Raw genomic sequence first — 72,089 nt, 5'->3', positions numbered from 1 at the left:
CAATTTGGTATTTTTCCTTCGAATTTCTCATTTTGCCCTTGTGGGCCCATTTTCCCAATTTCTAGGGTTAAAATGGACCTAGTTGATATCATAGCAATCTTAGTATTCATTCTTCATAATTCTAATATATAATTCGATTATGCTTAGACTACTTTGGTTCTGAGCTTCGGGGGAAGGATAAGGGAAAAAAGTGACTTGTTGGTGTTACGGTTCGGCAGTCCAGGTAGATTATGGTTTACCTTTGGTGAGACTTTGTACAGTGAATCATTGTATAGTGAATCACATATTTGGATTATGATGTCAGAGACGGCATGTGAACCTTCGGGTATAAAGTTAGGATGGATACCGCCTTAGGTTGGGCCTTGATGTGTGTTGGGACTAGCCGTCCCGTTATGTGTACTTGGTTGTTTAAATGTGTGGCTTGATTCCATGTGTAGTTGGTAATTATCGAGTTCTGTTTATTGTCCTGATTTGGATAGCATTAACATATCGTTGTTGGTATTTGTGCTCGATATAAGTTGGTGTACCCAATGTTGGTACTTGAGTTAGTGGCGTATCCACTGTTGGTACTTGATTTGATATATGTTGACATACCCACCGTTGGTATTGTGATGTGATGCATTGTTTGCGTACTCCGTTGAGGTACTTGTGATATTGAGCTGGATTGTTGATGATTGACATATGCATTGTACGCATTTCTCATATTTATCATGCAAGGCTGATATCCCGCGATGATCCGGTATCGTTGATTGAGCGAAACTTATATTTGATAAACTCTTTTACTTGAGTGTTTTTGAAAAGACCGATGTTCGAAGATCCATTCCGGAATCGTTGTTTTATATGAAACTGATATCTGATAAAATCTTTTACTTGAGTGATTGTGAAGAGGCCAATGTCCGAGGTTCAATTCCGGAATCGTTGATTTGTGAAACTGGTATTTGACAGACTCTTTTGAGTGATTGTAAGGAGTCCGATGTGCGATGGTTATATTCGGGATTGTTGTTGCATGGACGATTCCGATGATATTCTGGAATCGTTGTTAGTGCATGGACTCCACGGGTCCCCAGGATGGTGTCGGTGAGACTCCCTCGGTGAGCAATTAGCCTGGGTCCTGTCTGTCTGTTGGGCAAAGATCCTGGACGGGTGGGACTTAGACTTCGCGAGTCAGGCTAGGTTGTGCTACCGAGACGTTGATATTTCCGTTTGAAGTACATGTGTACACCTCATTTGCATGGCATGGCATCGCATTCATACCATTATTACACTGCATTGTATTACGACTTGAGTGAGATGTTGTGATGAATGGATCGTGGTGATTGGGTTGTGATGATTAGATTGTGATGATTCTATCGTGGTGATTGGTTAGGATCGGATGTACTCAGACTTATTATATTGGGGTTTAGATATTTACATAGGTGATGACGGATACTCGGTTACGATTATATTATCTCATGCTTGGTTGGTTTATTTGCTTATCTGCTTTATTTTCTGAATTGTGTTAACTAAACTTAGTCGGTCGATGATGCCTATCAGTACTGTTGTTTGTACTGACCTGCACTTGCTGCATTCTTTTATGAATGTAAAGTACAAGGTCGGATCTACTTCTCTGACCCCTGGCTGATCGACTCTTCAACTTCCACTCGAGTTTTCCGGGTGAGCATGGCGTCCACTGGCCTTGAAGACTCTTCTATTACTTATGTCTTGTTTTCCATTCTGAGACGTGAATTGAGACTACTTATATATTATTGTTCAGACTTTAGTTTTAGATTTAGATGCTCTTGTATGACCAGACCAGATACTGGGGTGGATTTCTTTTACTTCCGCACTTGTTTATATTATATCATATTGTGAGACTTATGTTATTTTACCTTCTTCCGCAATTTTCTATTAGTTTTGAATGTTGAGTTAAGGGTTCGACTACCGAGGTATGAAACGTAGGTGCCCGCACGACTTAGTGAAATTGGGTCGTGACATTTTCAATGCTCCTAAATCAACTTAACTTTCTTCATAGCCTGATGGACTAAGTCTAGCCCTAGCAAATTCTAATTTCCCAACTTTATACTAACTAATAGGTGAATCTACAATCCCGCCCATACAAGGCTTCAAACAGTGTCATCTTGATACTAGAGTGATATATGTTATAATAGGCAAATTCAATTAGAGACAAGTGATCATCCCAACTAAATTTAGGACACATACCCTCAACATGGCCTCAAGAGTTTGAATAGTGTGTTTTGTCTGACCATCTGTCTGAGGATGAAGAATTGTTCTGAGGTTTACCCTTGTGCCTAGTCCTTTCTGAAAAGATTTCCAATGATTTCTTGTGAACTGGGCACCATGGTCTGAAATAATGGGCACTGAATTCCCATGCAATCTGACGATTTTCTAAATATACACTCAACATAGTCCTCTGCTGAATCTGTGGTTTTTTTTCCCGGCAAGAAGTGTGCTAACATGGTAAGTCAATCTACAATCACCCAATCAGATCATGCTTTCGAAATGAGCGAGATAATCCTATTATAAAGTCCATATTTATCATATCCACTCAAGAATATGTGTATTATGTGCTAAACCACCAGGCTTCTGATGCTCGACTTTCACTTGCTTATAATTGGACAGTTAGTCGAATAATCTGGTACATTTTTTATTTTTCCAATAAATCTTCTCAAGATCATGATACATTTTCTTAGAGCCTGGGTGGATAGAGTACCTAGAATTGTGGGTTTCTTACATGATTCTCTCTCTAAGTCCTTCTACATCTAGAACACATAATCTGTCATGGTACCTCAAACTACCATCATCTTCCCTTGTTCTGAAGCCATGGATTTATGCTTGTGAATCCTCTCTTTAAATTGCAATAAGGAGGGATCATTAAACTGTTTCCCCTTTACGTCCGCTACTAAGGAGGCTTCATCCCTGTTCTGAACAATAACACCACCATTTTTGTGGCCAAAAAAGTTGAACTCCTAGGTTTTTCTAAATGATGAACTTCTCTCACCATGATTCGCTTGTCTGATTCAGCATGAGTTAAACTCCTATACTTGATTTCTTTCTGAGACACTTCCTGAAATGTTCATAATATAAATGCGCACTAAATCTTTGACCAGCACCCTAAGATTTGAGTCTCGTGCAATGGCACTATCATAGTAACACATAACCTGTCATGATAAACCTTTTCTATGATCACTTAATCGACATAAGTGATCGTAGCACAAATCGTTCGACGCCCATTCTACACACTTCGTGTTTATTAAACATGAGAGGAACATTCCTTATGGAGACTATCTTATTACTCCCTCATTACTAAATTGAGATTCTTCATATTCATGCTAACACTTTGGGTTTTCAAATATTCAACTGGACTTACTGACAATTTACACATCTCTCCCTTACACCAAAGGTTATGGTCTAATACTTTATTCTCTTTATCTCATGAAATTCGTCGTACTCTACATTACTGCTGACTCATCTTTCGACTCACTTTAGAGCAACCTTCCTTACAAGGAAAAACTGAATTACTTACATAGACGGGGTGCTAACATTTTCATAACTGATGTATTCTGTCTTAACGACTTATCTCTACTCACACTAACAATCTTAGGGAGACCTATTTTTTTCTTTGATAACTCTTAAAGACTATTCTTATGTAGTTTGCTCTCTTACTGCTTAGTTGATGATTTCTTCCACTGTGACTGTACTTCGAGTTTAACTTCCACTCTTTGGGGTTCTAACATACATCAATGGTATTCAAATTGTTACCCCCTACTAGTGTTAAGTTGACTAAAGAAATCAAAACTTACTTTTGCTAGCTTTGCTAAAATTGTTGGTTCGCTATATCTACTAAAAGTTACTTACTATTCTTCTATTAACGACCTGCTAGAATCATGTCTTCTTATTCTGCCCTGAATAATTAACATGAAGTATAAGATTATTCCTAACTTCCCTCATCATCCGAACCTATTCTGCGATCGCATACTATCTTTTCTGAACTGTATACATGGATCAAACTTAGGGAAATTAGGTCTCTCTAAAATGAAAGATTGAAGTACATAACCCTAATCTTTCTATACACTAAATCTTGTTAAACTACACACATCTGGGGTAAACGCTTAATCAGATAACCTAAGAGGGAACTGTTGCATCTTCGTATCTCATAGTAATATCAACTTCTTGTAGTAGCTTACTAACATAGTACTTTCTAGTTCTGATCTGAATAAACTTGAACAAATTAAAATTACTACTTGAAATATAATATCGTTTGCTCATGGTTCTCATGTTATACACAATCTCTCCTTAGTTATGTGCACGGGTTGTACGACAAAATATACATCTTTGACAAATCGAGACATTCTCGGATCATAGGTGATTTTCCCTTAGGCTCTATTCTGTTCAAAATCATAATGATCAACTTATGCCCTCTACAACTATATTCATAACGTGCCATTAAAGCTATCATCATCATACTTGTGGCAACATATGGGGACACACCTGAGTCCTGACGACCTACTAAAGCATGCAAACGGTTCCGACCTCTACCTGTATTACCAGACATAGCTGCATTATGCCTGGCTTGGGCTCGAGAATTACGGGGACCTGTTGAGTTTATGGACTCAGCCACATCACCTCTGGTGCCCTTGTCTCACTGATGGGCAATTGTTGACACCTAATTTTTGACCTCTAATTATTTTATTTTAATCACCCAAAGTTCTTAGATCTTAAACTGAGTGAAATATGTATTTTTATAAATTAAAATGATTTTGCAAAATTATTTCGATAATATTTTGCCATTTCATTTGCCAAAGTAACTTCAAATGTATATTGTAAGTCATTTAAAAATAATTTACATATTTTTACTATTAATATTAAAGTATTTGTCAAGATTAATCAGAAAATAACCCAAAACAATTATTCAATTAACTGTTTAGATTATCAAGTGTCAAAATTGACGAGTATTTTACTCCTTTTAATTCTATAAATTTGATTAATTAAATTAATAATTATTTTACCTCTCCAATTTTAATTCCTGCATAATCAATTTGCATTTGCAATTTTAGATTAATCATAATTAATTAAATGCTTAATTATGGTTATATTTGAAAATTTCTCACCAATTGATTAGCTAATTATGGCCATAATTGAAATATCCAATTTCATGGTTTAGTTCGATTAAGGCTAATTTTACAATTTTGAGCATTTTATGCAATTGCTCCGTATCTTTAAAATAATTAATTCAGCAATTAGTTTTAATTTTGTTCATAATTGAAATGTTTAATTGATAGACACTTTCAATTTTGGTTATTTGTCGCCCCTTTCCTTTTTATTTTAAAAATGGCCGAGCTCGATCTAATAGGACTTGACCAGGCCCATTTCCTTCTTTTTACGGAAAACATGTGTTGACACCCAATTTTTGACCCTTTTTTTTTGTTTAATTAATTTCACTATGCTTCTCAGTCGTGAAAATTCCTCAATAAAGGAGTTTGGAATATTTTCACTAATTACTACACTATTTTTAGATATTATTTCTTTAAAATTAAGAAAGGTTTCTATCGTTTCTTAAAAAAATCACCAAACATCATATTTTTTTTATAATTAATTTTTTTTTTACTAAAGATCATTCTTTATAATTAAATCACTCAAAAATAGTGTTGATATTCGTATATCAATATCAGCATTGACATTTTTCCTTTAATCCTATTTATTACTATATTAATCATCTTCTTACTCTATTTTAAAACTAAATACGTATATGAAATTACTTGCATTAGAATTTTTATAGGTATACATTTTGTGGGAATTAATTAGGATAAAGAAGCATATTTTAATTAATTGATTGAAGTAAAAAAGGGATTAGAGAAAGTAAGATTAGAAACTAATTCAGCCAATTTTAAACTTGGGCCAATCCTTATCTCTTGAAAGTAATCCTCAGCAACCCAATTCACCAAACAAAACGCCCCAGCCCAAAATCCCACCAACCTGGCCCAAACCCCTACAACTAAACCCACCTAAGTCCCTAATCCATCTTCAGTAGCCAAATGAACTAACCAAACCAACCCCTTTCCTCTTCAACCAAGAGTAACCCTAACTCACCCCATCGCCGCCACCCCGTCACTTCCGTCACGTCACTTCACCACCACCGCTTCCATCGGACCACCGAAGAAAACCCTTAAGTTTGTTGGTTTAAATCAATATCCGCCTCCACTGCTACCACGTCTTCTTTCCCTTTGATTGACGTGGTGGCAGAGCCGAAAGGAGCTAATAGGAGGTCATTTCAAACTCTGTAGAAGAGGAACGCGATGAACCGCTGGTTTCAAGTTCGCCACTAGGTTCGTTCAGCCCTCAGACCCGAAAACCATGGAGAAATCTCCATATTCGGAGTCCCAGCGAATCCACAGCCATCAAATCTTATCTGAAAAGGTGATTCTTTTCCTTCTGACCATAATTTTATCTTTTTCCAGCCATTAGAGATTTCCTTTTTTTTTTTTTTCTCTTTCAAAATTCAAATTCAGCTTTTGAGGGAGCCGTTAACCCCATCCTTTGGTTATCAATAGAGCTCGTTTTAGGCTGTTGAAAGAGGAAGGAATTGGAGAGAAATTTTTTATTTACTCTTAAGTTGAATTGGAAAATCCCTTTCCTTTTCATAAATCTTCATAACTAAAAAATTCATAGTTCTTTCTAAGTTCTCAGAAAATCTTGTTTAACTCTAAGTTCTTTTTGGCTGTATAATTTTGATTGTTCTCGGCTAAGCAAGGATTGCTTTAAGAGATTTCGGAGACTCGACGACGACATTAGCCTCAGTTCGCTGTCCCGGAGAAGGTAATCACATTCGTCTTTAATTTTATAGAAATCGAAATGTAGTCGTTTTGTTGAGTTCGCTTGTTCGAATCTGCCCATGCTTTATTTGCTATAAACAAAACATGAAATAGTCATGGCAATCTATTAGAAAATGATCGTTGAACTTGCTGAATACATGATTAGTAGTGTCGCTTGTCTAAAAATCTGTTTGTGGCATCCCTTAAGGGACTGTTTTATCATGTAAAATCAAGCATGTAAAATGGCTAAAATAAATCATAACCTCAAAACAAATGTCCTGATTCGTTGGTAGTTAATTCTAGTCTATACACATAGGTTCGAATAATCATTTTGTTTCCGTTAGTTTGAATCTGTCCACATCCCGTAATGTTTTTTTTACCATTAAGGCTGTAGCTATAGATGGCTTGAATCATGTTTTATCCTTCGTTCATGTCTTCAAAACCAGTTCTAGTATGCATCAGTATTAAGATGTTTTGTCAAATAGCTGTTTTGTACTTTCATTTGGACATGAGCATGAAACATTATTTGTTTGAGGGCATTGAAAGGTTAGCATTGTCCCTGTTTTTGTTAGCTTAAATAAAATGGTTGATAACATAGCTGTTGCTAATATGATTTCCTAAAGCTCCACAATAAAATCCATTTAGACCTTATGACTAAAAAATATCATGCCGTGACTCCGTCTAGAAACCAATATGTGAATATATTGTGATATCATATAATTGAAAAGAGAGGTTATCACTTGATTAAAGGAAAAAGTTACTAGTTTGATTAGAGAAAAAGTTACTATTTTAAAAAGATACTATTCTGATTATGTTAGTGGTTTTGACATAAAAAAAAAGTTACTGTTTCGATAAAAAGAGAGGCAGAAAAAAGGGGTAAACGAAGCTAACAACACCTATGAGAGTATTGTTTCGACATATCGAATGAGAAATAATTTTGTCGTCTAACTGTTTAAAAATGAGGATGTTTGGTTAAGTTGTAATGCTGGGAATGCTCAAGATTACTTAGCTTGCTAACTTATAAATGTTGAGAGTCTAGTAATCATGGCTGTACCTATTTGTTTCTTGAAGTATGATATGTAGTTTTCAACAGTAAGTTGCCAAGGTTCCTCCCTAAGTTTGGTTTAAGTGCGGCTGAGAACTTTTTTTTTCAATTTAAAGTCTAATGCTAGTAGTCTGGCAGTGAGTATGAATGAAAAAAAAAAAGAGAAAAGAAAACTTCCCTGTTGAATGCTACTACTTGTTTACATTCTTAAAAAAAAAAAAAATAGAATCTGTGTTGTCTTTTAGATGAGTTCTGACTTCCGAGTGTTCAAATGGCTATGTTCTCTTAATCTCTAATACAGTTAAAACTCATCCCAATGAACCAGTTGCACTTAAAAGAGGTTAATTAGCATGGAAATGTACTATTTTTGTGTGGTTTGATTAGGTTTGAGGTTACTGTAATTGTGGTTTGGCTATGTATCCTTGTTCGTGAACACTTGCACAGTATCAAGGGATCCAAAAAATCTAAATCTGATAGAATAGAACATTGGACTAGACGGCTGCTTTGTGTCATGTTTCAAAACAAAAGCTGGAACTTTGGTACCCCGTTCTCGTGTAAAATGTAGCTGAACATGTCACTCTAGTTTTGATCATAGCTTAAGTTTATTTTAGGCCATTAGCTGGAGCATGAGGTATCATCTTCCTAATTTCTAATCCTTACTTCCATTCTTTAGAGTGATTAATAGCTATGTTGCTCGGACCCGGCACTTTTGCCGCCGTACCGAATTCGTGTCAGATCCGGTCAATACAGATCGGATACTTTGACCGAAATTCATGACCAAATTAAAGAAAAATTTTGAGATTATGATTTCTCAAGATAACAAAAAGTAGAGATTTGAAGACATGAGATGGCATACCTTCAATATTATGTAGAAAATTTAACTAGTTTCTCTATCTCTGTTTCAGATGTCTTCAACATTGTTTGCTTAGCAGAGTGGTCGACTTGCCTTGGTCAACCAGCTGGGGAAGATGACTCAGCTTCGATTTTCATGGTTGCTGGGAAGAAAAGAGTTTAAAGAAATTGGGGAAGATGACTTGGTCAACCAGCTGGGGAAGATGACTCAGTTTCTTTTTATTCTTTCGAGAGTTTGTTGTTTTTGGCTTTTGGGTGTGCATTTTGAAACATTGGGTATAATGAAGAGGTGGATATTTCATCCAAATTTTGTCCCTTATTTTAAAGAGATGGAGTGTGGGAAAGGAGAAGGCAGCGGATTTCGTGGGATAGGGGCGTGGTGGTGGTGAAGTGACGAGGTGGAAGGGGTGGCAGCCATGGTTTGTTGAAGAGAGAGGAGAGAGGAACCCAACGTTTAGGGTTGTTGATTTAAGAAGAAAGGGCCGTTAGTTTTAAGTGGGGTTTGGGCCGGGTCGGTTGGTTGGGCTACTGAATTATTTTGGGCCACAGATTTGTTGGGTTGCTGATTTAATTTGAATAAGAAGGGAATTGGCCCATTTTATGTAGATGAATTAATCATCCTAATTTCTTTTCATTTTGAACTAATTAAAATATGCTTCTTTGTCCTAATTAATTCTCAAAAATTTGTACATATGAAAATTATAATTCAAGTAATTTAATATACGTATTTAGTTTTAAATTATAATAACGTCCACGTGCACATTATTTACAATATTATTTCATCCAAATTTTGTCCCTTATTATTTTTTTAAAAAATACCCCCACTAATGACCTGCATATACCCAATTGAACTTTTAAATTAAAAAATTATCATAAGAGTTGCCAAGAATTGGAATGCTTACATTCAAATTTGTCAAATCACTGTTATAAGAATTTTTTTTTATAGGGTGAAAATTATTTATCCAACTTTGCTTTAAAAATTAAACTCTCTTTTCAATTTTGAATAATAGATATTCTCCCCCTTTATCCTAATTGACTTTTTAAATTGCTTATCTTACTCTTAACATTATCAACATTTGTAATCTTTTACTTCTTCAAAATCATGCTGTTTTTAATTTTTTAATATTTCAAAAAATTATTTAAAAACTAAATATTAATTTCGACATGAGAAGAGAAAAGTGAGAAATACTAAGTGTATATAAGCTAATGACATTTTCATAATGAAATAAATGAGCAACGTAAAAGAAAATATTTTTATTACATAATAATAATTAAAACTCCAATATCTATTTATTCAAGTGAAAATAACAAATAATAATAACTTTTTAAGCATATAATAATGTAGGTGATACAAAGATAATTAATAAATATTTTATAATAAATTCCTAAAAGTATTATCTATTTATATTGTAAATAAAATTTAATTTATAATTTATAAAATATTAGATTAGTGTCGAGTGTCAACCATAACCTGTTCAAGAGGGGTGAGCTTAATATATACACAAACGTGTATGTGCATATATATGTTTAATGCATTTAATATTAAAATAACAATCATAAAAAAAAGTATTAAATTTGTGAAAAATTTATAAAAAAAAGATTATTCTACTTATAATATTAATGAACTTAAATAAAAATCTATAAATATCTAATAGCAAATGAGTATTATATATAATATAAATAAGTACTAAAGATATGCACAAATACTTCATATAAGTTTTCAACAATTGAATAGGTACAATGTAATTATACATTTGATTAATTAGGATTTAGGACTAAAGATTATAACAAGAAATATACACGATCACAATATAATTAAATATTATAATGCTTATAACATGATCAAGTAAACTTGGTAGACTATTTGTTTATCTCCATTAGTATAAGTTTTAGGTAATTGAATAAGTAGAACGTAACTATACATGTAATTAGGACCAAACATTATAACAAGATATATACACTATTATAATATAATTAAATAATATAATGCTTATAACATTAATCAGGTAGACTTGTTGGAATATTTGTCTAATTCCGTTAGTATAAGTTTGAATTATCGAATATAGAGTGTAAACATTTGACTGGGACTAAGAATTATAACAAGAGTTGTTAACACAATATGCTCAATCTACTAGTTAGTTCTTGAGTTGGGGTTTGAAATTTGATGTTTGGGTTTGGGGTTTAGAATTTGGGGTTTGAGTTTGGGGTTTGGAGAATAACAAGATATATGAACTACCAAAACTTTATGTAAGTTCGAATAAGTAAAATGTAATTATACATTTGATTAGGTTTAATGACTATAACAAGAAATATACACAATCATAATATAGTTAATCAATATAAAATCAATACCATGTTTGGTAGCTAGTTAAGAGGCAAGTTATTCATATATTAAAATCTTACATAAGTACCACGCTTGGTAGCTAGTTACGATGTTCGGTCTACAGTTTAGAAACCAGCATAACTAATACATATATAAGTTATGGAGAAATCTATGCATAGTAAATGTTGGAGTAATTAATACGTGAATAACTAAACCCTCCATAGCTAATACCTACATAAATAAAACATAAATTTCTTCATAACTAATTCATGTATAACAAATACCTGCATAACTCTAAACAGCTACCAAACGACCCTTAACATTACATAATTAATAATTATGATTATATAATTTTCAAATAAATCACATTAATCCTCCAAACTTAGTTAAAGAATATTAAAGACTTGTAATGTAATTATTTATATGAACTTAAATGTCAAATCTCCATAACTTAAAGTAATAAATTAATATAATAAACACATATGACACATCCAATCTCATTTAATGCTATAGTCCAAAAAAGATACAATACACAATCATTTTAGTCCGAAGTTGGCAAATATCAAAGGTAGCCATAAGGCTACTATACTAGTGTACTCATTTCTGTGTACACACTTCCCAAAATTTTGTTTTCCCTCCAAAGAAAGAAGACTTCTCTTCCTCCTCTTCTAAGCATCTTTCGGTGGCAACAGGCTAAGAACAACTCTTCACTGGTTCTTTGTTTTTTTCCAATCTATTTCAAAATTCTTTATCTATGGCTGAAAAACAAAAAGGAAAAGGTTTTCTAAGACCATCAAAGACCGCAGCAAACTTTGATGATACACCCTTATGGAATCATGTGAAAGTTATTCAACTTGCTGCTGGTGGTGGTGGAAATAGGACTTGGTTGTGCAACTATTGCAACAAAAAGGTTACTGGATCATATTATAAAGTCAAAGGACATCTTTTAAAGCTTTCAAATCATGGGGTTGAAGCTTGCAAACAAATAAGTAATGATGTATACGCGGTTTTAAAATTGGAGCATGAGCAAGCTGAAAGTAAAAAATTATCCATCCAAGTAAATGCTAGAAAAAAATCAGATTACATTTCACTACCAGAAGGTTCTGATTTAGCACAACAGAAAAAAAGGAAAGGTGCAGAAGGTGGAGGTATTGAAAAAGCTTTCAACCTTCATCAAAGAAATACGGCGGACAAATTGGCAGCCCGTATGTTCTATGCATCAGGTTTATCATTCAATCTAGCAAATTCTCCATACTTCAAAAAGTATTCAAAGTTTCTAGCAGATAATCCTTTAGCTGGTTATACTCCTCCAACGTATAACAGGCTTAGAACGAGTCTTTTATCTCAAGAAAAGATGAACATTATGACAAAACTGCAGCCAATTAAAGATTCATGGAAAAAGAAAGGGTTGTCAATTTGTTCCGATGGATGGTCGGATGTTAAGAGACGACCATTGATAAATATAATGGCGGCATCTAGCGGGGGACCAATATTTTTAAATTCCATTAATTCAAGTGGAATTGTGAAGGATGGTGACTATGTTGCTAATCTATTTGTTAAAGCAATAGAAGGAGCTGGTTCGGAGAATGTTGTTCAAGTTATAACAGATAATGCAAGTAATATGAAACTTGCCGGTAGTATCGTAGAGCAATCTTTTCCTCGCATCTTTTGGACACCATGTGTAGTTCATTGTTTAAATCTAGCATTGAAAAGCATGTGTCAACCTTCGGAAAAATCAACTCACTATAAAAATTGCAAGTGGATGGTAGAGTTGATTAGTCAAATGAACAATCTGAAAAATTTTGTGGTGAATTATGACATCGCTCATTCTATCTTTAAAAAATATTCGGATTTATGTATGTTGAGAGTTGCTGAGACAAGGTTTGCTTCACATATTATCATGGCTGATCGTTTTCAAAAAGTGAAGAAGTTTTTAGAGCAAATGGTGATGGACGACGAATGGAAGCACTACAAGGGAGATAAGGTAATTGAAGCCAAAACACGTGACATTAAATCTCTTATAATGAAAGATGAATGGTGGGATAAAGTTGACTTCTTTTTAGAATTTACGAAACCAATTTTATCTATGCTTAGAAATGCCGATCTTGATTGTCCAAGTTTACACCTTATATATGATATGTGGGACACAATGACCGAGAAAGTGAAGAAAATTATTTTTGCGCATGAGGGGAAAGATCTCCTTACTGGTCAATCGGATTTCTTTGATACAATTCAAGGAATTCTTGAGGCTAGATGGAATAAAAGCAATACCCCATTGCATTGAATGGCACATTCTTTGGTTCCAAAGTACTATCATGAAACATGGCTCAAAGGTGAAAATGGGATTCGAAGATTTCCACCGAATGAAGATAGTGAGATTTCTTTCAATAGGGTAGAGTGCTTCCGGAGATATTTTAGAAATTCAAATGAGTTGAAAAAAGCTTCTCTAGAATATGGTGCCTTTTGTAGTGGTAGTGGTTATTTTGGTGAGCCTCATGTTATTGAAGCTATGATGTATGAGGAACCTCTTTCTTGGTGGGCGAATCACGGCGTTTCGGCTCCTCTTTTGCAAAAGTTGGCTTTCAAATTGCTTTCACAACCGGCTTCTTCCTCTTGTTGTGAAAGAAATTGGAACACTTATTCTATGATTCACAATATCAAGAGAAATAAGTTAACAACTACAAGAGCTGAAGATTTGGTGTTTGTACATTATAACATACGTTTGCTCTCTCGCAAGAAAGAAAAATATACGAGTGGTCCAAGCAAGTTTTTTTTTTTTTTTTTTTTTTTTTTTTTTTTTTTTTAAGCTATGATGTATGAGGAACCTCTTTCTTGGTGGGCGAATCACGGTGGGATTTGGGTATGTGTACAATTTCTTAAATAATTTATTGTATGATAAGTTTTATCCCTTTGAAACATTTTAATATTTCTAATTCATTTTCATGTGGTTCTAGGTGGAGATCATGTCGATATTGATATTGATGAGACTTCTAATAGTTTACTTGAGCTATCGATGAATGAACCACAATTAGAAGGGGTGATATTTGGAGAGGAATTTGAAGACTTGGAGGAAGTTGAAGACATGGAAGAAGAAAGCTGATTTGAATATGACTTGACTCTTTATTTATGTCTTTTTGAACATGACTTGAAGTGTATATAATATAAGTGATAAGCTTTTTTGAACATGACTAGATTCTATGTATAAGTCTTTTTGAGCATGTCTCTCTGTTGATGTCTTAAACATATAAGATTTCAGATCTTACTTTGTTTAAATTGGCTTATTTTACTCCCATTTACTTTCCAAAGTTATTTTCTGCATCTTGATTACTGAAGACTGAAGAGTGAAGAGGCAAAGCTGTGGAGCAATATCAAAAGTTATGCAACTCTTGAAAGATAAGTTTTCTTATGCTTTATGTTAATTTCTTTTAATTATCTTTGTTATACTTTAATATGTTTTTAATATTTAATTTGCTACTTTGTTGTGTAAATTGTAGGAGAAAGGATGGAATATTGTCCATCTCGGAGCACGCAGTCTAGCACCTAGTAGAATGGAAGATTGAATCATATGTCTGGTACAAACTACATGTAAGTGCTTCCACAAAAAGCTCTCATAATCTAGGCATATTCTTGTAGCTATATTATTAGAATTTTGAATTATTTTTGCCGAATCCCCGCACCCGTATCCGTACCCGGATCCGTACCCACGAATCTTAAAATTTAGATCATGCCGAGTCCGACCTCTAGATCCATACCCGTATCCGACACCCGCACCCGAGTCCGAGCAACATAATTTAATAGTTGGTTTTGCTTTCCAGATTGTTTTGCCATGAACCTTTCTTGAAATCGATGTGTAAATATTCTATGGTATCTTATGACTTGAGAGGAAAAAGTTACTATTTTTTTTTTTAGAGAAAAGTTACTGGTTTCGATTTAAAAAAAAAAAAAAAAGGCTTACTGACTTCATGAAGATTAAATCCGCCGAACATGTAGTTGATTAAAAGGCTGGTGTTGTGAATAGCCTCATTTCTCGTCTAAATTCTTTTTTGAAGTAATTATGTGAACATGTGTTTGTCATTTCTAGTTAAAAACCGGCATGAAAAACAGTGAGAAAAATTTGATACGCTCAAATTACACCTATTAATGGTATAATGCAGACATTGTCAAATATAGTAACCCAACAAGGTTGGGGTCGAATCCCATAGGGAATATGGTGCGAAAAGATTACTAAAGTCGTAGGATGCTAAATTTAGGTCTAATGTCTTAATCCGATGATTTTGGTAAAAGTTGATTTTTTATGACTAATTGCTAACTAATTTCTTTGGGTAGTAATTTATGGTAAAAGAAACTAAGGTTGTGTCCCCATTAGATAGAGTGTATGATCATGGGTATTGATCTTGATATACTTCTAATGAATCATTATATGAATGCACTTAATCTCTATATGAATCTCTACTATTTCTCAATAAATAAAGGTTATCTCTTTCTATGATTTTCCCAAATATAAGAAAGTAACTATGAAGAACGATTAATCATGCCAAGTAAATTCTTCTTATTCCTAAGTGGATTTATTAAACAAAGTTTAAAGCTTTGAGTCCTTGTTATTTATTCTTACCAACCCTAATTATTTTCCCAAATAAATCAAGGGTTATGGCTTTAATCAATGTTTGCAACCATTAATTATGAATGAAGAATGAAGAATAAATAAACCCTAATAATCCATTATGTGTATATCAATTACAAACCTAATCACAAAACACCCATCATTGGGTTCACAACCCTAGTAAGGGAATTTAGCTACTCATGACAAAGAACAAGAAATAAGAAAATGAAGAATTCATAATTGCTTACTTTGGAAGAAAAGAGGAATTGATAATACTTGAATTGATGTTTGAACCTTCAAAAACTAGAGAGTATTTAATGTTCTAAGCCAAAAGTCAAAATATAATAACTAATAACAATTAAAACCCTACAATGGACTATTTATAGGTTTCAAAACGTAAAATTACAGAATTTGCACTTAAGTCCCAGGCGGTACTTATACGGTCCGTACAACTTTTCACGGACCGTATAAGCCTTATACGACCTTCATCCATGTGTCTGCAGAGAACAATACGAACTGGCATTCCACGGTTCGTGTAACTTTATACGGCTCGTAAAATCCTTCCTGTGAAACTTCTTCCAACCTTCGTCACATCCACTTATACGGGCCGTACAATATTGTACGGTCCGTATAAGTGTTCGTGGTCCAGTATCTCTCTACTGTGACATTCTGTTACTTTGCCACCTTTTGTCTATGTTGCTTGGACCCTTCACTTTTGCCGCCGTACCCGTGTCCGACACGACACGACACGGGTTTGGGTACGGAATTCGTGTCGGATCCGGTCAATAGAGATCGGATACTTTGACCGAAATTCATGACCAAATTAAAGAAAAATTTTGAGATTATGATTTCTCAAGATAACAAAAAGTAGAGATTTGAAGACATGAGATGGCATACCTTCAATATTATATAGAAAATTTAACTAGTTTTTCGGAGCACGCAGTCTAGCACCTAGTAGAATGGAAGATTGAATCACATGTCTGGTACAAACTACATGTAGGTGCTTCCACAAAAAGCTCTCATAATCTAGGCATATTCTTGTAGCTATATTATTAGAATTTTGAATTATTTTTGCCGAATCCTGGCACCCGTATCCGTACCCGGATCCGTACCCACGAATCTTAAAATTTAGATCATGCCGAGTCCGACCTCTAGATCCATACCCGTATCCGACACCCGCACCCGAGTCCGAGCAACATAGCCTTTTGTACGCCCAGAAATACGGTTCGTGCAACTTTCTACGGATCGTGAAAATCAAGCTTCAGTGCAACTTTTCTGTAACTTCAACTTCTTGAACCTGAACTCTATGATTCACCTGGAACATGACAAAAACACATCAAAACCACACCCACTTGCCTAAAAACAAGTAAAACTTCTCGTAAAAAGGTATCAATTGTGCCTTAATTTCCCGGCACATCAACACCCCCAACTTAAAGTCTTTGTTTGTCCTCAAGCAAGTAGTGGACACAACTAGGACTCGACTAACACCTAGATATCATAGAGTAATAATGTCTACATTGGTTTTGACTCTGAACTACCGGCATGCATGTTTTTCTTCCAAGAACTCCCCCCATTTTTTCGATTCTCAAACCATATACACCACCCAAAAACGCTATGACTAACAATGAAGCTTTAATGCATGACATTACATTATTGAACATATCATGTTGCACACAAATGCTACTTTAGGCGGTCAATTCAAATTGCTCAATTCTCATCCTTATGCCCTTGCATAGACCAAAGAATGTCCCAACACACATATATACAATAAGAATGGGACGAAGACGAACAAGAAAAGAAAAACACTCACACTCACAAAGAAATTCATATCTACACATGCAAATACCATAGGCTTGCCCTTATTTTCTATTTTTTCATCCTAGGCTTGTTCGGTTGTGATCACATTAGGACTTGTTTTGGCTTGTAATGTAGGCTTAGGGACGGGTAAGATAATTTTTGGATATTAGTGACTCACCCTCCTCGAACGCTACAACATCTCTTCACCTTAATTCACCTCTTTTTCTTTCCAACCCCTTTATTTTCTCTCAAGCTTTCAATTTCGATATGGTTTTATTCCTAACCAACTCACAATTCTTTTTATTGCATAATTTTATGGTTTCCATTTTTTTTTTGTTTTTTTTTCTCTATATGCAATTACCACATCGAATCTCCACTAGCAACTTCACCACCCCCAACTTTTGTTTCTACATCTACTCCGCATTTAATTCACCCCCAACTTAGGCATTTTGCCTCATTTATATAGTCGCGTCAAGGAGGGAACGGGTGCAAAGATGGATTAATTTCACAAAGGATAAGGTTTCATAATTGGCTAGCCAAAGAAAAGGTCAAAAGGCTCAAAAAGGGAAACTAAGGATATTTGCAATTTGGTACGGCTTATATAGACAAAGTGACTTGATACAAAGAAAGCCTAAGATCATTTCTCAACCAAACTACTTTCGAATTTCAAACAAGACCAACCGGGCAAATTCTGGATTATACATGCATAAACAGAACCAAACTAGAAACTCACATGCACATTGGCATAAGGATAATTATTTTTACACTTGTGACCTTCTAAGTAGTCATTCGTCACACACAATACCACAACAATAGTAATGTCATATAAAGAATCAAACATGTCAACCAATAACTGTTCTAGGTATGCATTTTTCAATTTTCGAGGGGTCCACAATTTCCAACAAACAATAACATGTCATCAGTTATAGAACAACACCAAATAAGTCAAAACTACTCTACTCAACCCAAGCAATATCCTAAACATGCCAGTTTCAACAAAATAAAACCTCTCAAGAAAAGAACTCTGCAAAGAAAAGCCGATGGGGTTACTAAACAAATAGTTACAATATTAACCTGATCAAGTACCCCCACTCCCAACTGAAGATCATGCAATGTCCCCAATGCATCAACTCTAGGCACAATATTAAAAATGGTCAGATTGTTACTGTATTTGTATCGAAGATATGCGACAAAGTGTTCGGATCATTGTGCAATGTCTTAATCAAATGCCTAGTGGCATGATCAAAGCCGATGATCGTAAGCTATGTCCTCCATCACGATCTCGAATGAAACTATCCATGGAATCGTGCACCGTGTAAGGGATACCTGGGCGCCCTAGGCGCTATGTTCCTCGACTCGGGACTGTGCTGCCTCAGACGTAGCAATATCAGGGGTTGCCTCTCGTGGCTGGCTGTCCGACGCGCCCATTGGATTTGGATAGTTTTCGCGCAACGAGTTCTAGGCAGCGGCTTGCACCATCTCCTCCTCCAGTTTGTGCAGCCTCTTGTTACTCTCATTCACATCCTCAACTACGACATCTAGTGGTCGTTTCCCCCGCGCCTTTTCTCCTTCCTCTCCTTCGTCCTCAGAGTCGAGCAGGTTCTGTACCGGGATATTAATATCCATGTTGGTGTGCGGTGCCAGAAAAAGTTCCTCCACTCGCTCGCGCGCCTTCAGCACGTCCAATTCAGCTTTAAGCTTTTCCAATTCGATATTAAATGCAGCTGAACTGCCCCCGATTTCGACTGCTCCAAAGCAACCAACCTCGTCTCAAACTCGTCTAATCGTGCTTGGAAAACCTCGCGAGACTGAGCATATTCCTCCCGAATCTCTCTCTTGGCAATGTTGATTTGCTTGTTTATTTGGGGCTTAAGCTGCTGCAACATCACCTCAAGTTGTTTTTTAGCCTTTAATGTTTTGAAGGCTGACTCTCGGTAACTCGCTCTCGAAAATGTAAACAAATCAACCCCAGATTGCGCTGTAGGAGATGGAGCAGATGAAGTGGTAGGACCCGCAGAAATAGCGGGTGCAGGGGCAGGAGATGGTGATGGATCAGTAGTGGCAGTAGTACCAGCAGCCACCTCAACTGGCACAGTACTAGGATCAGTGGCATGGGCCTGAGCTGTAGCATCAGTATTACCAGCTTCAGGCATCTCAGGATCAGTAGCAAAAGTATCTCCCATGGCCCCAGACTCGGACTCGGACTCGGGTGGAGCCTCTATATATGCATCAGGTGGGACCACAAATATCTCCAGTGCATCCCCCTTTTTACCCTTTCGCCAGTCCCCAAATTTCTTATTTTTGGTGCATTGGCCCCGATCAGGAATGCCGACAACTTGAGCTTGTCTGCACAGCTCCGTGATAAGACATGGGAATGCCAATGAAGTCATAGGCTGGGGTGCTCTTCGTCGAATTTCATCAGCTATCATACGCCCCATGTTCACTGGGTACCGAGTCATTATCGATGCAATACACACTGCATGGGCAACCGTGATTGTATTGTCATTATGGGTCACTAACAGTCTGTACCTCATCAGGTGCCACCAGAATCGAGCTTCCTTATTGAGTGAACCCTTGACAATCTTCGAGCTCTGCTGGGTCACCCAATATACCTCCGGGTGGGCAATTATCGTAGCTAGCCATTTGAGCACTGACCGATGATTTCGGCGATCCAACTTATTGAAGTACTCTTTCTCATCCTCCGGTGCCTGGAAGTCATCCACAAAATAAATTATGTTGATAGCCTCAGCTGAGATGTCAACCTTGACATTCCGCACCGTAATTTCATCAAGCAACGGGAGAGAAATATTAGTCTGACTGGGCTTTTTCATCCTCAACAACTTAGCCCCGTAGTTGGCATAAAATGTCCAGGAAAAACTCCCCAGCAAGTTCAGCAAACACCTCTAACCTGTAGAATCAGAGTGCTTCGGTTGTGTTAGGAAGAGCCTCAAGACCCTCAAACACCAATTGCCTCTCTTCCCATATACTTCGATTCGGCTTACCCCCTCGCTTGATAGTAAACAGACCCTCCTCGTACAGCTCCTTTGACCCCGAAATTCCAAACCGCAAAGCATCCTCTGGAAGTATTTTACTTCATAGAACCAACCGACGCTTGCCGTGTGCTGATTCTGGCGAAGCATCAGAGTTTGGAGCTCGGGTGTCTGTAGGCTCAGATGAGCCACACTTGTTAGAATCGCCCTCATCATCTGAGGAGTCACCTGTCTCTGTTCCAGCTTCCCCAGATTTTTCTCCTCCCTCCGAGGCGGAAGGAGTCATGGTTGGGGGTTGAGGATTGCTAGTCCCCCTGACCGTTTTCACTGGTATGACCTCATCGTCCGAGCCCTCATCCCGCAAGCGAAGGTCTGTCTCTGGTTGGTTGCGGGCTCGACCTCGGCACCTAACAGCTCGGGGCCCCGTACCCCTTCGTACATGGCATTTTTGAACCATGCCTGCAAAAGAACCTATGTTAGTGATGGGTCTCAGAAGTGACAGCAGACTGAAAACATAGTTCTCTCTTTCTTTTTTTTTTTACCTTTTTTTTTAACTTTTTTTTTGGATCTCCGTATAGTATTATACGGGCCGTATAAGTCAGGGTATATGGGAAACAGACTACTCAGAACTCCATTTGTGAACCACGAACCAGTTTCACGGACCGTATAATATTATACGGTCCGTATAATAGCCTGACTCGTGTAATTCAAAAAACAAAAACAAGGGCTTCCGCCAACCCGTCAATCCTATACGACTTTTTGGTTCCAGCGGATCATCACATACACAGTATTGCATGGTTTCAATTCTTACGGGGGTGGGTTACTCAGACTTCACCCATTTTTCTTATTTTACAATTCATTAGCATTTTTAAGGCATTTGTATTGGCGGGCATAACAACATCCGAATCCAAAACTTAGATTATGCAGTTGAAATGCCCTCCGCCTCAGTAGAGTGTGGACTCACCCCATGAGTTCCTAACACCCTATAATGCGCCTCCCGTATTTAGAAAATCATTAACCATGGAAAATTTGACTAACACCTTAAGTATACCAATACCCAACATAAGTTTTTCACCATTGCAAGCAAAAATTTCGAATTGAAACATCAACATACCTGTGCCTTGATGATTTTGAGAAGAGTCCTTGAAGAACACCTTGTGCAAAACAAGGACAGAAATAGCAGAGAAAAAAAACAATTTGAATCTTGAACAGAGGGTTTTTTGAATGTGGGGATGGATTTCGATGGGCTATTATGGCTTACTTGGATGAATTGATGGATTTGGGAAGGTGGAATTTGAGTGGGTGAAGGAGTAAGGTTCGTGGGTGATCGTGGGTTTAATGGAAAAATGGATGGCAAATAAAAATAAAATGGTCAGGTGAAGGGTTTTAACCCTCTGTTCGCAATTTGTTTTTTGTTTTTTTGTTTTTTTTTTAGTTATACGGGCCGTAGATCATTATACGGTCCGTGTAACCTTAATTTTTTTTTTAGTTATACGGGCCGTAGAACATTATACGGTCCGTGTAACCTTAATTTTGTTCACTAACCCATGTTTGAGCACATCCTAATTACCCGATCATTTACACGATCCGTATAATATTATACGGTCCGTGAAAATAATCGTATCTGGAGGATGTCTTTAACAGTGTTCTGCCCAATTTTCTTACCTTCCACGACTGGATTATACGGTCCGTATAAGTCCAGTTTCTTCCAGGCTTCAGTGATTTTTCTGCAACTTTTTTTTTACCTGCACCCAAAACAAACGTTACCCTAAATTTAAACAGAAACAAGAATGAAAATAAACATTACACTTGGTTGCCTCCCAAGAAGCGCTTGATTTAACGTCGCGGCACGACGGTGGTAGCCATTCACTCCTTATCTGCGTACGCCAGATCATTGTTCGTTCTGAGGTGCTTCAACCAATATCGGTCAACAATTCCATCTTCCGAAACCATCCCGTGATAGTGCTTTAAACTCTGCCCATTCACCTTAAATGTCCGAGTTCCATCTCCGACATTCAACTCAATTGCTCCATGGGGTGAAACACCTACCACCTCAAACGGACCAGACCACCTTGATTTTAGCTTACCCGGTAGCAACTTCAACCGAGAGTTAAACAACAAGACAGGATCACCCTTGTAGAACTCTCGCTTAAGGATTTTCTTGTCATGGTATTGCTTCATCCTTTCTTTATATAGTGCTGCACTCTCATAGGCCTGGTACCGAAACTCATCCATCTCATTTAGTTGAAACAACATGAGCTTGGTCGCTTCTTCCCAATCTATATTCAATTTCTTCAAAGCCCACATGGTCTTGTGCTCAAGTTCAACCGACAAGTGACAAGCTTTTCCGAACACAAGCTTGAAGGGTGAAGTTCCAATCGGAGTCTTGAAAGCAGTCCGATATGCCCATAGAGCATCATCGAGCTTGCGGGCCCAATCAGTTCTATTTGCATTTACTGTTTTTGCTAGAATACTCTTGATCTCCCTATTGGATACTTCAGCTTGCCCACTTGTCTGAGGATGATAAGGTGTTGCCACCCTATGTTTTACACTATATTTCTCCATCAATCCCGCGAAAGCTCTATTACAAAAGTGGGATCCACCATCGCTGATTATAGCCCTCGGAGTACCAAAGCGAGTAAATATGTTCTTCTTGAGGAACCTCATGACACTCTTGGCCTCGTTATTAGGTAAAGCCACCGCTTCTACCCATTTGACACATAATCCACAGTAATCAAGATGTATTTCATGCCACCTGAACTCACAAAGGGTCCCATAAAGTCAATCCCTCAGATATCGAACACTTCTACCTCCATAACAAAATTCATAGGCATCTCTTGCCTTCTACCTATATTCTCTTACCTCTGACTTTGATCGCAAGACCGCACCAATAGATTAGCATCATGAAAGATGGTCGGCCAGTAATAACCGCATTCAAGTACCTTTGCCGCAGTCTGGTTACCACTATGATGACCCCCAACAGGAGAGTCATGGCACGCCTTTAGAATAGCCATCCTTTTACTTTCAGGAACACAACGCCGAATGATGTTGTCAGCGTATGTTCTGAACAAATAAGGCTCGTCCCAGTATACTACCGAGAATCTCGCAAGAACTTCTTCTTTTGGTAAGCTTTGATATCTTCTGGAACTATGCCTGTTACCAAATAATTGGCAATGTCAGCATACCACGGTGCTACCTCCATTGACACAGCTAACACCCTCTCATCTGGAAAAACATCATCTATGTCAAGTTCATCAGGTCTCCCAGCCTCTTCAAGCCGAGATAGATGGTCAGCAACTTGATTCTCGGTGCCCTTGCGATCTTTCACCTCAAAATCAAACTCTTGCAGCAATAGTACCCATCGGATCAGTCGCGGCTTTGCTTCCTTCTTTGTCATAAGGTATCTCAGTGCTGCATGATCAGTGTATACCACGACTTTGGACCCCAACAAATAGGCCCGAAACTTCTCAAAAGCAAACACAATGGCAAGCAGCTCTTGCTCCGTCACTGTGTAATTCATCTGGGCAGCATTCAGTGTTCTGCTTGCATAATAGATGGGGTGCATAATTTTATTGTGCCTCTGCCCAAGCACAGCACCTATCGTGAAACTATTAGCATCACACATCAATTCAAAGGACAAGGACCGATCAGGAGCAACAATAATAGGAGCAGCAGTGAGACGCTCTTTTAAATCATCAAAAGCCTTCCAACACTTTTCATCAAACACAAACTTAGCTTCTTTTTCAAGAATCTAGCACATTGGGTTAGCTCTTTTGGAGAAATCTTTGATGAAGCGCCTGTAGAACCCAGCATGTCCCAAGAAACTTCGGACACCTTTGACTGAGATAGATGGTGGAAGTTTCGCAATCACATCGATTTTCGCTTGATCGACCCCAATACCCTTTTTAGAGATTTTATGATCAAGGACGATCTTTTCCTTCACCATAAAATGACACTTCTCCCAATTTAGCACGAGATTTGTCTCCTCGCATATTTTCAACACTTGACCCAAATGACCAAGACAATCTTCAAATGAATCCCCCACAACAGAGAAGTCATCCATGAACACCTCCAAGAAGTCCTCTACCATGTCAGAGAAGATTGACATCATGCATCTCTGAAAAGTGGCTGGTGCATTACACAAACCAAAAGGTATCCGACTAAATGCAAACGTCCCATAAGGACAAGTAAAAGTAGTATTCTCTTGATCTTCTAAAGCAATGTTGATCTGATTGTAGCCCGAATAACCATCAAGGAAGCAATAGTAGGAACGCCCCGCTAGCCTATCAAGCATTTGATCAATAAAAGGCATAGAGAAATGGTCCTTGCATGTGGCTGTGTTGAGCTTGCGATAGTCCATGCAAACTCTCTATCCGGTGACAGTTCTAGTTGGGATCAACTCATTCTTTGCATTCGTCACAACAGTGATGCCCTTCTTAGGAGCACATTGGACTGGGCTCACCTATTTTCTATCAGCAATTGGGTAAACCACTCTCGCATCTAACCATTTGATGTTTTATTTCTTGACGACCTCTTGCATATTCTCATTCAGTCTCCTCCGATGTTCTACACTCGATTTGTTATCCTCCTCCAGCTGGATTTTATGCTCACAGATCCCAGATGGGATACCCCGAATGTCTGCTATGGTCCAACCAATAGCACGCCTATACTCCCGCAATACCTCCAAAAGCTGTAGAATCTGCTCCTCAGTCATTAGGGCTGAAACAATCACCGGCAATGTATTGTCCGGACCAAGGAACTCATAATTCAAATGTGATGGGAGCTGCTTAAGCTCCAACTTAGGTGGCTCAATAATCGAAGGCTTTGCTGGAGGAGTTGTTCTATTTTCCAAATCAAGATTTAGCTTCTTTGGGTGGTAAGAATATGAACCCAACCCAACAAGTGAATTAACTGTCTCCACATAACCTTCCATGTCCTCAGCATCAAAGTTCACAAGAATACCAGCTAGAGCTTCACCCAAACTTTCTTCTTCCATCTTGAACTCTACTGCTTCATCAACAACATCAAACGAATCAATTACCGAAATACTCTAGTAAGCACTTGGTAACTTCATCCCCTTGCTAGCTTGAAAAGTAACTTCTACATCATTGACTCGGAACTTGATTTCATTTTTCTCCGAATCCATCAGAGCTCTCCCTGTAGCAAGGAAAGGTCTCCCCAAAATAATAGGAATATCTTGATCAACAGCACAGTCAAGAATCACAAAATCAGCGGGCAACATAAAATCACCTACCCGCACAAGTACATTATCAACCACCCCAATAGGTCTTTTGATAGACCTATCAGCAATTTGTAACCTCATAGTAGTCGTCCTTGGCATCCCCAAACCTGATTGTTTGTATATAGCAAGGGGCATCAAATTAATACTCGCCCCATTATCACACAAAGCACGAGCAAAATCATGGTGCCCAACAGAACAACAAATTGTGAACGCCCCAGGATCTCCTTTTTTCTGAACAGTAGTAGTTGAGATGATGGAACTCACAGTGTGAGTCAAACTTACGGTTTCATGTTGAACCGTTTTCATCTTAGTCAGCAGGTCCTTCAAATATTTAGCAAAATCGGGCATCTCCTTGACAACTTCCAAGAAGGGAAAATTTAGAGATAACTGCTTCAACTGATCATAAAACTTCTCGAACTTAGCATCTTCCTTCTTCTTTACCAATCTCTGAGGAATGGGAGGTTTAGACTTGAAAAGCTGAGTCAAAGGGCGGAGAGCCCTTTTTACAAATTGCTTTCTCGTGTTATCAGCTTCCTTCACTATCTCTGGAATATCAGCAACCTTCTTGTTAGTGGGATTCTCATCAATAATAATGGGTGCTTCAGACTGCACCTCATTCTCTTCATCTATCGGCTCAAGATCAACCACTTGCTTATCATCCCCTTGGAGTATTTTACCACTCCTAGTAGTGATGGCAAACACACGGTCTACACCGCATCCCCCATTCTTTGGATTCAGAATAGTGTCACTCGGAAGTCCTCCCTTTTTAGGAGGGTGCTGCTCTCTAGAAATATCCCTCATTTGTGAGTCAAGCTTCTGAATAGCCACTGTATGGGAACCCACTGTCTCTGTCAGCCCAGATAAAGTCCTCTCAGACTTAGACTAATTGGCCAGAATCTTCTCAAGCATTGCTTCAATCTTCGAACTACCTTGCTCTGTTGACTGCCCTTTCGGTGGTATATAAGGATTGGAGCTCTTGTTCCCAAAATTGTTACTGTTGTTGTAGCTCCCTTGGTTCGCACCACCATAATTATTGTTGTAGTTCCCTGAGTTGTTATAAGAACCTTGACCTTGCTGAGGTCTCCATTGATTCTGATTCTGGTAACCACCTTGGTAGTTCTATCTTTGGTAACCCCCTTGAGAGTTACATAATTAGCATCTTCAACCTACATAGGGGGCCTATCATGGAACAGACCATCTTGAGTATGGTATATCCCTTTTGGCAAAACTGTATCATCTTCACAAACATTTACCTTCTTGATCTGGGATTCATCAAACTTCTTTGTTAGCAAGGAAATATTTGTTGCAAGTTCTGCCAATGTTTGTTGAGTATCTTGATTCTCCTTTACTATATTCTGGATCATAGCACTACCATACGGTACAACATCAGCATTGTTTGAGTGCCAAGCCTGATTATGAGTAGTCAGCTTGTTAAGTATGTTGGTCATTCGTCGATAAGATTTGTTCATGAAACAACCATCAGCTGCATTATTAGCAATTGACTGCGACACTAGATCTAGCCCTCGGTAGAACTTCTCCATTAATATGTGATTCGGAAAACCATGTTTCAGACTCTTCTGCAAATACTCCTTGAATTTTTCCCAGGCTTCATATAGTTGTTCCCCCCGGTCGCTACTTAAATTCATAGATCTTGTCACGAATTTCAGCCTTCCTGCTAGGGGGGTACCATTTTGTGAGAAAAGCAGTCACCATCTCTGCCCTTGAAGTAATCGAATTTCGGGGCAGCTTCTCAAACCATGTTCTTGCCTCTCCAGCTAAGGAATATTTGAATAACCTTAGCTAAATAGCATCTTGTGGAACGTTGTTCTGGATGTGATTAGCACACACATCCACAAAATTCTGCAAATGACGTTGAGGGTCATTCTCGGTAGAGTTCCGAAAGTATCCCTCAAGCTTCAACAACTGGTATAGAGAGGAGTCAATTTTCACGGTAGCAGCTCCAACTCGAGAAAATTATGAATGAAGAATGAAGAATAAATAAACCCTAATAATCCATTTTGTGTATATAAATCACAAACCCAATCACAAAACACCCATCATTGGGTTCAGAACCCTAGTAAGGGAATTTAGCTACTTATGACAAAGAACAAGAAATAAGAAATTGAAGAATTCATAATTGCTTACTTTGGAAGAAAAGAGGAATTGATAATACTTGAATTGATGTTTGAACCTTCAAAAACTAGAGAGTATTTAATGTTCTAAGTCAAAAGTCAAAATATAATAACTGATAACAATTAAAACCCTACAATGGACTATTTATAGGTTTAAAAACGTTAAATTATAGAATTTTCACTTAAGTCCCAGGCGGTACTTATACGGTCCGTACAACTTTCCACGGACCGTATAAGACTTATACGGCCTTCATCCATGTGTCTGCAGAGAACAATACGAACTGACATTCCACGGTTCGTGTAACTTTATACGGCTCGTAAAATCCTGCCCGTGAAACTTCTTCCAACCTTCGTCACATCCACTTATACGTCCCATACAATATTGTAAGGTCCGTATAAGTGTTCGTGGTTCAGCATCTCTCCACTGTGACATTCTGTTACTTTGCCACCTTTTGTACACCCAGAAATACGGTCCGGGCAACTTTCTACGAACCGTGAAAATCAAGCTTCAGTGCAACTTTTCTGTAACTTCTACTTCTTGAACCTGAACTCTATGATTCACCTGGAACATGACAAAAACACATCAAAACCACACCCACTTGCCTAAAAACAAGTAAAACTTCTCGTAAAAAGATATCAATTGTGCCTCAATTTCCCGGCACATCAATAGGCAACCATATTGGCCCATAAACATATGTTCAAAACTCTCTTCAGTTCCCTATGTTAGATATCTTTCGCTAGTACCAATTGTTTACCATTGCAAACTTTACTAGTAAGTCATAGTTATAAGAAATGTTCCACGTGCACCTTATGAGCTTAATCTTGGACAAAATGACAGGAAGTGGCCATGTCTTTCGGACTCTTACTATGTTCTTCATTTTTGTGGATGTTGATTTAGTAATTACCATTTAGGCACATGTGATTACGATTTTTTTTTTATTTTGATTACATGAAAATTATTTGAGCCCTTTTAAGGGTATTTTGGTAGCTAAAGTAAAGTCTCTGTTTAATTTTGTGCAACTGTTTAAAGCTCCTGCATATTTCTAGTCCATTTAAACTTCACTTTCATGTGAAAGGAGAAACCAAGGCCTTGAGTAGTCATTTTTATCCAATCGGTAATTGAATAAAGCTTTGTAATCTACAGTACTAACACTACCATTTAACTTTCAGATCTGCCTTTATTTTTGAAACCTATTCTTCCTTTAAAGCGGATTTAGTATGATTGGTACATTTACTGGTGTGAGAAAATATGTGAAACGCCTCACATTTCAGTTGATTGTAGGCTAATATTGATGCGGAGTGTTACTATGTTATACTTTGCTTTTGTACACTAGAATATGAAGATTACCTTTCTAATCAGCTTGCGTCCGCTGTTACGGTCCTTCGATAGAGTCTAGTTTTTCTTGGAGCTTCTCGAGTGGTGCCGGATCCTATAGGAGGATCTAGCGCTTCCCTCTCCTTTTAGTCTTGTTTTTGTCTGCTTATTTGTGTCGCTTGTCATCGTTAACTAACACTTTTCTCTTATGTACTATGTTGATTATTTGTTTGGTTTCGTATTTAACCCTTGCAAAACGCCTTACTTATCAAATGGGGGGATGTAGCAATTTGCTTTCCCATTCCCCTTTAGAAACGATTTTTACCTTTTACCTAGTATAAACAGTTAGAGAGGACTAGTATGTGAAAAAATTGTTTTGCTCTAACATATCACTACCTCTAACGTAACCCTTTTTCCTAATCCTGTTTAGCTTCAGAATTTCCAGGTTTTTAAGAAACAAAAAATGCAGATTTTTCTTGAAGCTAAAAACTTGTTGGAAAGTTCCTAAATCTCATATTCGAGTAATTTATACCGCCCATCCCCTAAAACAATTTCAGATGTTGAAATCCTTTTGGTAATCTTAGAAATTTGGCTCAACAGCTGGCCCATTCCAGGTTCTTACAAAAAACAAGCCTACAACAGGAGGTATATTATTACTTTTAACAAATTTATTTTTATACATTATGTTAATCCATTATGTCATCATACTATTAATTAGTTTTATATGTACATATGCATACACCGTATGTACTATTTTTACATATATACTTATAAGCAATTTTAGCTCATATATTCCTTACGTATATACCCCTTTCTACGTACACATTTTATTACACATTCGTTACGAATATTATATATAACATTTTGCATACACGTAACTTTTTATATTATATACCCTGTATATCCTAAGTATATTATACACCCCGTAAATTTAAACATATACTTATACTTTCTATATATCTGATACATTTTTAACTACAATTTTTGTTTAAAAAAAAAAATAATAAAAGAAATAACTTCACCCCATTTTTACTTTATTCAAATTACCTTCTCTAACACAATTTTTTTTTGACAAGTAATAATTAGAATTAAATAATCCCCCTCTAGTGTTAATTAAGCTAAGATTAAAGACTGTCTTCGGACAGACTCTCAGGGATGCTTAACACCTTCTCCTCGGGGTAAATAAGACCCTTACCTAGAATCTCAAAGATTTCAAAGACTAAACATGGAGTTTACATTTTTTACAAATGGTTTCTTAATATTTCCTAAAATTAGATGACGACTCTAAAAATTTTCAAAATCAGAGAAAATATAGTCATAAGTTGTGAACTAGCTTTAATCTGTTAAAAACAGGGCATAACAACATGTACACACATACACATAACCAAACAACCCCTATATTGTGCAGAGGGTTTATCGATTGAAAAAACCTACACAGTGAATACCATTTGTCTCATCGTCATCGTTGCCAAAAATGGCAACGAGTCAGGTGTACTATGCTTTTTCAGATCTTAGCATGGCCGATTGGAGAAAGCATTTATTGTTTTGCATCCTCTCTCCTCCATATAACAGCCAAACAAGGTATACTTTGCATTTTTCCGTTGCTTTTCTGTAGAATACGGTCAACTAGACTGATTTTCTTAATGGGATTTTTTTTTATGTGATTTCAATTTTTGATTGGTTAATACCGATTTGAGGAGGAATTCAAGAGGATTCCCCCCAAAACCCTTGTCCTACATCAGGTTCTATATAAAGAACCTGATATCTCACTATTAAAAAGAGGGGACGACTATATACACACAAGTCTCATATTTCAATGAGCAAAACCTCAATTTAACTTGGGTTAGCTAAATATTGCTTAAAACCTTGACCTAATCGAGTTCTAGTCTGACTTTTTTTTTTCTTTGTGTGGCTGAGATTGGGTTTCTAGAGCAATAAGGATCTCGAACTTCAATTCTCAACCAAGTGCTACACTCAAGAAAGGTAAATGTTCTTCCTTTCAGTTTCTTTGATTTGTTTGTGTTTGTATCCTTAGTTTAATTATGAATTAGTTTGTTTAATTGTTAGTTGTTAGCTATTAGTATGCTTAGTAAGTTGGTTTGGTCACTGGTAGTTTGTGTATGCTTAGATTAGCTTAAAATAGCTTAATATGGCTTAGTTTAGCTATTTTGGGAGTATAACTTAACTGGTTTGATAAATGTAGATTAGTTATTATTTGTGGAAAGTCAACATGTTCACAGCCTTCATTTAGTTCATTGATGCATATTCTGTGTTTACTTTAACTAATTTAGGCTTATAGTAGGTTTAGGTGCTTATTTAGCCTTACAAATGATCATGTGCTTTGTTAATGTTGGTCTGTGTGTTTACTTAGTATTCCCATGTGTTCCTAAATACACAAGTGTTAATTTAGATCATTTAGATTAGCTTGTATGTTTATTTGAGCTGTTCATACATGTTCTATAGTCCTATATTGACGATCTAGACCAAATAACTATTTTTATATGCTATGTTGGTGTTGTATCATATTCATATGCACAAGTCTTCTTGATGACCAGCCTATATATGTTTCCCTAGTGTTCCTATGTGATTATACATGCCTATCATGTAGATTTAGACTCTATTAGATGGAATATTTGCATTTGAGTCTAAGTCAATGATATAAAGACTCTGGGAACTTGAAATAATGTTTAATCCTTACTAGTATACCATATTAAGTCATGTCTATCCTCTTTTCTATGTGTTCATGTGAGACTGTTGGTTTTTAAAATAATCACCTAATTTAAGTACCTACTTGCTAAAGAAATGGAATCTAATCTGAATGCATAAATGTTAACATACTATGTGGTATCTTGATATTTAAGTCCTATTTGATGTCAGTTAAAGAGGTTTCTATGCTAGTTTGGCTGCTTTACACTGTTCGAAGTAACTTTCACTGCATCTTAAGTAGAAGTAAGCTTTTGTGAAGGAAAACTGACCATATATGCCTTTATGTATCTATATTCTATTTAAGTGTCTCTTTTATGTGTTCATAGATAGCTCATATGTCTTATTTTGATGGAAATAAACTTGACATTAGGAATAGTTGTTTTGAAGAGGCCAAGATGGCATAAGTTTCTTTCTTGTAATTCATAAGCAATCCCTTTTGTACCTTGTCATAGCTAGTGAGAACCTATATGCATATTTTGGATTTAACTTTTTTTTTTTTGCCTGTCAAGCTTACCCCTGGATGTTTTTGACTTGTTCATATCCTGCGTATCCACTCATGTGTTTAGATTGGTCTCTGTCAAGGCTCTATGTGAAGTCTAACTTAAAAGATCTCTTTGCTTTGTCATGAAACTTTTTCACTTGTGCTAGCTGAGTAATGTTGTGTTGTTTACCTACCTGTTGGACTGAACATTAAGCTTTCTGAATTATGTTGTATAGTTTCAGGTGGTTTTCCTGTCTGAATGTCCCCCAATGCTTGTCTCATTGCCAATATCGTCAGTTGGTCTTAAATTAATATGATTTTAAAGGCATAGTACCCCTGTAGATTCTTTTGTGCCTTGTTTACTTTGAGATGGGGTGAGGGTCCTCTCATTAGCATTGCCCTATGTTTGGTCTAATTTGGAATCAAAAACTTGCTCACTGGTATATCAAGCATTGACATGAGCCTGTTGGTTTTGGTGGGAGTCAAAAATGCACTATTAGAATTGTATATGTTTAGCCTATCTTGCCTCGTGTTCCTTTTATCATTTATGGGCTTATATTGCATGAGTATTCTTGTATATGCATGGGATATACAAGATATACCCATCTTGTATACATCTATGTGTATAAAGGATGGTATATGTTGTATATCATCGGTAATTATACATACTTTAGTATTGCCATGAAAGTTTGTCTTTGGGCCTGTTCGTTAAATTAATATGTTCTTAAATTGGGCATGTTTTCTCCTTTTCACTTCATCTCTTTAGGTTGTTCTTCTTGTTTGCGCCTAAGTCCCCTAGTGTGTTTTTGGGCCTTTTGCCCTTGTTTATTCACTTTAAGGTTAATAAACATACTTTCTTGCATATGTATGTATCCATAGCTATCTGTATGATCTTTTTTTAAGATTTATTTAGTTTAGTAATTAAGTATAGATACCTTCTAACCGTAATTTTCCTTTCCCCCCTCTCCTCTTTGCATGGAATCATCGACGTGGGCCACGTGGGCTGATTTTCATTGAAACCTATTGGGCAAGAGGCCCAATTCCTTCCTTTGATCGAGTCCGGATAGCACAATATAATTGAAGGCCCAACCATGGGTGAAAATAGTCAACTGGTGGGCTTAGGTAGGCCCACCAACCTAAACCCTCCCAATTTTATTTATGGGAGAAGGGTCAAATTTGCTCCTCTACTATTTGAAAAGGATCAAATTTACCCTCTGTTAGAGTATCGGTTCAAAAATACCCCCGACATTATCTATATGGTTCAAATATATCCTTTTCCGTTAAGTATGTTCTAGGTGGACATTCAATCTCACATGTCGTTGATATTTTGATGAGTGTGGCATGCCACCTTAGCGGCCCAACCCATTTTACTGCCTCTCCTCCACTTATTCTTCCATCACTAACATTTTCTTCCCCTCCACCACCATTGCCACCATTAAAAATTACCTTTCACATACTCGCTTACTTGCAAGTACTTAATCAACAATCTGAATAATTCAGGATTCAGCACATCTATAGGCAACAAAACTACTTTATGGACAGAATCCAAGTGACAAAGCAGGAAAAACATCCATATGACGAGTTTCAAAGCAGGACCTTTGTTTACAGGATAACGTAGTGGCAACCTCTACTAAATATATCCCACAGTTTCGTTTTGACCAAAAACAAAAATACAGTATTGTTGTTTGGACTCAAAATACCTTTTGAACAATGCTTGTTGTCATTTGGGACTTCCATTTTTCCTCTGCCAAGGTTGTGGGCTAATTGCTGAAATACAAAAACTTGCAAGAGTATGTGAGGTGTAATTTCAGCGTTAATGGTGACAAATGGTGGTAGAGGGGAAGAAAGGTGAGGGGTTAAAATGGGCTGGGCCGTTGAGGTGGCATGCCATGTGGCGTCCACCTCATCAAAATATCAATGACATATGAAATTTGATGTCTGCCTTGAACTTACTTAATGGAAAAGGGTATATTTGAACCATAAAGGTAACGTCGGGGGTATTTTTGAACCAATACTATAACGGAGGGTAAATTTGATCCTTTTCACGTAGTAAAGGGGCAAATTTGACCGTTTTCCCTTTATTTATTTATATATATATGTATATATAAACAACACTTGTAAAATATATTGAAACCCATGTTTATTAGGACTTAGGAAATTCACGTAGAATTATGTTGTTTTCTCAAATGATTTTTCAACTTAAATACAGTTCTTAATGTTTGCATGTAATTGGTAAATTTTGAACTTTACAAAAAAACCAATGATAAACTGAAAATTAGTAATATATCCAAGTCAAATGGATTTTTCTTTTGGGACAAAAAACTGAGTTTGTTTTTTGGGCCGTAAGCCCTCTTTGCAAAAAATTAAAAATAGACACGATCATTTGGACTTAATAGAAAAAGGGATTTAACCATGCTTTGAGCCTTGAGTCTACTTCAAACCTTATATAAATCAAAATGAACTGCTTTGCCCTTTTGGGCCTTAAATAAATCAGACTGAGAATATTTTTGGGCTTCATGACTTAGACCCCCTTTAGTATAAATTTGAAACAAAAAATCAGATTTTTGAACAAGTGCAAATGGAACCTTTTTAAATTCATTTGGACTTAAGGGATTTTCAAACACTTTTTGGGCCCAAACTTTGAGGCAAAGAAAAACATACTCAAACCTTTATTTGAGGAATAAGATGGCTTTGAAATAGTATATAGTTGATTAATTGAGCTTCAATAGACTAAATCAAAAACAAGTGAACTCTTCTCTTTACTTATTCAAAACCTATACTCCATTTACTTCCTTATATATGTATATACAAAACCTATAAGGAATTAAATCACGACATTTGGACCAAATTAGTAAGAAAAGATAAAATCATAAGTGTGTTTTGGTCTGGAAATGAAGTGAATTTAACCCCCTTATAACATTTTTCCACAAGAAATCAATTCTTTTTTTCCTTAAATGGTATTTTGCTAAAAAAATGGATTTTTATGATTAGCATGACAATTTTTTCAAGAAAGAAATATTTGAGAAAATAATCACAATTAATCACACATTGAAACTCGAAGGTCAACCGTTTTTTACGGATTTTTAATACTAGGGTGTTTAAAACCTTCCTTAGGGGATCACTAGAACTCTTACCTCGAACTCTGGTTTAAAAAGAATTTTTCTTTTGTTTGATAAAATCTTTTTAACTCGGTTTTCCTAGTTTACAAATAGATTAGGTGACGAATTTTGAAAAAATATAAAATTCAAATAGAGTTCGCAATTTCTTAGTAGCTTTTATGCACCCGCTTAAAAGTGAGCTGTAACAACAATCCCTCAGATAGTGACCCTGCTCGCCATATCCAAAACACATATACATGCCTAAATGATACCCCTTGGTGTCTTCTATCACACTTATTGCACATAGGATTATGAAAACCTCAGTGCCCCACACTGGCATGTGTTAGACCCCGTATTTTATATGTCGAGTTATTCGCGAAGGAATCGACGTGAGATAGAAACCTCGGATTTTTAATTTTTAAACTAGAACTAATCGGTTATAAATTTTACTTAGTATAAGAATGTTGTTGGAAATTAGGAACTACTTAATTGTGGTGTTAAGTAAAAATTAGTGGCAACAATGAGCCAATATGAACATTAACATGCCATGTCTAAAAGATGACTCAAAGTCATCTAAAATAAGACTATTATGGAAGACATACAAATATGCATTTAAATGTAGATTCATCCACAACATTTTCATCATATTGTGGACAACTAAATTGGAAGAAAAATACATGTGAATTTCGGCCAAGGTGGCTAAAAATGAAGACATCCATGTGAGGCATGCATTTGAATATGGAAGGCATCTATTACTTTATAAAAGCATGCATTATTTTATGAAGACACACATGTTAGGAAGAATCCTTGCACACTTAAATATTGACATTCATCTTTGTATAATTGCAATGGACAAAGGTTAGTGTATGAATCATCCACTACACATGCAATTGTCTTGTAAACAATTAAATGGAAAGAAGAAGAAAGGGAACAAAGGGGGAAGTTCAGCCGAAAGTTAGAGAAAAAAATTGAAATTTTGTGTAAAGTTAATTGAGTGCTCAATGTCATGAGTGGAGCATGTGTTGTGTCCAACTTGTAGGCATCATAATTTAACCAAATAATGACTAAGGAATCAGCCATTACATTCATTTTCAACTTCACAACAAAGAAAGAAAACCTAGAGGGAGAGAGGGGAGAGCTCACGGCCAAATGGCTGATTTTGGAGCTCCTTGTGTGTTGATCAAAAAAATATTTCTTCAAGCATTTCAACCCTTTAGAAGGTCCCTAGAAACGTGAAGATAGTCTTTGGAGCAACAAGAACCATTATCATTTCAATTTACAAACTCTAGCCAAGTTGAAAAGTCGGATTGTCAAGGTAAGATCTAACTTTCTTTTACATGTGTCAAGGGTGATGTAGATGTGTGAATATAAGTTTCATGCATGAAATGATGTGTGTTGATGTTGGAACATGATAGTAGACATGAACTTATATATGTTGATGTTGAAGTATGGTTGTAACTTGATGAACATGAATTGCATGCATAAGATCATGAATGTTGGTGTTGGAATGTTGATGTGGCCGTAGGGACTGTTTTAGTGGCCATGGTGGACTGATTTTCTTTAGTAATTATGGATGAGGCTATCATAGATTGCATGGTAAAAAGAATGAAAAGAATTGGAAGGTTAAAGGTGAAGTTGTGTTAGTATGAAAATAATTGAATCCATGATTTTATGTGTGTGATGTTGAAGCATGGTTAAGCCATGTAGTGGACTGTTTTGTGTGGAAGTTAGTGAACTGATTTTACTTGATATTTTGATTGTTATTTTCATGAATTTTATGATGGAAATAAAAGTGTTTAATGGTTGGAGTTGGAACTAAAATCGTTTGTGAGTTGTTGTAAGGATTATAGAGATGACGATGTAGCTTAGTTGCGTATGAATTGATGATATAGTTGTCATGTGATTTCTGGTCATAACTTACTGAAATTATATGAAAAGAAGACATGAAATAATGTGTAAGAATCATATGTGGTTTGCTTAGTATGTTTGTAAACGTTTGCAAGAATTCCGAACATTGTTATGTTGTCGGTTAGGGACTGTTTTGGACGTGTTGTTTTGGCTAAGTTGGAAAAACTAATTATAGTTAAGAATATACATCATGTTGTCATAGTGGTTGGGATGTTATAGAATCGTTTCGACGAAATGTTATGACTATAGACTAACAAGAATAAATTGGACGTGTCATAATCGCATGTAGACTATTATTGGGTGTTGTAATGTGCAGACTGTTTTGACACATTGTTGTTGTTCTTATTGAACTTGGAAGATTAATGATAATTAAGGTTATGCATCGTGTGGTATGTTGGACGGGCTGTTATAAAGTTGTTACATGCAAACGTTAAGGCTACAAACTATTACGAATAACTTGAGAATGTAGTAGCCGTATGTGAATCGCTATTGGATGTTGTGAATGCGGACTGTTTGGAATGTTGTGTGGGCTGTCCGGATTGGTATTAAACGTATAATTATTGATGTGGGATTGGTTGTATGTAGTTGGTTTGACTACAAGAGAAAATGTCGTCTAAACATCTAGAAAGGAGTTACTAACGTTAGAATACGTTTGAAATCTCCCCGTAGCTTAACCATAGTTGTTGGCGTCTTAATATAGGTTGAAGTATTATTGGGCAGCGTATACATATTGCGTGACAAATAAGCGCTAAAGGTATGTGAAACTAACCCTTCTTTCTTTTTGGCATGATCGTTGTGAAATGAATATACGACATATATACGATCCCAAAGGAAATTCCTATACCTAGAGCCACTAGGATGGCTAATGATCTTGATTCTCATAACTTACATGTTGTATATATATATTTTGATATGTACATATGATCTCAAAGTTCCATTTTGATATAATCCACAGGGACATCCGAAAGGTAAATGATATGACTATTATTGAAATTGCGAACGATGATTCGCGTTGACTATTTTATTGAGTCCTTAAAAACGTTTTTAATTGCATATGGTTCTCACTACTCTACTCGTGCATACCTCAATATGTCTTTCACCGAGTCCCGGGCCGGGTATGTTATCGTGCACAACTTCATTGCATTGTTCACCGAGTCCCTCACTAAAGGGCCGGGTACGGTATATATATATGATGATATAATGATATGATGATATGATAATATAATGATATGACGATATGACAATATGATGATATGACAGGAGGGCATATGACGATCTTATTCACCGAGTCCCTCATTAAAGGGCCGGGTACGTTATATATAAACATGCATACGATATATGATATTGACAAGTATGATTATGTTACAAAGGTAATTTTTTTGACATTCTGGATATTGTACACCTTTACTGTACTCCATGTTTCAGTTATGATCCTTTTACTGTATTTCATGCTTTACATGCTCAGTACATATTCCGTACTGACCCCCTTTCTTCGGGGGGCTGCGTTTCATGCCCGCAGGTGCAGATACTCGCTTTGGTGAGCCGCCAGCTTAAGATTTCCCTTCTGCTATCTTGGAGAGTTCCGTTGTTCCGGAGCCCAGACTTTGGTATAGATCCTTCTTGATCTAAATATATGCATATGTTGTTTAAGGGTACGACGGGGCCCTGTCCCGTCATATTTTATTGTTGAAACTCTTAGAGGTCTGTGGACATGTGTGTGGGTCGTGTTCAGACGTGATCAGTTATGTGTGTATTATCAGTATGTGTGTTCTATCGTTGTAGCAGCCTCGCCGGCTTGCAGATATTATCATGTTGTGGTAGCAGCCTTGTCGGCTTGCCTTTTTATGAATATTTATGCAACAGTTCTGAGACCAAGGTTTGGTCGTTATAATATCCATATTGAGTTTGTTGTGAAATGAACATATAGCTAAAAAGTATGTATACGGGTGTCCAGGTCGGGCACCAGTCACGGCCTACGGGGTTGGGTCGTGACAAAAGTGGTATCAGAGCGGTTTATCCTCGGAGCGTCTACAGACCGTGTCTAGTAGAGTCTTGTTTATCGGTGTGTTGTGCACCACATCTATAAACAGGAAGCTATAGGACATTTAGGATGTTATCTTTCTTTCATATCTCAGATCGTGCGAAAGAGCCCAGCCATAGGAAATCTGCCAGCAGTAGGAATTCCCCAATTTGAACAAGCACATCATCAACTACCCCCACTGGCCTTTTTATCGATCTGTCAGCCATCTGCAACCTCATGGTAGTTGGCCTTGGTATCCCTAATCCTGATCTCTTGAAAATCTCAAGGGCATAAGATTTATGCTAGCCCCGTTATCACATAAAGCCTTAGCAAAATCCTGCTGCCCTATGGTGCATGGAATGGTGAATGCTCCAGGATCTTCCTTTTTTTGCACTGTGGTCTTGAAAATAATGGCACTAACACGATGAGTGATACCCACAGTGTCGTGTTTCAATGGATTTTTCTTCTTTGTTAAGAGATCCTTCAAATACTTAGCAAACCCAGGCATTTCTTGGACAACGTCCGTGAAAGGAATGTTCATCGTCAACTGCTTGAGTTGATCATAAAATCGCAAGCACTTGTCATCTTCTGTTTTCCTCACTAACCTTTGAGAAAAAGGCAGTGAATATTTGAACAATTGGCTCAAAGGGCGTAGAGCGCCAGAAAGTTTTGCCTTCCCCTTTTCCTGTTTTTCTGCTTGTGCCTTGAGATTATCAAAATTCTGCTCCTCTTCAGCTATAATAGGGACTTCCTCCTCTGTTTCTTCCTCCACAATAACATCAGATATATCAGGTTGCGCTTCTTCTTCAACAATTGGCTCGAGATCAATCACCTTTTTATCAGCACCTTGAAGCATTTTTCCACTTCGGGTGTTGATAGTAGCTACATGCTCCACAGAGTTTACCCCATTACCTTTCGGATTTGGAACAGTATCACTTGGTAATTGTCCACGTTGAGGAGTATGCACTTCTCTGGAAAGGTCTCTGAATTGCTATTCAAGCTTCTGAATGGAAGCTGAATGAGATAGTTGAACCTGAGACATTCCCTTGATTGTGCTCTATGTTCTGTCCTGATTCATTAGCATTTTCTGCATCATACTTTTCAGCTCCGCAGAATCATTAGGCGCATTACTAGCAGAGTTGCTAGCTGAATTGTCTCTCCACTGTTGGGAATTTGATGCTTGCCCCCTTGGTGGACTGTAGGGGTTCGAGCTCTTGTTGCCATAATTATTGTTATTGTAATTCCTTTGATTTGGATTTCCCTGATCATTTCTGCTATAATTGTTCCCTTGAAATTGGTGTTGAGGCTTTTGCCATGGGTGATGACCCGGACCTTGATAATTTTGCCTTTGATAACCCCCTTGCGAGTTGTTTACATAATTAGCATCTTCATACTGTTGTTGCCCATCTTGGTACATCCCCTCAGGGACTTGATACATTCCCTGTGGATGAGGTGGTAACTCCTCAACAACATTTACCCCCTGTGCATCCTTTTCTGCCAACTTCTTCGATAATAGATCCACCGTGGTTTGCAATTGAGCAAAGGCATGAACTCTCTCATGGTTTTCTTTTGTAACAGCAGCTAGTGATGGACTGCCATAAAAGAGACTCTCATTATCAGTTGAATGCCAAACTTAATTGTGGGTGGTGAGTTTATCAAGAAAACGGGTGATAACGATAAATGACTTGTCCATGAAGCATCCTCCTGCGGCAGTATTGACAGCAATGTGATTCATTGTATCTAAGCCCTTGTAGAATTTCTCGGTGAGAATAGCATCCGGAAACCCGTGAGTTGGAGATTGAACTAGTTAATACTTGAACTGCTCCCATGCCGAATATAATTGTTCCCCCGGGAGCTGTTTGAACTCAAAGATCTTATCTCGAAGTTCAGCCTTTTTGCTCGGTGGGAACCACTTCTTCAGAAATGTGTTGGCTAGCTCGCTCCAGGTATGGATAGAATTGTTGGGAAGCTTTTCATACCATTCCCTTGCTTGGCTAGCCAAGGAATATTTGAAGACCCGTAACCGCAGTGCATCAGCAAAAACAACACCTTGGGATTTTTGAGCACACACGTGCAGGAAGTTCTTCAAATGTCGAAGTGGACAATCCTCCAAAGAATTTCGGAAATAACCTTCAAGTTTCAGCAGCTGATAGATAGAACTATCAATTTTGAACGTAGCATTTCCAGTCCTAGGAGGGACCACAACAGAAGCATAATCAGCCTCATTGATGAATTCCGCAAATATATTCTCCTCTTCGTCCTCTTCTGGTGCAGGTGGGTTCACTTGGAGTCCACCTTGGTTTCCCTGATTGCGATTCTGTCTTCCAGCCATGTTCACCTGGTTCACCAATACAGCAAACAAGGTGTGATGGAAAAGAAAAAGTTTTAAAGAAGAGTACGCACAATCAGTAATTTCTAAACTGTATTCCCCGGCAATGGCGCCAAAATTTGATACGCTCAAATTACACCTATTAATGGCGTAAAGCGGACGTTATCAAATATAGTAACCCAAACAAGGTTGGGGTCGAATCCCACAGGGAATATGGAGAGAAAAGGATACTAATTGTATGCGATACTAGTCTTTAAAGGCTTTAATCCTATTCCGAATGTTTTGAAAAGAGATTTGGTTTGTATTCGCTATTTTGAAGTGTTTGGAATTTGTTTGGATTTAAGGAACCAAAGTTGTGTCCCCGCGATGATTAGATGTTATGCTATGGGTGTCAATATGATATATTTCTAATGGGTCGGAGTTATGTATGCACTTAATCTCTAATGCACTTTCTAATATTTTCCAATAGTTAGAAAGTATTTCTTTTCATGATTTTCCCAAATGCAGAAAAGTTGTAAATAAGATTGATTAAATATTCCAAGTAGAACTCATCTTATCCCTAAGTGAGTCCATTAAACGAGGGTTAACGCCTCGAGTCCTTGTTATATTATTTCGAATCACACCCTAGTTCATCTTTCCAAATAAACTAGGGTTTGTGCATGAACAAGTGTTTGCAACCACTAATGAACAATGAATATGAGAAATAATAAAACACATCACAACCCATTATATTTATATACAATGTTAGACACCCATTACATAGCACCCATCATTTTGGGTCCACAACTTTGATTAAAGAAACTACTCACACATTATGGTCTCAAAAGTAGTAAGCAATAAATGAAACATAAAGCTTACAAAGTGTAATAAAGATGATGGATAATGGAATCTTGTTGTCTTCACTAAGCTCCAAAAGGGGAGTATTCAATGCTCACCCACCAATGGAACTTTGTTCACGTGGTTCTATTAAAAATCTGCTGCCAAAAATAACATAAAATGTTCTTTAAATAGGCTCCAAAAAACGCATATCAGCTACTGACAAAATTGCCCCCGATAGCAAGATCGACGGACCGTCGATCGTTCGACGTTCCGTCGATTTCTTCGTCCTTTATACCTTCAGCAATGTGTTCCATTCGACGATGCCGTCGACCATTTAGACGGTCCGTCGAGTATTCCGTCTTTCTCTCTTCTGGTTGAGAGATCCTTCTTGACGACACAAACGACGAAGCGTCGATCAGTTCGACGCTTCGTCGATGCCTCCGTCCTTTGTCGTCTTTAACTTTGTCATCACTGGAAAATCGAGCTTATCGACGGTCCAAAGGATGGTTCGTCGGCTGATCGACGTTCTTCATTTCTGGCCAATTTTTCCTTTGCTCTTTGCTTTTTTGCTTTTGGGTCATTGTTTTCCTAAAACACAACAAAACATATTAACGAGAACCAGACTTACTTGAAAACAACCAAAATTCATAGTAAAAAGACGTCGAATGTGGCACAAATCCGCGGCACATCACCCGCCCCTTGCTGCTCCCCCCCCCCCCCCCAATTTTTGTCTCATTTCCCCTTATTTTCTCAGAAAACTAACACCTCTAAAAACTTCTCCAACATATGTAATCAACCCCAAGTGAAATCAAGGATTAAAACTGAGAATCAACTGCTAAAGGGTTCCAAAGAATTATTAAAGCTTGTTTCTCCTACCTGTAATAGCTTTGAAAGATACTTTAAGGTGAATTGATCTCGGAATTGAAGTGTGCATGAGTTATTAAGGTAAGATTTCATCTTATTTCCATGTTTATCAGTTTATGTGATAGTTATGCTAGGGTTTGAGAGAAAGAAATTGGACAAAAGGTTCAAATATGAACTTTATGTTATTTTGAGTTGTAATCTAACTTGAGCCATGATTGTTAGTGTGTTTTGAGCAAAACATTGTTATGGGGATAATAGTTAACATTGAGAATGTGTTGAGGTTCTTATACTTGGTGTATTTGGAAGAAAAAATTGTATAAGCGTTGTATATAAAATGTATATTGGGCTGTTTTGATGAAAACCTTGGGGTGGGTAGTGATGCAGAATTAAAGAGGATTATTTGAGGTTGTTGTTGTGTTCTTGGCAGTTGGATGTGTTGTGATGGTTAAGCAATAGAGGAAATGCTGCCCATTTCACTTTAGAATCGAGTTATCATTGATATACGTGATATACTAGCGCCATCTAAGTTGTATATGTATTCCCTTGTTATAGGATTAGCGCTCTAGTTGTGATAAGCTTGTTGTTGGATTGCTTGGACGACTTGAGGTATGTTAAGGCTAAGTTTCCTTCTTTTTGGCGTGATCCTTATGAACGGAACGTAAACGCCATGCTACTCCATAATGAATTCTATTCTTAGTAGCTATGGATGTTCCATGTTGATTCATAATCTAGAATATTATTCTCACTAAGCTTTTCTTCAGATTCAGTATGATTCATAGAGTCACTTATTGATGAAAATGCTATCTCATAATGATGTTCGGAGGTGTAACGACTTTCCTTCACTCCGACAGATTCAGGATGTGCACTTATCATATTCTTGCATTACATTTCATTTATATATATATATATATATATATATATATATATATATATATATATATATATATATATATATATATATATAAATGTACAGACTTATGACCCCTCAGGCATTATATACGCGTATATTATGTATTATATATATATGTATGGGATATAGGGAAGGTGACGACGTTATATACGCACTACCACCTGATCAGCTGGTCACATGATAATGATGATCATGATCATGATGATGCCCACAGAGGCTGATATGATATGATGGGATGCCCACAGAGCTTGACAGGCGTTATATATGCATAAATATGTATGACCCTTATGCATGCATGCACAATATTTATGTATATCATTGGCCCAGAGGCAGTTCAGACATACATGTTGCATTCATTTCATCCTATGTTCTCTTATGTCTCTTTTATGTTACTTTCATGCCTTACATACTCAGTACTTTGTTCGTACTCACGTCCTTTTCCTGGTGGCGCTGCATTTCATGCCCGCAAGTTAAGGTAGACAAGTTGATGATCCGCCACTGTAGGCCGCTGTTCAGCTGTTGTTGAAGCACTTCTTTTATTCTGGAGTTGCTATTGTGTCTTTGGTATGTATGTTATACGTTTATGTGCATATGGGTAAGGTAGGGCCCTGTCCCGACCTTGTTACATCATATACTCTTGGTTATTGAATTCAGTAGACAAGAATATTTGAGGAGGAATTGTATGTGCTTTAGAAGCTCCTGATGTTTGGTCTGATCATAAGGAAAGATTCAATAGGGTAAATGGGGCTAGGAACTTTAATCTACACAAGGAAATTGCATTGTTGAACTAAGGATGTCACGACCCAGCCCCGTGGGCCGCGACTGGTGTCCTTCTGGGACACCCCAAACGAACTCACACCCAGACCATCGTAATCAGGCTCGTCCAAACTCCACGTACGTTATTCGAACTCATCATCGTAATCAGACATCTACCGAACACTTATCCTAAGCAGTCGCCCGTACAGATCAGACAAATCACAAATCAGAAGGAAGGCGGAATGTACATCGCCAAATTTCACACACACACATCAGAAGGGTGGCGGAATGCACATCGCCCCCAAATGCATACACACACATACAAATTCAGAGGCCGACTTGGCCATAGTAGCGTACGGGCCACTTAAGATCGTAAAACAGACTCACATGCAAACACACCGGACCCACGACCCACAAATCTGACTACAGGCCTCTAGACAAAACAGAACATAAGAACATAGGACGGGACAGGGCCCCGCCGTACCCACTCATCCAAATATACAGAATACAGACACAACAAAAGAAATGTACCAAAAGTAGGCTCCGGATCAAGGGGAGCTTTCCAACACAGCAGAATGAGTAGCCTAAACTGGAGGACCACCCAAACGAGCTTCTGTACCTGCGGGCATGAAACACAGCCCCCGAAGAAACGGGGGTCAGTACGGGAGAAGTACTGAGTATGTAAAGCAGAAGGTACAGAAATCACAAACACAGCTGGAGTCAGAAAGAACAAACACACCAACATCGCAAACAAAGCAAACCTGTGCGGGAGGCGAACGTACAAATGCAAATCAAATCATGTATAGGGTTTAGGAACGTGGTCACCCCCCGACGCTGGTGCCACAACACATCATAACTCCAGAAGTTTTCAAATCTCCGTACAGTCTCCAGACACATCATATCACACACACATCATATCATCAGAACATATCAAATGCCATATCACATCATAACTCCATAAACGGTAACCGGCCCTATGGCGAGGCCTCGGAAACCGTAACACATCATAACTCCCGAATATATTATAGCGCGCACGATCACAAAGTCGGCCCGGGTACCGACGAACGAAGTCATAGCAGACAGCACGAACAGAGTAGTGCCGAAACCATATGCATATTAAAAATAATTTGTCGGACTCAACATATCGTTTACATATAGGCAGATACTGACGCCAGAAGGCTCGGAGTAGGAATCGAATTGATAAAAGTAGGCATATAAAGGTTACGAAGTTCCAAATTGTCAAATTCGTAAGAAAACTGTTCATAAGTCATTTTTTCCGGAATTCTCACATCATCCCAAAGTACAGAACATGCATTAGTGGCATAGGAAGTTTCAAACACATCCTTGAGTCATAAACAGAAGATTGCGAATCATAACAGACACAAGCGAATCAAACAAACCGAATAAGGGGAGCCTCGGGGCTCGCGGGCCCACCTCGGGTCAAATTGAGGCGGCGGACACAAATCACAGACTTTCGGCTCCATAGAGCCATCTACGAAAGTTTCGAAGGGTTTCGGACACAACAGCACAAGTTATGGAGGTACGAACATTCTTTTAACCAAAAGTGACAAAAAGGGGTTCAATCGCGCTGAGTGAATAGTGCTCGAACTTGAACTTCGATTTCCAAGAGCAGGGTTATTCCCGAGATTCCGAAATTTACCTAGTGGGTCTAGGACATGCCAAAAGAATGAGAGGTAGGCTTTACATACCTGGTTGGTGCCTTACACTCGTCAAATCGCGATTCCCGTTTCGTCCAGAAACTGCAAATGGTCACTTTTACCAGTTACTATTCATGAGAGTTAGCATTTTCATCTTTGGGGCTATACTTGGCTACCGAAATTTCGGCAGCATTTCCCCTATAAACCTAACATCCCCGAGACTTGGCTCGGCTCAAAATACAACAACAACAACAACCCAAACATCATTACACAATACAAACCACAATCAAACCACACTAGCTTCAAAATTTCACCTTAATACATAAGTTGGTAATCCTATATTCAAACTTCACAATTCTAACTCATGTCCACATTATTGTATTCATTCATTCAAGATTATTCCTCCACATAACATACAAGTTCCAAACCATATACAAAGTTTCTCAAAATCCATTTCTTTCCCTATTTCATTTCAACCACCAAAAGTTACGACGAATATTCTAACTTGCGTCGTTTCATTCCAAATTCATCAACATCAACTATAAATCATATTTAAAGTCCTTAGTATCATAAATATACTATGATATATACAAATATACCAAAGGTATACACTTTCCGATAACGTCCGAAATTATTTTCTAGCACCAACTCAATTCTTTAATCGATCCTTTACGACATAAAGATCACAACAACACATTATTCAAGCTAAACAAGATAAAATTCTTATGCCTTGCACTACATGGGACTCACGGCCAAACACGCCCTTCTATATACACACACACCATGCACAAACACAACCTCATCCCACAATCTTCACACTAATCCAATCACTAACACATATATATCCATTTCATAACATTAAAACATAAAAATCTTACCTTTTTCTTGAATTTCCGACTTGTCGCAAACGCCGCCCTTTCGTCAAACTAATTGTATCACAACGAAGAGCACCTCGAACTCATCAATCAATACAAAAGAAACTAGGTGTTTGGATTAGAAACAAGGCCAAGGAATTTTTTTTTTTTTTTTTTTCTCCTTGTTCGGCCGAAACCCCCTTTCTCTTTGATCTTGTATTTTTTTTTTTGATTAACTTCTTGATAATTACCAAGTGCTTGATATATATCCACTCATAGGTCATGTGCATAGCACATGACCTTAATGAAATGGACTTGGGCTTGCCCCCCCCCCCCCCCCTTGGCCGGCCACTTAACTCAATTGGGCCTCAATTTTTGTATTCCATTTTCTTAGCCCAATGCATAAAATGTCCCGTTTTGTAATTCCCGGAACTAATTTCTAAAATTCCAAATTTACCCTCGGCCTTCCCCGAGGTCTTGACATCAATGATTCCATAATCAACATGAGCATAGCAACTTGAATCAAATTATTTCCTCAACACACACAAGTCTTATTTATTTTCTTGATTTCCCGTTATACGAAAATACGGGACATAACAAAGGAACTGCTAGTGTGTCAGCCTACTATACAAGACTTAAGAATCTGTGGGATAAGTTTGAGTTGTTAGTCCTTCACCAGGTTGTAACTGTGAGAAGTCAAGAGGTTTTGTGGAATTTCTACAAAGGTTGAAACTATTTTAGTTCCTTGCGGGACTCAATGATTCATACTTATAATCAAGAAGTCAGATTCTTCTCGTGGCTCCTCTTTCTACTGTCAGTCAAGCTTATGCTATAATAATAGGAGATGAGGGACAAAAGGCTTCTGTTGCTAATATTGGAGGTTTGAGCATGAATATTAGTCATTCTAACAACAGTCTTGAGTCTATTGCTATGTATTCAAAGACTGCAGGAAATCATGCTTCTGGTAGTCATTCAAGGTTTAGCATCAAGAGGCCTCTCAATCCTAACTATGGTGTTATTTGTGAATTCTACAAGTACAAGGGTCATACCAAGGAGAATTGCTATAAACGTGTAGGTTATCCACCAGATTTCAGGTCTAAGAAGAAGCCTTATGTGCATCATAACACTGGAAACAACAACCACACCAGAGGTGCTGCTTACAATGTGTCAGAAGTGAATTTTAACACCTTTCATGATCAGAACTTCGACTTTGGATTGAATACTAATGTTCCTAGTGCTAGTACCAATGAAGGATCACAAGGGCCGAACAATGAACTTATGGCTGCACAACTGAAAAACTGCACTTTCACCAAGGACCACTATGAGCAGATCTTGTTATTACTAGGACATAATTCAACTCAGAATGATGCAAGTTCAGCCAATGCAGTCAACATTAAAGGTAAAGCTTTATTTTCTTCTTATAATGATGAGATATTGATAATTGACACTGGTGCCACAAACCATATGGTGTCAAACATTACTATGCTAAAAGCAGGTTCAATCATTAAACTAGATAATCCTAAACAGGCTTATTTGCCAAATTGAATATTTCAATAGTCACTCATACAGGCTCTAGTGCTATTTTAGGTAGAAGTTTGATTACAAATGTGTTTCATTTTCCTCAATTTATATACAACTTAATGTTAGTGAGTAAGATAACCAAAGAATTAGGATGCTCAGCTACTTTTTTCCTATATTTCTGTGTTTTCCAGGAGCTCTACAGTGGAAAGGTAAAGCAAATTAGTAAAGAACAAGGAGGTTTATATCTACTGCTAAACAAACTAACTGAAAAGCTTGAGAAAAACACCTTACTGAGTGTGGAGAATGTATCCAGACAAGAAGAGAATATAAGTTCAAAAAATATAGAGTTGTGGCATCAAAGACTAGGTCATGTGTTACACCCTGTACTTTAGAACTAAGTTAAACTCGTATCGTTAGATTTTTAGCGAAAAATTTGAAGGTTTGAACGTTTTGCGAAAGTGGCCTATTTCCGGCAACTGTAAATCCTTGATTAGTTAAGAAATGAGAAAAGGTTCCTTAATGAAAGTTGTAGTACATAGAAATACCTTTCTAGGCATGTAAGGATCAGGTCAATCAGATTTCGGAGCAAGGAGATATGATCGTCACAAAATGGCTAATAGTAAGGTGCTTAAGATTCGATAGAATCCGCTAAGTTTACGGCAGGTCAGCCTTCCAGCCCAATTTTTCATGAAAATCAGTTGAGCAATTGAGAAAACTTAAAAACAAGAAAGTTATAGCCCTTTGAAATACCTTTCTAACGGTATATTATGGAGCCTAAATGGAGCTCTGTACAAGAAATTATGCCCATTTTACCGAACATTGCGCAGAACCAACACATGTCGCTTGTACGACGCGTGAGGGCGCGTGTGATAGCCCCGTGTCGTGAGCCAATCACACAAAAACACCCTTTTTGACCACTGACCTGTAGGGGGTTGCGCGCCGCATGTGCCTCGCGAGCCCATCGCATAAAAGCTCAGGTTTCGGGTCAAAAGTCCGGTTTTCGCGTTTTAAGTTATATTTAAGCTGGGGGTTTATTTCCCTAACACCCCGAGTCACGAAATATCACCCTAAAGTTAGAAAGAACAAGTTTCGGGCCTTAAGAACCCTCCATGGTGAGTTATCCAATGATTCTAGGTTGATTTCAGGTCTCTAATTCCTTTCTAAATTGAGTAAACCCTTCCAATCCATAGAGTTATGATTGGAACATTATTGTTGGATGTGGAAACCCTAGAACTCAAATTCAAGAGGATTGAACTTCAAAAAGATTAAAGTTGAAGAGATTGACAAATATTGTGATACGCTCAAAAGCAGGAAGTTAAGGTATGTGAGGCTAACTCTCTACGTTTGGGAATGTTAATAATTCTCCCTACTCTACGTTTCTTTTACAACGTTATGAATTGCCTCAGAAATATAGTTCAACTTAGTCTCCTTGAATAGTTGCAGAACTTCTATTACCTAGTTTCGTACTTTTTTGATAACTTTCAATCCGAACGTTGTGAACTCAGAATGTAATCTAATTAGACTAGTGTTCTATAGCCATGAGTCTCAGTCTAGAAACTCAGCATGTTCATAAAGTAGTTAAAGTTTCAGTTCTCATAATTAGTTCATAAATTCATGTCTCAACTAGTATAGTAATAGTCAAAACTGCATATCAGCACCTCGGTATGCGTCCATAAAATTCATGTTCAGTATCCCATGTCAGTATTTCAATATGACTCTCAAAGCCATGTAAGTATGAGTTCAGGTCTCAGGATAGTAATGCTCAGATTACTTACGAACAGTTAATGCTTTAAAACTCCATAATCAGTTCATGAATACATGTCTCAGTCTAGTTCTATTTTCAGTATTTCCAGTATTATGAATTCCAGCATGATTCAATATTTCAGTATTATGCATTACAGTATTGACTTCCAGCTCATTGATATTCCATGAGTCTCAGCCATGAAAACTCAGTATGTTTACACTCCATAATCAGTTTAGAAATACATGTCTCAGTTCAGTGTTGACCAGTAGTTTAGCATCATGTATTATAGTATGATTCTCAGTTCTTGATTTTAAATTACTGAATGTTGAACACCTATATTTGGGCCTCAGGCCGCAGTTTATGCATCTTTGGGCCTAAGGCCGCAGTTATGTATATGTATATTTGGGCGCGAGACCGCAATTTGTGCATATATATATATATATACATATATGTATGTATGTATGTATGTATTGGGCCTGAGGCCACTGATTATTTACTTAGATAAACAGGTGATTCACTATTCAGAACAGGGAGTAATTATGACTTTACTTCTCTGTCTCATTTCAGTTATCAACATGTTCAATTTCATGTTCAGTTTACAGTTTACAGTTTCAGTTTCAATTCTAGCACTTATTACATGTTTATTGATTTGGGCTGGCCTTTCCCCGAGCACCCCACTTACAGTTCTTTCTTTCATTTGTTTTACATACCAGTGCAATTCGAATATACTGACGTCCCCTTTTATTGCCCGGAGGCCTGTATTTCACGATGCAGATACTGGTTTATAGGACGACAGATTTGCTTGCTAGGATTTCCAGTATCAGCTGATTGGTGAGCCCCAGTATTTTCGGGCATTATCATTACTTTACAGTCTTTCAATATTTACAGACAGTCAGTGTTTTCAGTACTTCATAGAGGCTTCATAGACTATAGTTACAGACAGTCAGAGTTTAGCAGACTTTTGTGTTAGCCGTGTTGGCTATGTATTTATACTCTAAAACTCATTCAGTATTTCCACTCTTATGTTTATTTAGTCGGACATTTATTAGATCAACATGTGTTGAGTTTATTTTCGCATTCATTATGTTTTAATATCACATGTTGATTCAACCAACCAATTGGTTCGCTCGGTCACATGCAGTCAGACATCGAGTGTCGTGTTACGCCCAGGCCATGGTTCGGGGTGTGACATCATGTGTCTTCCACAGTACATAAGAAGTTACTTTCAACTAGTTTACAACAAATTACTACTCATATATATCAATGTATAGTCTGTCCTCATGCTGAGCAGACTAGAATTCAGTTTCCTACCAGTAGTATTAAAAGTGTTGAATGCTTTGATTTAATTCATGTAGACCTATGGGGTCCATACAAAAATCAGATGTGTGTGTTGCACTGAAACACTTTTTTATGTTTGTGAAAACACAATTTGATAAAACAGTGAGAATTATCAGATCAGACAATGGCACAGAGTTTGTCAATTCAATATGTGATTCTATATTCAAACAAATGGGCATTTTACATCAAAAAACTTGTCCTTACACATCCCCAGCAAAATGGAGTTGCATAAAGAAAACATAGACATATTTTAGAAGTAACTATAGCTCTTAGATTTCAAGCTCAAATTCCTATCAAATTCTGGGGATTTTGTGCATTAGCTGTTCTATATCTGATCAACAGAATGACTAGTTTTGTGCTTAATTATCAGACACCATATGAGTGACTATACAAAAGAAAGCCTTTGTTAACTCATTTAAGGGTGATATGCTGCTTATGGTTTGCAAAATTTTTGATAGAAACGCACAAGTTAAAACCAAGTTCTAAGATGTCTGTATTACTTGGATATTCAGAAAATCAAAAGTGCTATGTCCTTTATGATCTATACCATAAGTCAGTATTTGTACGTAGAGATGTAATATTTAAAGAAAACATCTTTCCATTTTCACTTCTAAAGGATAAAAAAGAGCCTATATTTCTAGATCCGTTGGTTGATACTAGCATAAGAAATGGACTATACCACCAACATCAGCAAAATCAGCAACTTAATATAGAAAATGACAATAGGCATCCTATGCAGACTAGAACAAATAACTCAGCGACAGAAAATGATCAGATTATTACACAAACTTAGCCTGAAGCTCTATGTACAGATCTTGAACGTCATGATCTTGATCATGATGACATTATTCATAATGATCTTGATCTCACTGAAGTTGCAAACACTCAACCTCAAAGTGAGAATGTGGTAGTGCCACCTGTTCAAGGAACCAAAAAAACAAGTAGGGGTAAACATCCACCTGTATGGATGAAAGACTTCATTTCCTTGAATGTACACATAGATGTTTTAGTATCCTATAGCTAATTATATTAGCTATGAGAATATATCTCCTACTTATCAAGCTTACATAGCAACTACATCATCTCGAACAGAACCGGTAAGTTTTTCTGAGGCAAGTAAAGATTCTAAATGGATGGAGGCAATGAAAGCTGAGATACAAGCACTAGAACAAAATCACACTTGGGATGTGGTTACTCTACCAAAAGGAAAAACACCTATTGGATGTAAATAAATTTATAAAATAAAGTATAAGGCATCAGGAAAAGTTGAAGATGTAAAGCTAGATTGGTAGCTAAAGGGTATAGTCCAAAGGAAGGGATATATTACAAGGAAACATTTTCTCCAGTGGTAAAAATGGTGATTGTAAGGTCCATACTTGCATTAGCTGCTTCTAATCAATGGCATATACACCAAATGGATGTATATAATGCGTTTTTACAAGGTGATTTACATGATGAAATTTACATAACTATGCCTCAAGGATTTTCTAATCAGGGGGAGAAAGTATGTAGACTAGTCAAATCCCTTTATGGCATAAAACAAGCTTCAAGAGAGTGGAATGCCAAACTCTCAAAACATTGATCAAATTACTGTTTCACCAAAGTTGATATGACTATTCCTTGTTTATTAGGAAACCGGCTCAAGGAATAACCATAGTTTTGGTATATGTTAATGATATTTAATCACATGTACTACACTTAATTTGATTAAAGAAATTAAACTGGAAGTAAAGAAGGCCTTTAAGATGAAAGATTAGGGAGAATTGAAGTACTTCTTAGGGATAGAGTTTTCTAGATCAGATAAACGAATTACTATGCATCCGAGAAAGTATGAACTAGAACTCATTTCTGAATTTGGATTATCATCAGCTAAACCAGCTGGAACACCAATTGATATTAATGTGAAATTGACATCAAAACAATATGATGATCATATACTCAAAGAAAAGGAGAGAAAAATCCTAGATGATCCATTAACTGATCAAGCTCAGTATAAAAGACTAATAGGTAAGTTACTCTATTTAGGTATGACTAGACCACATATTGCATTTGAAGAAGCTCTTAGAATTGTAAGGTATGTCAAAAAAACAACCAGGTCAAGGCATCTTGTTATCTAGCAATCTAGCAGCACAGTTTCAGCATATTGTGATGCTGACTGGGCCGCATTTTCTTTAACCACGAAATCAGTAATTGGTTTTATTGTAAAGGTTGGTGAATCTATTGTGTCTAGGAAAGCTAAGAAACAAACAACTGTTTCTAGAAGCTCAGTCGAAGCTGAGTATAAGAGTATGGCCCCTACAATCTTTGAACTGGTGTGGCTCATTGGATTGCTTAAGGAAGTAAATGCAGAAGTTATATTGCCTATAAACATCTACACTTATAGCAAAACAACAATTCAAAATGTTGCAAACCCTATCTATCATGAAAGGACTAAACATATAGAAATAGATTGTCGTTTTGTAAGACAAACTACAACAAGGACTTATTACATCTTGTTAGAGGCTATGCGTCCATCAACCAAAGTATATAGAGAGACCTGGTTGCTACGAGTTCTCTTAGACAGTGCAGTAAGAGAATAACACAAGATTTGTTATGTGAAACACTCCTTGCTCAAGGGATTAAAAACCCCAACCTACCTCAGTAGAATTTCAACTCCACTAATTGAGAAAACTCAGGTTACAACTCTATTGCAAGCTAGAAGTTAACTCCTATAACCCCTTACCCTTACAATAACGCTTATGCAACCCTCACACTTGACTACCCCTAGCAAAGCATGCTAATACACCTAGACTAACTCTAGCCTAGTGTACCACTCAAAATTCTTGTAAAGACACTCTTCCAACAAGAAACATTTGAGAATTCAACTGATATGCCTAGACTAAATCTAGCCTAGCGTACCACTCAAAGGTACCCTTTGGGAATTCACCACAGTGACAAACACTAGCCACCCATACACTAATACAACTAAGCTAACTCTAGCCTAGTGTACCACTCAAAGGCTTGAGGAAACACACTCCCAACAAGCAACCTTTGAGACTTCAAAACACCTACAAACAACTTTTTTTTATGGAAGAGTAGGTTTTACAGTTTAAGCACAAAAGAACAAAAACTAAAAACCTAAGGACCTAAAGCATCTTCAGTTCTGGATCTGGTCCTTCGGGTTGCTGAGGCTTTGTTCTTTAGGAACACCTTGAAAGGTGGAGACTTGCACTTAGGATAGAGAAATTTCAGATTGTGCAAGAATACTTCTTCATTTGAGCATGGTGTGGTGTATGTAGAGGGAAGGGGGTGAGAAAGTGACAACCCATACTGGTCCGCTACTGCTGTATTGTTGTTGTACTACTGTATTGCTACAGTGTCGGTAGCTTTATAGTTGTGGAGTTTACTTTTTAATGCTCCAGGAACCTGGTCTCTCATCTGGAGGAACCTAGTCCCTCGTCTGTTCTTGAGCTGCAACAACTCTGCTGCTCTGCTGCAATGTTACTCTTTACAATTGTACAGTTGACCAAGCAATAGCTGGGGATCTAATCTCATTTGGTCCCTCTGAATCTATATCTGGTCCTTCATATATGAACATATCCTGCTGGGAACCTGATCTCATTTGGTCCCTATGAAAACATATTTGGTCCTTCATATATGAACATATCCTACAGCTTGTGTAGTGAGACTGATTGCATCTGTTTCTTCAAGAAGCATGTCAACATAGCAGCACATGAGATATCTGGTTCCTTAGGGTTTGTGAAATCATCAAAACATAAGGTATCATAACTCATCACATCTCAATACATGCCTACAAAAGATCAGCATGTAGATATTCTCACCAAGGGACACAACAGAGTATAACATGAGTATCTTATGTCCGAACTAGGTATATTGAACATTTTCCATTCACCTAGTTTGAGGGGGAGTGTAGAATAATGAAAGAATATGCAGAATATACAACTCATATACAGAAGCAGTTAAGGCTTAACTAACTGTCCAAAAGTTAGTTAAGCTTGTTAAGTTTCCCTCCAAAATTAGTTACGGTTAGTTATAGTTAAGAGAGGTTAGTGGATTATTAAAGTGTATTCTACCACATTGTAACACAATTAAATCAATAAAACATACTAGAAATGTTCTCTCTATATTTTTATCTCCTTCTTCTTACTTTGCTCGACTGGTTCTCAACCAGTGATTACTAATACTTGTATTGTTTTCACCTTTCTTTTGATTCTTGCACCATTAATTTCAAATATGTCTTCTACTTGATCCTGTGAAGAGAGAAATTGATGATGAGATGGCGTCGCGCAACGTTTTCCCGGACAAAATGAAAGTCAATTTCAATATGTTTAGTGCGAGAGTGAAGAACAAGATTGATGGAGATATAAGCAGCAACAATATTATCACACTATAGGACGTGAGCCCGAGAAAGTGAGATGTCAAGCTCAAAATGAAGCGATTGCTTCCATGTTAGCTCAACAGTGGCGCCAGCTAAAGCTTAATATTCAGATCCAGTAAATGACCAAGCTACCATTTCATTGCTTTTAGAGGAAAAAAATATCAGAGACGAGCCAAGATTTATACCATAACCACCAGTCTACTTGAGATCATCAATGTCGCATGACAGACAGAGCTCGCGAGATGAAGAACGAAAAGGACTTGGAGTGTTGAAGATAGTGAAGAATACGCTTAACCGTAACCCAATGGTTCAAAGAGGGACTATTCACGTACGTCCGACTTTATTGGCCACAAAGGAGATGTTCCATTGAGTCAATGTCAAGTACTGTAGCGCCTCAACAATGTTTCGATACAAACTAGGATCATCAAAAAGTGAGCTCTCACCCTTATGAAGTTTAGTATCAATTGCTATAGGAGAAGCGAGTGGCTTGCAAGTAAGAATATATACTTGCCTTGGATAAAATATTGTGAATTTATTGGCGTTGAGAAAGACAAATCCCATCAAGTGTGCGAAAAACCTGCACATAAGAAAATAGTGTAGCATCCCGAGATCACAAATTGACAAGGTGTTGCCCAGCCCTTCAACAAATGATTCAAGGAATGATGAGTTGTTCCCAGTAAGTATAATATCATAGACATATACAAGTAGATAAACAACAACATTTTTATGTGAGTAAATGAACAAGGAAACATCAGTCTTGGATACGGCGAAGCCGACAGTGAGAATAAATTGTAGTAACTTAGTGTACCATACCAGGGCGCTTGTTTGAGGCCATAGAGTGATATGTGAAGCTCATATACATGATTAGGGAAAAATGGGTGATCAAAACTTAGATGGTTGGGATGTGTAAACTTCTTCCTTAAGATCATCAAGAAAGAAGACATTTTGGACATCAAATTGACATAGGGGTCAGCCATGAGAGCTAGCGAGCGCCAAAATTATGCGGATGGTAGCCGGCTTGAAAACGAGGCTGAACGTTTTATGATAGTCATATATCTCAGCTAGATGGAAGCCTTTATCAACTAGGAAAGCCTTGTAGCGTTCTACATCCAGACTGAATTCCTTTTGATACGAAAAGCCCATTTGCAACAAGGATATTCATGGAGGAATAAGAGGGGGCCAACAACCAGGTCTTGTAATTAGTAGGGCCATCATTTCAGTGGACATGGCATCACACCATTCACAGAATTTTGATGCTTCTATAAAATAGGTCGCCTCGGTGAGCGAATGAGGAGAGGGCGAGATAATGGACAAAAAGGTATTATAGGATGGCGGTTTCTTAGGTCAGAGTTGTATATGTGATGTGTATATTGAGGTATTTTAGTGGTGGGAGGAGTTGAACTCATTGTCATCGAACATCTCGCAGTCAGAATCCCAATGAGACTTCATGACGTAACCTTATTGACTAATTGAGCTCTAACGCAACGCATCTTCATACGGTTGTTCTCTTCGCAAAAATGACTCATGGATAAATTAGTGTTGCAATGCACTACGCGACATTGATGTAGCATGACACCTTGGGCATTCAAGTCCAAAGGACGTAAGTCTTATTCCAGCCCGGTGACCTCCTAGCACACCGGTGCCACTCACATATCATTTTATTGTTGTAACGGTGATAGTAGCGCTTATTTGGGGCATTCAAGTATTCAAATTGTTCGTCCAATGCTCATGTCCTACCCATTGCTCTAAATATGTCTCTAGGATGGGACCAATTAATTCGGTTGAAATATTTGGTTCCATTGTGACATAATTAATCGATTTTTATGAATGTTAGTTATTCATTAATCACACTATATACCACACATGAATACTTTTATTCGTACTTATATACCCAAGTGACTTTTCTATATGACAATACATGGTAAGCATGTCTTTGATTTGTACATCCTCTGAAGTACCACAAGAACATAACATTGAAATTAGATGTGTTATTTATGTATGGTATGCAAGAGAATCTCATGAGTATATAGTATCACGACACAAGGCACGCCTTTGATTTGTACTTACCCTGAATGACATTTTTGTATGACAACACAACACCCACCTTTAAGTAAATCGAATAAAAAGATAGCACCGGGGTACTTTCCGTCCATACTTCCCCCAAATATAGCATTGATTTTAAATGTGTTATGTAGTGTTGAAGTACCCACAAGAATCTACATAATGTTGATTTTAGATGTGTTATGTACAGTAAATTTCTGCCACATAAATACAACGTAAACTATATACATCATGGTAGGAATTTTACGCTTTTACAATGCCTAAGAATATTACCTTCAATAAATGATTCAAGACTAGACAAAAATATAAGGGTAGCTCAAGGAAGCCCCATAGTAGGAGCGAATATTGAAAAAAATCGAACCATATTTTAAAAAATGTGTTACATTGTTACACTTATCTATCAAATGAAAAGTGGTATGGTGTTCTTAAAATCAACCTATTTGTACCGATAAAGATTAAAAAAAATTGTTTGACACATCATTGAGTGTGATGCACAATCCTTAAAGCCCAAAGTAGTTCAGATTTAGGGTGAAAACTTCAGTGGGTTGAGTTATATACGAAAAGGTGCAATTATGAGGTCTTATCGCTGAAATAATTTCGTACTACAAGCACTGTCGGCGACTTTTAGACCTACAAATTTAAAAATGAACCACTATTAATCCAACACCAAAGAAATTTTAGAAATGGAAAATGTACTTGATACCTTTCATGCGACAATCTTAACTTCTGTCGAGCAGATGAAGAAGATCATTGGCCCTTGTTAGAAAAGGAAAAATGCACCGAACTTCTTATTATCCAGTATTCCCAACAATTGAAGAACGAAAATGCCTTCTAAAATACTTACCCACAAACATTGCATTGTGGAGTGTCATATTGTTGTCAAAACCAAGCAAGTACTCTCCTTGACAATAGTCAAGGAATGCGAGAATTGTGTGCAAACTGCCGGCTAGAATACGATGATGAAAACAAAGAAGAAGTGAACGACAGAGATCATGAAAAATACGAAGCAGATGAAGGAAAAGATGAAGAGGACGATGAAGATGAGGTGATACCAGAAAGTGACGAAGACTGAATTTGTTGGTTATTTGCTGAGGATTAGACATTTGTTTAGTTCGTATATATATAAGTCTTTTTGTTTGTCATAAAAAGACTAGCTATTTCTTAACTGAAGAAAAATATAATGTGTCCAAATAATACATTATTGCCGCACTTACATTCAAAATTCACTAAAACATACACCACTTAAATATTAAAACACTACCCTAACTAGTACAATAAAATTGTTACGTCTCGTATTTTTATACATTGGGACAACCCGGATTAACTATGATAATTTGAGGCCAAGACTATTCCGGGATTTGAAGCCGGGACTTTTGACCATTTGATTTTATTTCGAGACATAAGTTATATATGAAATTGATGGCATTGAACACTTAGGGGAAATTGGGACCACAATTCACAAAATTGGAATTAAAAATCTTACAAAAATAGAGCCATGTGGCCGTGTACAATGAAGTGGTCCCACACAATTGTGTGGCCAATTTTAAATGGTCCAACACATTGTGTGGGCCAAAGATTTGTAGAGATATTTTAGTGGGACTAAAAGATGACTTTCAAGTCATCTTTCCTCATTTTCTACTTAACAAAAATAGAGCCACAAGTTGAAGAGCTTCAACTTGAAGCTCACGGCCAAGAGGGGAAAATCCAAGATCATTTTTTTGCTTCTCTAAAAATTATTTCCTTGATACAAACCCACTATATTGAGGTCCCTAAGTAGCTTGGAAGCATTGTTGGAGTGATCAAGTCCTTCATTCAAGAGGTTGCAAACCCTAACCCCTTTGTGGAGTTGAAGAAGAAAGGTGAGAATTCCTCTTGTTTTATGTGTTATAAATGTTGTATGCATATTATAGTATGTTATTATGGATAAAAATCGTGAAATGTAGTATGTTGGAAGTTGGGTCGTGTATGGTGTGTGAAGTTGTGTAAATGGGTGTTGTGACTAAGTGATGAATTAATTCCATTTAGTATGTTGATTGTTGCAAGGTGAAGAAATGAATGAGAATTATCGATATATGTATGTATGTGTGTATTGTAGCCGTGTATAGCCCCAAATGTTTGGCAAAGAATGAATTAAAATCGCTTAGCGTCGTAATGGTTATTGTGATGACTTTTATGTTGGAAATGAGAGTTTAATGTCCCAAAATTGATATGGTAAATGTGCGGACTGATTTGGAGAATTTGGGTGCACTTAATGTAACCTTTATTTATGAGAACCATTAACATATGTATATGTGTAGCGTGGACGAATATGGGTCTTATTATATGCCGAAGATCGTATTTATATCGCTTAACGTCTTAATTGTCGTCATTATGAATTCTAGTTGGAATTGAGCATTTAATGACTCAAGAATGATGTTGAGATTTTGTGGGCTGATTTGGGTCTTATTATGCGTTTGATGTGAGTCGTATATTTGTGAAAATGACATCGATATATTGTGGATTGTGATACAAAACATGACTTGAAAATGAGGAAAGAAAATAAGGGGCTGCTCTCGGCTAAGGGGGCTGTTTTCGGCCAAAAATTTGGAGAAATTGTGGATTGTTAGAAATATTATGTGAATTGTTTAGAATGTCCTTGAATATTGTGGTAAGGATTTGGGTTGATAATTAAATGTGTGAACGATATTGTGGCTTGAAAGTAAGCCATTGAATTGAATAATTGGAAAGTTGTCGAATCATGAAAAAGAGAGCTATTAATGTTATTTTGCCTTCCGAATTTATTATTGATGTTGTTAGGTTGGTTATTGTGGTTGTTGTTGTTGATTTTGAGCGAGATAAATTCTCGGGATGGCCTATTTACAGGGGAAATGCTGACGAATTTTCCGTAGAATTTAATGATTAGTTTGGAATGGATGGCTTAAGTGCCCTTAGCTAATGATTGGATATTCATTGGCATATTTGTAGACCTTGGGGAGCCCGAGGCGTAGATTGGAATTTACTTTAGATTGGCCATCTTGGAGTGCGTACGAGGTATGTAAGGCAACTTCCTTTCTTTTTGGCATGTCTTAGTTTTACATAGACTAAATTAGAGCCTTAAGGAAATTCCAAATCCGAAATCCGAGCATGTTATGATCCGTATATGTTCTTTGGCACTCTTATGTATGATTTGATGAAATATGAACCCTTATGTCTTTGAAATAATCGTTTTCCGAATTTTGCATAAAAAGGGTTCACTTTAAAGAAGTTCGTAATTTTTGGAATGTCATATCTTTCACAAACATGCTCGGATTACTCTAATATTTTTGTAGAAGTCTATATGACATATGATATGTATGTTTTCCATAGGCGGGCCCGACTCGGGTAAATACCCACCCGTGGGTCCCGCGACTTTCCTTTATGAAATCCGGAGAATCTTTGAAAGAATTTAGTATGACTAGTATTTCGATTTTCAAATATGATCATTTTGCTTATGTTTGAATTTATGATAATGATTTTATGCATATGACTACTCACGACTCTATTCGTGCATTCTGTTATTCCTTTCGCCGAGTCCCGGGCCGGTTCTGTTGTCATGCGCACTTTGTTATACTCCGGAGTTATGCTGTGTTTATGGTTCACCGAGCTACTCGCAAAAGAGGGTCGGGTTCCACATACATTTGGTGTTATGCTGTGTATGGCATTATGCGGTGATGTGATATGTGACGGGGATACGGAGATTTGAAACCTTTCTGGTGTTATGCTGTGTTATGGCGCCATCGACGGGCGGGCGACCATATTATTCTGTACCCTACGCATGACTTATATATTTGAAACTAAACATTTTGATATGATTGGATTTGCACTTATGTTCGGTACTTCTGTTTCGTTTATGTCTCAGGTTTGTTTTCTGTATATTCTGCTTTGCATACTCAGTACATATTTCGTACTGACCCCATTTCTTCGGGGGCTGCGTTTCATGCCCGCAGGTACAGACGCACAGTTTGGTGATTCACCAGTTTAGGACATCCCCTTCTGCTGTTTGGAGTGCTCTTCTCATTTCAGAGCATACATTTTGGTATATATTTGTTCGCTATGTATATATGTATTTTTTCAGGGGTACGGCGGGGCCCTGTCCCGCCATATGATTCGGTTTGTCTGTTTAGAGGTCTGTAGACGTATTTGTGGGTGGGTATGCCTACTTCTGTTCCGATGTGTTTGTATGATTCTATTCGTTATGGCAGCCTTGTCGGCGTGCATTTGTATATGTGTTTTGGGCCGTTGCGCCATTTGATAGCCTAGTCGGCTTTTGACATATTTGATAGCCTTGCCGGCTTTTTGATATATGTGCATATGTTCGGCGAGGTATATTCCGCCGCCTCTTCTGATTCTGATATGATGTTTTGTACGCGCAATCGCGCAAGAAAATATTCATTCTCAACTCTGTTTAAAAATGATGAATTTGAAATCCGTGTTAAGATTTGCTATGATGATTTTGTTTGTATGTCCGTTTGGGTGCCCAAGTAGGGCGCCAGTCGCGGCCCACGGGGTTGGGTCGTGACAGAAGTGGTATCAGAGCGGTTTGTCTTTGGGATGTCTACAGACCGTGTCTCGTAGGGTCTTGTTTATCGGTGTGTTGTGCACCACACCTATAAACAGGAGGCTACAGGACATTTAGGGTGTTTCCTTTCTTTGAATCTTAGATCGTGCGATAGAGCCAGCTGTAGGAAATGGATTCCTTTTTGCTAACCTTTAATTTCAGCTGGAGGACGGTATCGACGTAAGAAAGTGACTGATGATATTGGAAGCTATACCGTACACAGGTAAGAAATGGTATGAAAGATGTATGTCGGGGAAGCTATTTGAAGTATGATGGAATTATAAAGTTGAAGATTGAAAAGAAAAATAAACAGGAAGATGTCACCGGTGCCGTTTGAGTTGGGCATGTGAGGTAAGCCTCGACATCTGTGTACTTTTATTTGCAATTGTTAGCCCTGTGTGGCTATGATCCGATGTGATATGATGATATATATATACGTATATGTGTTGGCCCTGTGAGGCATGGTTGGTATTTCCTGTGTACAGGTTTTGGAATAGTAAGAAATACAGAGGAACCTCTGCCCAAATTTTGTCAGAAATATAAAGAGGGAAAATGAGATATAAGTTCTTAACGTGTTTTGAAAGTCGATACCGATAGGGTAAATCTATTATGTTGGATTAAAGTTAAGAGATACCCTCCGTGTCATCCGTAAGAAGTATCATTCTTGTTCGGAAAATTTTATTCCGAGAAAGTATTTATGAGCAGCAAATTTGCACTTCATTTAAACGGACCAAAATGCGTTCCAACCACATCGTGATTCAGAAAAGCCTATGTTGAAGGGCAGAAATGTCCAATGATTAAGTTTCGATTCATTTGAAGAATACTAAATGTATAACAGGCAGTTGGGAATTGAATGGTTCGCTTACGACTCAAAAGAAAAATATATATATGTATAAATATGGAGGTAATTATGTGAATTGAGTACTAAAGGATTTCGCGATGTTCGTCGGATTCTAGTGTTCTTTTGCTGGTGGTAGGAGAATGCTTTACAGTAGTATTTTATCAGTCTTCATCGACTAATTGGAGATGGAATTTGTGGAACAAAAACTTAAAGCTGTGGACTATTTAAAATTATATATGTATATGCACGAGGAGAAAAATATTGAGGATTTACAGGGGGCGACATGGTGACTATATAGTCCGAAAAGTAAAAGAATTCTCTCTAGATCGGGGTGGGACCCGCTACGAGAACGTTTTGAAAATATGTAAGACCCCGATTTGCCTTAAATTTTGTGATAAAGGTTGTGCGGGAAAATTGATGCAATTATACCGGCCTTAACGCGTCTAAAAACATTAAAGTTGTAAGGTTAAGCGTGCCAGGGCCAGAGCAATTCTGGGATGGGTGACCCCCTGGGAAATGTACAAAAATTTTCGCAGATATGGGTATAAGAGACAAATAGGAAAGTTGGAGTAACCTAAAAGGGAATTAGAGTATGTGGAATGATTAGAAACTTTATAAAGGTCGCGTGGGCTGAGACAGATTAGATTAGTGAAAAAAGAAGAAAGAGCAACGCAGCTCTAGAATTTGAATGAGTTTGAACAGATGATTGAAGACGCTTTGTAAAAGAAATGTTAGTGATATATATGTATGTATAGGACCCCCCCCCCCCCCCCCCCCCATTTATGATTTTGCCGATCGATTGGCGAACCCTAATAGCCAGCGTTGCAATATATGGGAGACATTAACATAATAGAATTTATGAGACAAAGTGAAAGGTATGGTACTGATGTTACGAAATGAACTGATATTTATTTCGCTACTGGCTGAGATATTTTATCCATAGGTTCTCAGAATTCATAAAGAAAGACAGAATGACTAAACTCATTATTACGAATAGGTCTTTGTAATGATAAATAAGTATGGACTCATTCGCTCTTAGAAAATGGGATCAACTCCCCCACTGCGTATTGGTACTTATCGAGTATAGAATATGGAAGATTCTAATACGACGATATTTTGGAAGGAAAAGAGAGTAATTGAGTATAAGATAAGGAGATCAAAATGCCAGAAAATTGAAAAGTAAGAAACCTATTTAAGCAGAGCCTCAAAAAGGGTCGACCGGCAAAATACAAAATTATTTGCGAAAATGAACTCAAGTGTAATAGTGCAGGGCAAAGGAAAACCTATGGCATGGAATGATGAATCATGCGAATATTAAGTAATTTGACTATCGAGAAAAATAGAACGACGGATAAGGAACGGGTATGAAGGAAGGATATGATTTTTTAAAGGATAAATTGCTATATTAATTAAATTATTCGAGTGCCAGCTATCAGATAAGATTTGTACTATATGATTGAGAACTTCATCACTTCGTAATTTTGTTAAGATCTCGTACGAAGGTAATCAAGTTATAGATTATAAAGGAAAAACATGGGTACGGTGTAAGCACAACCCCAAAAGGGGGGGAGCAGATGAAAGCGAAGTAAGGTAAGTATAAATAGAAATAATTGACACACACAAGATTGAAGCGATCAAAAGTTGGCCTAAGTCTTCGACATAGACCGAGATACACAGTTTTTGGGGATTAGCCAAGCATTACAGAAAAATTTGTGAAGGACTTTGCTTCTTCTACGGCACTATTAACGAAGCTAACTTAGAAGGCCGTGAAATTTCAGTGAACCGGTACGTGTGAATGCAGTTTCCAGTACTGGAGGAAAAAATTATTTCGGCTCCAGTCTATCTCTTCCCAAGGGCCAGTCGGGTATGTTACTTATTATGATGCTTTTGGTATTGGGATAGGTTATGAATTAGTGCAGCACAGTTAAGTTATGGCCTAGGCTCCCCGGCAGTTTAAATCGCACGAGAGAAGTTATCCCATACATAATCTGGAATTAGCCGCGGCGATTTATGTCTTGAGAATGTGGCGACATTACTTACATGGGGTCCACGCTGATGTTTATACGGACCATAAGAGCCCCAGTATATTTTAAGCAAAAGGGAGCTAAATCTGCGGCATAAATGGCTTGAATTATTGAAAGATTATAGTGTCGATATTCTGTATCATCCCGGAAAAGCCAATGTGGTAGCTAATGCACTTAGCCGTAAGTCCACGGGCAGTTTGACTAATGTACAGTTTGATGAGGAAGAATTGGTTCGTGGAATTTATCAGTTAGCCAGCTTTGGAGCCCGTTGGACAGATTCTGGAGATACTGGAATTTCTGTTCGAGAAATTGCTGAGTCATCAATTATGGAAGAGGTAAAATAGCGCCGATTTGATAGCCCTATGTTGGTACAGTACAGAGATACAACCCTTGGTAAGGAAAAGACTTAGTTTGAAATTTCGTCTGAAAGGGGTATTATTATACGGAGGCAGATTATGGGTGCCCGACGTTGCAGGGCTGTGATGATCAATTTTGGGCGAAGCACATAATGTTTGACATTCTGTTCATTCTGAGTCCACAAAAGTGTATCATGATCTTAAAAATTTATGCTGATGGGATGGTATGAAAAAAAAAAAAAAAAAAAAAAGGGGACACTGTAGAGTTTGTTGGCCAATGCCCAAATTGTCAGTAAGTCAAGATCGAGTATCAAAGGCCCGGCAGATTGCTTCAGGAATTAGAAATTTCAGTTTGGGAACGAGGAACGATTCGCATGAACTTCATTATAGGCTTACCGCGCACTACGCGGATACGATTCTATTCGGAGTATTGTTGATAGACAAATGAAATCAGCCCATTTTCTTCCAGCCAGGACTACTTATTCGGCTGAGAGTTATGACAGAGTGTTTATTAATGAGATAATAAGACGTTACGGGATTCCTATATCTATTATAACCGACTGAGGTGTTCAGTTACGGCTAACTTCTGAAGATCGTCCCAGGAAGGACTGGAGACTCATATGAGTCATAGCACAATATTTCATCCTCCGTCCGACGGGCAGGCCGAGTGTGCTATTCAGACACCGGGAGATATGTTATGGGCCTGTGTTATTGATTTCAGAGGTTTTTGGGGTGATCATTGTCGCTAATTGAATTTGCTTATAATAAAAATCGTTATCACTCCAGTATTCAGATAGCACCATATGAGGCTTGGTACGGCAGGAAAACAGATCTCCGATTGGTTGGTTTGACGTGGGTGAGATTCAGTAATGGGTCCAGATGTGGTTCAGCAGGCAGTCGATAAAGTGAAACTGATTCGAGAGCGACTATTAGCGGCCAGAGTCGACAGAAATCTTATGCTGATAAACGACATCGACCGCTAGAGTTTCAGATTGGCGAGTGGGTGTTCCTGAAAGTGTCACCTATGAAAGGTGTTATGCGATTTGGTAAGAAAGGAAAGCTCAGTCCGAGATATATTGGGCCTTATCTGATTATTCGTAAAATAGGCAAATTGGCCTATGACTTGGATCTGCCAGCTGATTTGGGAGCGGTTCACCCGGTATTCCATGTTTCTATGATTCGTAAGTGTATTGGTGACCCTTACAGAATTTTTCCTTCAGATGATATACAGGTCACAGAGGAGCTATCTTATGAAGAGCAACCTATAGCCATATTCGATCGTCAGGTAAGAAAGTTGCAGAATAAAGGTGTGGCTTCTGTTAAAGTACTGTGGCGGAATAATAACCGCGAGGAATTAACCTGGGAGGCTGAGGAGCAGATGATGAAAAAAATATCCTCACCTATTTCCAGTACCTTCAGGTAATGCAAATTCTTTGTTTGATTATGTTGATTTGTGATCGATTTGTATATGATGGCTATAAAAGAAACTCCCCGGAATTTGAGTAAGATTAGTAGCATTGATCCAACATTCGAGGACGAATGTTCTTAAGGGGGGGAGGATGTTACGTCCCGTATTTTTATACATTGGGACAACTCAGATTAACTATGATAATTTGAGGCCAAGACTATTCCGGGATTTGAAGCCGGGACTTTTGACCATTTGATTTTATTTCGAGACATAAGTTATATATGAAATTGATGGCATTGAACACTTAGGGGAAATTGGGACCACAATTCACAAAATTGGAATTAAAAATCTTGCAAAAATAGAGCCATGTGGCCGTGTACAATGAAGTGGTCCCACACAATTGTGTGGCCAATTTTAAATGGTCCAACACATTGTGTGGGCCAAAGATTTGTAGAGATATTTTAGTGGGACTAAAAGATGACTTTCAAGTCATCTTTCCTCATTTTCTACTTAACAAAAATAGAGCCACAAGTTGAAGAGCTTCAACTTGAAGCTCACGGCCAAGAGGGGAAAATCCAAGATCATTTTTTTGCTTCTCTAAAAATTATTTCCTTGATACAAACCCACTATATTGAGGTCCCTAAGTAGCTTGGAAGCATTGTTGGAGTGATCAAGTCCTTCATTCAAGAGGTTGCAAACCCTAACCCCTTTGTGGAGTTGAAGAAGAAAGGTGAGAATTCCTCTTGTTTTATGTGTTATAAATGTTGTATGCATATTATAGTATATTATTATGGATGAAAATCGTGAAATGTAGTATGTTGGATGTTGGGTCGTGTATGGTGTGTGAAGTTGTGTAAATGGGTGTTGTGACTAAGTGATGAATTAATTCCATTTAGTATGTTGATTGTTGCAAGGTGAAGAAATGAATGAGAATTATCGATATATGTATGTATGTGTGTATTGTAGCCGTGTATAGCCCCAAATGTTTGGCAAAGAATGAATTAAAATCGCTTAGCGTCGTAATGGTTATTGTGATGACTTTTATGTTGGAAATGAGAGTTTAATGTCCCAAAATTGATATGGTAAATGTGCAGATTGATTTGGAGACTTTGGGTGCACTTAATGTAACCTTTATTTATGAGAACCATTAACATATGTATATGTGTAGCGTGGACGAATATGGGTCTTATTATATGCCGAAGATCGTATTTATATCGTTTAACGTCTTAATTGTCGTCATTATGAATTCTAGTTGGAATTGAGCATTTAATGACTCAAGAATGATGTTGAGATTTTGTGGGCTGATTTGGGTCTTATTATGTGTTTGATGTGAGTCGTATATTTGTGAAAATGACATCGATATATTGTGGATTGTGATACAAAACATGACTTGAAAATGAGGAAAGAAAATAAGGGGCTGCTCTCGGCTAAGGGGGCTGTTTTCGGCCAAATATTTGGAGAAATTGTGGATTGTTAGAAATATTATGTGAATCGTTTAGAATGCCCTTGAATATTGTGGTAAGGATTTGGGTTGATAATTAAATGTGTGAACGATATTGTGGCTTGAAAGTAAGCCATTGAATTGAATAATTGGAAAGTTGTCGAATGATGAAAAAGAGAGCTATTAATGTTAGTTTGCCTTCCGAATTTATTATTGATGTTGTTAGGTTGGTTATTGTGGTTGTTGTTGTTGATTTTGAGCGAGATAAATTCTCGGGATGGCCTATTTACAGGGGAAATGCTGCCGAATTTTCCGTAGAATTTAATGATTAGTTTGGAATGGATGGCTTAAGTGCCCTTAGCTAATGATTGGATATTCATTGGTATATTTGTAGACTTGGGGAGCCCGAGGCGTAGATTGGAATTTACTTTAGATTGGCCATCTTGGAGTGCGTACGAGGTATGTAAGGCAACTTCCTTTCTTTTTGGCATGTCTTAGTTTTACATAGGCTAAATTAGAGCCTTAAGGAAATTCCAAATCCGAAATCCGAGCATGTTATGATCCATATATGTTCTTTGGCACTCTTATGTATGATTTGATGAAATATGAACCCTTATGTCTTTGAAATAATCGTTTTCCGAATTTTGCATAAAAAGGGTTCACTTTAAAGAAGTTCGTAATTTTTGGAATGCCATATCTTTCACAAACATGCTCGGATTACTCTAATATTTTTGTAGAAGTCTATATGACATATGATATGTATGTTTTCCATAGCGGGCCCGACTCGGGTAAATACCCACCCGTGGGTCCCGCGACTTTCCTTTATGAAATCCGGAGAATCTTTGAAAGAATTTAGTATGACTAGTATTTCGATTTTCAAATATGATCATTTTGCTTATGTTTGAATTTATGATAATGATTTTATGCATATGACTACTCACGACTCTATTCGTGCATTCTGTTATTCCTTTCGCCGAGTCCCGGGCCGGTTCTGTTGTCGTGCGCACTTTGTTATACTCCGGAGTTATGCTGTGTTTATGGTTCACCGAGCTACTCGCAAAAGAGGGTCGGGTTCCACATACATTTGGTGTTATGCTGTGTATGGCATTATGCGGTGATGTGATATGTGACGGGGATACGGAGATTTGAAACCTTTCTGGTGGTATGCTGTGTTATGGCGCCATCGACGGGCGGGCGACCATATTCTTCTGTACCCTACGCATGACTTACATATTTGAAACTAAACATTTTGATATGATTGGATTTGCACTTATGTTCGGTACTTCTGTTTCGTTTATGTCTCAGGTTTGTTTTCTGTATATTCTGCTTTGCATACTCAGTACATATTTCGTACTGACCCCATTTCTTCGGGGGCTGCGTTTCATGCCCGCAGGTACAGACGCACAGTTTGGTGATTCACCAGTTTAGGACATCCCCTTCTGCTGTTTGGAGTGCTCTTCTCATTTCAGAGCATACATTTTGGTATATATTTGTTCGCTATGTATATATGTATTTGTTGAGGGGTACGGCGGGGCCCTGTCCCGCCATATGATTCGGTTTGTCTGTTTAGAGGTCTGTAAACGTATTTGTGGGTGTGTGTGCCTACTTCTGTTCCGATGTGTTTGTATGATTCTATTCGTTATGGCAGCCTTGTCGGCGTGCATTTGTATATGTGTTTTGGGCCGTTGCGCCATTTGATAGCCTAGTCGGCTTTTGACATATTTGATAGCCTTGCCGGCTTTTTGATATATGTGCATATGTTCGGCGAGGTATATTCCGCCGCCTCTTCTGATTCTGATATGATGTTTTGTACGCGCAATCGCGCAAGAAAATATTCATTCTCAACTCTGTTTAAAAATGATGAATTTGAAATCCGTGTTAAGATTTGCTATGATGATTTTGTTTGTATGTCCGTTTGGGTGCCCAAGTAGGGCGCCAGTCGCGGCCCACGGGGTTGGGTCGTGACAAAAATAATTTTTAATGCCGACAGGTATTAACACCACGAGAGGTATTGCCCCATGAGAGGTACTTCCACCGCGATCCCATCTTGGACACTTATGCCTATCATGACCTGTTTCCTTACACATTAGACAGTGTTCGTTGTTGTAGCTTCTCCAACATCAATCTGGTTGTGAATTTGACTCCTTTGCAATCCAGGTCGACGCAAATAACCTTTGCTAGCAACTGTAGTAAATGACTCTAGTGGCCAATAAGTCTCATCACCGAGTGGGTCGAATTGCCCAACATACATACTTGCATAGTTTACCACATTATTTTCAGTACCGACGCACCGCGTGACCCATATACCAACGTGCTCGAAACACTTCATGAGATGAGAGCATATAATGTGGTATGATGTTCACTTTTACATCCACGTCTATTATATTGAATTTACCCGATAGTCCCCATTTTGAGAACGTCCAATGTCAAAGTCACTGAATGAGTAAGTCGCCAATCCCTGGACGGTGTAATGTACTTTATTGATGGTTATCGAACAAGTTTGGTGTTCGGGTACAACACGTTCCTTGCGGTAATTCAAGATGGAGTGCCACTTTCTCCATCAAATTAGATTTTTAAGTGTTACTTTATTATTTCTTCCACTACTAATATATTCTTAATATCCAAGCATTTGACATGACATAAAAATGAAGTGAGATTAAGAAATTTCTACTCTTAAGATTCTCTGAGATTGTTGATTTGAGATAGAGAATAACTACGCTACTTACATGTTTCAACATGATAGATGTGATTTGAATTATGACAAGACAGTATATTCTGAAAATGATTTTTGAATATAAAAGAGGAAAGAAGTAACATTCGAAATAGATTTTACTTTATTTCGCACAATTTTTCACGTAAATACACTGTTACGTTGCAATAGCATCTATTGCCT

General features: G+C 37.6%; 2 protein-coding genes, 2 long non-coding RNA genes and 1 other non-coding gene across 5 annotated transcripts in view; 4 read left to right on the top strand and 1 right to left on the bottom strand.

Annotated features, from left to right (window-relative positions):
* Positions 1 to 5,771: 5,771 nt before the first annotated feature.
* LOC132611193 (uncharacterized) lies at positions 5,772 to 9,375 on the top strand. Its single transcript, XR_009571499.1, has 2 exons — positions 5,772 to 6,813; positions 8,760 to 9,375. It is a non-coding gene; the product is annotated as an uncharacterized LOC132611193 (long non-coding RNA).
* Positions 9,376 to 11,783: 2,408 nt separating this feature from the next.
* LOC132611854 (uncharacterized) lies at positions 11,784 to 13,313 on the top strand. Its single transcript, XM_060326218.1, has one exon. It carries the CDS (start codon positions 11,784 to 11,786, stop codon positions 13,311 to 13,313), a length of 1,530 nt encoding a protein of 509 aa, XP_060182201.1.
* A 17,188-nt stretch (positions 13,314 to 30,501) lies between these two features.
* Positions 30,502 to 39,180, top strand: LOC132611192 (uncharacterized). Its single transcript, XR_009571498.1, has 3 exons — positions 30,502 to 30,686; positions 31,036 to 31,088; positions 38,818 to 39,180. It is a non-coding gene; the product is annotated as an uncharacterized LOC132611192 (long non-coding RNA).
* Positions 39,181 to 41,099: 1,919 nt separating this feature from the next.
* LOC132612473 (small nucleolar RNA R71) lies at positions 41,100 to 41,205 on the top strand. The gene has a single exon (XR_009571831.1). It is a non-coding gene; the product is annotated as a small nucleolar RNA R71 (small nucleolar RNA).
* A 30,802-nt stretch (positions 41,206 to 72,007) lies between these two features.
* The window catches only part of LOC132611188 (uncharacterized), an 8,894-nt gene continuing 8,812 nt past the window's right edge, over positions 72,008 to 72,089 (bottom strand). Inside the window, exon 6 of the mRNA XM_060325604.1 lies at positions 72,008 to 72,089. This exon is cut by the window's right edge and continues 243 nt beyond it. The gene's annotated coding sequence lies outside the window, so the exon portion shown is untranslated.

This window comes from Lycium barbarum, chromosome 9, assembly GCF_019175385.1.
Source record: "Lycium barbarum isolate Lr01 chromosome 9, ASM1917538v2, whole genome shotgun sequence".
In the NCBI taxonomy this organism is placed as follows: Eukaryota; Viridiplantae; Streptophyta; class Magnoliopsida; order Solanales; family Solanaceae; genus Lycium; species Lycium barbarum.
Note: the sequence above shows the minus strand (reverse complement) of the source record. Positions and strands in the feature narration are given on the sequence as shown.

Bases quoted from the DNA above. Each gene is read 5' to 3' on its own strand.
- LOC132611854 (XM_060326218.1), top strand. From the start codon at position 11,784: ATGGCTGAAAAACAAAAAGGAAAAGGTTTTCTAAGACCATCAAAGACC.